The sequence below is a fragment of the Miscanthus floridulus genome, chromosome 2, assembly GCF_019320115.1.
Source record: "Miscanthus floridulus cultivar M001 chromosome 2, ASM1932011v1, whole genome shotgun sequence".
NCBI lineage: Eukaryota > Viridiplantae > Streptophyta > Magnoliopsida > Poales > Poaceae > Miscanthus > Miscanthus floridulus.
The window spans coordinates 150,993,810-151,065,307 of NC_089581.1; the positions used below are offsets into that span (position 1 = coordinate 150,993,810).

General features: G+C 45.2%; 4 protein-coding genes and 2 pseudogenes across 4 annotated transcripts; 3 read left to right on the forward strand and 3 right to left on the reverse strand.

The window, feature by feature from the left end:
* Nucleotides 1–16,954: 16,954 nt before the first annotated feature.
* On the reverse strand, nucleotides 16,955–18,277 carry LOC136540093 (sex determination protein tasselseed-2-like). Its single transcript, XM_066532085.1, has 2 exons — nucleotides 18,041–18,277; nucleotides 16,955–17,901 (listed from the first exon to the last, which is right to left on the reverse strand). The coding sequence occupies exons 1-2, from the start codon at nucleotides 18,193–18,195 to the stop codon at nucleotides 17,061–17,063; spliced, it is 996 nt and encodes a 331-aa protein (XP_066388182.1). The 5' UTR covers nucleotides 18,196–18,277; the 3' UTR covers nucleotides 16,955–17,060.
* A 13,325-nt stretch (nucleotides 18,278–31,602) lies between these two features.
* Nucleotides 31,603–33,622, reverse strand: LOC136537263 (protein ALP1-like). The gene is made up of 3 exons (XM_066529298.1): nucleotides 32,857–33,622; nucleotides 32,691–32,786; nucleotides 31,603–31,946 (listed from the first exon to the last, which is right to left on the reverse strand). The coding sequence occupies exons 1-3, from the start codon at nucleotides 33,620–33,622 to the stop codon at nucleotides 31,603–31,605; spliced, it is 1,206 nt and encodes a 401-aa protein (XP_066385395.1).
* A 251-nt stretch (nucleotides 33,623–33,873) lies between these two features.
* LOC136537264 (zinc finger CCCH domain-containing protein 43-like) lies at nucleotides 33,874–34,629 on the reverse strand. Its single transcript, XM_066529299.1, has 2 exons — nucleotides 34,522–34,629; nucleotides 33,874–34,431 (listed from the first exon to the last, which is right to left on the reverse strand). The coding sequence occupies exons 1-2, from the start codon at nucleotides 34,627–34,629 to the stop codon at nucleotides 33,874–33,876; spliced, it is 666 nt and encodes a 221-aa protein (XP_066385396.1).
* Nucleotides 34,630–38,508: 3,879 nt separating this feature from the next.
* On the forward strand, nucleotides 38,509–44,095 carry LOC136540094 (U2 small nuclear ribonucleoprotein B''-like). The gene is made up of 5 exons (XM_066532086.1): nucleotides 38,509–38,700; nucleotides 39,250–39,422; nucleotides 40,049–40,142; nucleotides 41,537–41,613; nucleotides 43,630–44,095. The coding sequence occupies exons 1-5, from the start codon at nucleotides 38,628–38,630 to the stop codon at nucleotides 43,912–43,914; spliced, it is 702 nt and encodes a 233-aa protein (XP_066388183.1). The 5' UTR covers nucleotides 38,509–38,627; the 3' UTR covers nucleotides 43,915–44,095.
* A 1,489-nt stretch (nucleotides 44,096–45,584) lies between these two features.
* LOC136540095 (protein SCAR2-like) lies at nucleotides 45,585–51,820 on the forward strand (annotated as a pseudogene).
* A 562-nt stretch (nucleotides 51,821–52,382) lies between these two features.
* LOC136540096 (eukaryotic translation initiation factor 5-like) lies at nucleotides 52,383–55,800 on the forward strand (annotated as a pseudogene).
* Nucleotides 55,801–71,498: the final 15,698 nt, after the last annotated feature.

Here is a 71,498-nt window from a genome sequence, read left to right on the forward strand (position 1 = left end):
TAGTGGAGTTGTGCTCGATGCGGTCCTGGGCGGTGGCGTGGCAACGACGTGCTGCGGTTTGCGTGCTCGCGCGAGGAGGGTCCGGCACCAGACGGCGTGGGCCCGACGGGCGCTGCGGGGAAGAACAGAAGCTGGTCATCTGCGGCTCCGGTGAGGCACTCCGGCAGCCGCGGGGCGATGGAGGAAGGGAGGCGCGCGAGGGCTCGGTCCAGTGCGGTGGTGGACTTCACATGCGCACGCGAGGGAAAGCAAGGGAGGCGTCGGTGGTTGCTGCGGTGCAGCACAGCAGGAGCAAGGAGAGACGCATGGAGTAGCTCGGTCTTCGGCTTAAGCAAGAAGGCAGCAGGCTTCGTATTCAAGAATCCGAGGGAGGCCGACAGGGCAGCACGGCACCATGCGGGCAGCAGGCAGACAAACATGATAGCGAGGCAGGTAACAGAGACAGCACGGCCGACAGTGGTGCTCCAGCGCGTGCACATGAAGACGAGAGGACACGAGGCAGGGCAGGACCACGTGCTTCTGACGCCCCTGCGCTGTGAAGGTGAAGCACCACTTCAGCTGCCACCTCTGATCGCCCAGGGTGCATTGGAGTGATGTGCCAAGGTCTTCGCAAGTAGTAGATCTAGTACCAATGACAAGAACCATGAGAAGATGCGATGGTTGCTGACGCTGCAAGCCAAAGTCACAGCTTGCAAAATTTTACTACCAGGAATGACGAGTCGGGTGGATAGATGAAAGATGGGGTGATAACGACATGAGTGCAGTGCAGTTATATATCATATACGGAACGTACTACACTAGTGCAGGCACCTGAGTATGACAGTACGTCTCATGAGAACCAATCACGTGAAGTCAAGGAAATTAAATGAATCATGTGCTTCTGTCTTATCACATTGTGTGTTTATGCGTCGTCTGATCCGATTAACTTCCACCAATAATTATTTCACGTAAAAAGTTCATACTTCGCACTAACCCATAGAGCCAAAAATATTTAAGCGATATTTAATTAATTTTTGCTCAATATCGTTTGCTAAAAATGGTGTTTTAAACATAAACTCAATATTTAATTTTTAAAATCCGAGAAACTTGTTTAGGAAATTTTTCTTAAGCCTAAATCGCAGTGCTAACAAGATCGTAACACCGGGGTGTTACAACCAACCCCCCTTAAAAAGAATCTCGTCCCGAGATTCGAAACTAGAAGTAAAAAAAGGGGAAACGCGATTACATTCCATAGATCAGGGACTACACGAAAGATTACACGACTTCGAATACTAAACCACACGGGGAGCTAGGGATACATGGTTAGAAGCAACTTGATAGAACCAAGATCTAATCCAGAAGTCGAGATAGACGAGGACAATGGAGGAACAACAAGATAATGATTATCCAAAACATGGCGTAGCACCAACAGATCCAGAAGCAGTCGACTGAGAAGTAAAACATCGTGAATCCTAAGGCCAACTAACCAAGGGAACTTAAACTTCTTCGACGAACCAGATCTTTTCTTCGTCTCAGATCACACCATCACCTCCGACAGACGAACCTAGCTTCACAACGTTGACTAGATTTTGTAGTTCTGCTGGGAATGCGAGAGGAATGGGGATGAAGAAGAAGAGCAATTACCAAGGGTATTTATAGAGGCGAACGAAGAGGGGAAGCAATACACCGGAGTGGAGGCGGCGGGGATGGGATACACAGACGGTGCATGCTGTGGAGATAAGGTCGGTGACATGGTGCGCTTCCTGTGCGAGCGGCGGAGGGGGAAATAAAGGAGAAGAGAGGGGGTCCGCTCGACGAGGTAGGCATGCGGGCGGTCGTGTCACCAAAGAAGAAAGAAAGGGAAGGGAAAAATGGGGGGGGTCCGGTACGGGGAACAACGGTGCGGGGTAGAGAGCCGACCGGACGCTAGGAAAAGGAAAAGCGCACAGTGCAAAGGACACCGAGTGCGGCACAATGCTGCGGCCACGCGAGGACGGGAAGTTAAAGGGCCCAACACAGACGGCGTTCGCGGGGCACGCAGTGAAATGACCCAGCATGCGAAGCACGGTCAACTAAAAACAGGGTTGGAACATGACGTCCACTCAGGCTTTTCTATTACTCCCGGCTCCCCAAGGTTAACCTTCCTTACTACTCTTCCTTTTCTTTCCTTTACTCGACCACATCCGTCTTTCATGTAGATTGAGACCATGTCATACTTTCTTTCTCCAAACCATCACTTGTGTACCTTGAGAGAACACTTCTGTATCACCCCGCTGTGGATTTTCCGTTTGAACACCTGAATATTTCCAAGGAGAAAATTTTTAAAACAAATGGTACGGCGGTGTAACTTGGTAAAGGTACTTGGTTAACAACCTTGATACCAGCGCGTGCCGAGCAGCGTCACATGTGGCAGCTGTTCCACACGGAGCCCTCGGTTTCGTCGCGGCACCGTAAGCTTTTAACCAGGCAACTATTACCAACTTACATGCCATGAAGGCGGTGGGGTCATAGACCACAGAGCAAGGGGAGTATTGCAAGGGAAAATTCAAACAAAAGTTCCCTTCACAACAAGGGACAAGGAATTCAAATCCAACGACGGATTTGTTTTAAAGAAATTCAAGTGTTCTGCTGGGGCATCCACAGTCAGTTGATACAGTGTCCAATAGCATCCAATCATGGCTGATCTGCTTGGTACCTGAATGGCAACTTCTCTTGTAACCCACTTGATATCACCCATGAAACTCTTAAGCACACCTAACGAACTTAAGGTAGATGAACACAATAAACACAGTGAGTAAATAAAATTCATGTTCCAACGATCTTATATGGGTACAACGTACAGGCATTCAGGCTCACATTCACGACACCGCATTCACCTATGGTCGGACGATCTCAACAACTACGAAGGACGAACAATAGACAAGAGTACCATACGGGGGGACAGCGACAACAAGCACTACTACTTCGGCACAACGTCCCAAGGCAACTAGTCTACATCCTCGCGGGGCAACGACTGAGTGAGGGGAACCAAGGACTCTTCTTCTGACACTTCTGAGGGTGGAGGTGCGGGCGGTGCTGCAACACCAGTTCTTCTTCCTAGCGGGTGGATAGGGATCCCTTCCAAGATCGGGGCATCCTGCCTTCTAGCAGCCAACGTCCTCTGTTCGGCCCTGGTGACAAGATAGGCCACCCGCAGCTGATGAACATGCCGATCTTTGGCTCCCTTTAGAGCTTCCTCCATGGCAGCCTCTCGGCTCTCAGCAGCTGCAGCGCTGGCATGCGCGTCGGCGAGCTGCACCTGGAGCATTCGGTTGAAGATCTCGGCTTCCTCGGCGCGCCGAAGGCACGCCCTCAGCTCCAAGGCTTGACGGTCGTACTGCTCATCCAGAGCGAGCAGGTACGTGGTCAAGTGCACCATGGTGGGACTGTCCTCTTGCACATCTCGTCCTTGCAAAGCCTCCATGCGAGCCCTCCATGCCCGCCGATTCTTGTCCAAAGGAGGAAAGAACCGCATGGGGGTACGGGCAATGGGTTCCTCATAGATCTGGCAGAGGTACCGCAAGGCTTTGCGGGCCACAACCTGGTAGGTGTCGACGAAGCGAAACCCGGTTGCGGTCACACTCTAGGCTTTAGTGAGGTCGGGGAACTCTTCACTCTTCCCGATATAGACGGTAACCTCACATCGCTCGGTGCCATGCTCCTCATACTCCCGGCCCTCATACTCGGGGCGATCATTGACTCCGAGCTTTTGCAGGGTGGCATGTAGGATTCTGGGAAAACCCTCAACGTTCATGCAGTAGGTACTAACCCAGGCTCCTGCCATCTCTGGCAGTGGTTGCAAGGAAGGCTGAGCGAAAAGCTGGCTCAAAGGAAAAGCTAAGCGAGCCAAAGTGCGCCGAGTGGTGGTACCAATGGCTAAGCCAGGCTCTACTTATAAAGGAGGAGCGTTCAGTGGTCCTAGCGTGGGTCACCAGGGTTCCCGCGCGGGGTCACTACGGCGGATTGACCAAATTCCACGCATTGGAGGCGAGCGACGTGCGATGCCATTACTGACTAGTATGACTGTAGGGCAAGGGTCCGACAAGAGTGTAGAAAAGAGGTATGGGGAGACGTGGGTCACGACCGGCGTGAACCACGGGCGAACGCGAAACACGAAGCCACAGTTCAGACCTACCTCTAGAATAGGATGAGACAGTCGTGCACAATACGACACGCGTGACACCTATGGATGGCGTATCTGCAAGTAATACAAGTACTACAATGCACAGGCAGGATATGTATGAATGCACGTCCTATACGTCCTTTCACTATTGCCACATATAGGGCAATCGTTCTCAGAATTTTGGCACATCATTCTCTCCCTGTAACTAGTCGATACTATCAAACTATGCTCGAGTCAGTGTACCTGCAGAAAACTTGATTAACCCTATCTAAGTCAGCAGAGTGCCATCTATCCTGGATATATAACCATAGTAATAGGGCTACTTATATAACTTCGCATATAAACGTCCTAACTTTTTGCAACAATGGGTTGTCAAATTTTAGTTTAGAAAAGGTTTTCGAAGCTTTATTTCCTCATTTATGCTCTGATACCACCTGTGGCAGAACCGCCTAATTTAATGCCTCACAGGAGTGCTTGTCTTCTATTAGACACTAAGCACTCAGGGGAGAACACTAGATTACTCGATTCCGTCGGACACACCCCAGGGGAGAACCCAAAAATCCACATTTTTGCCATCAGGATCACAAATGAGAGAATAAAGCTTACATCATTCGTAACCATTTCTTACATCATTTTTAATACAACATCAGAGTATAATATTTATTAATATAACAGCGGAATGAAATCATATTATCAGAGTTATAAACAATTTAATTGAACAGCGGAATAGAAACATGTGAACAGAGTTACAGCGGAAATAAACATCTATTAATGACATGATGAAGTATTGATATATATAGACTACGGCAACAGATTATGAAACTTTCATTTATAAAAGTATTTGGTGAGAGTTATAAATAACAACTACGATCGCAGCGTAAAGGAAATCCTCTCTGAGCCCACCAGGAGGAAATCCACACACAAAGGTCAGCTCAAGCCTCCACCTGTTACCTGCAACAGGGGGAATAAAACCCTGAGTACTCAATTGTACTCAGCAAGACTTACCCGATAGGAGAAAAGAAAAGACTCCAAGGATATGCAAGGCTATCTGGTTTGTGGGTTGCATTTGCAGAAAGCATTACTAAGTGTGCGTCCTTATCTTTGATTTTTAATAATAGCCGCATTGGTTCATTAACTAACCATTCTATGTAAGCACCTGTGCTACTTTCAAGCAGGTGATAAGCAATCAGATTTCCTTTGTCCATCTTTCATCTTTCAGTTCTTACTACGATGCTAAACCGTAGACAAGCCGTACCGGATAGCCCGGTGATTCACGAATCAATGCCCCCAGCTGGGTACCCCGAAAACACACGCCCCGCTTGTGCCCCGGGCACAAGCAGGACCAACCCATCACTCTCCTGTCCCGGGTGTCTAGGTCCCCGTCCAAACTGGGACTCCAAGCCCCCGCCCCTGAGTCCCGGACTCAGTGCGGTGCAAGGACCTCCTCCACCAAAAACAAACCCTGACAGTCGGTCCGGAAAGAGCCAGATCCACGACAAGAGAGCAACAAGTCTTCCAAGCGCCCATACACAAGTATGTGCTCGGGATAATAAGTCTGTGACCTGCCTAGAGTCATATGCACGATCTGTCCTTAATCGACCAGACAGGGAGAAACGGTGTAACCAAGCTATGACCCGCCTCCGCGGCGACACAACTTCTTACACCCACCAATACCCAAACCATATCCCTACCCGGTCACCATTTTCCTTTCCACCATCTTCATATTTTCCAAGTGATAGTAATCCAATAATATATTTCCTATCTCTCGCGAGTGACAGGCAATCACTTGACTTCTACCGGAGTCATGTAGCATAGCAATCTACACGATCCTGTCATACTAGTAAGACTCATAGGATAAAGATATATATATGCAAGTGGGCTTCATTCAACTCCTTGAAACTTAATGCACAAATATAATTTAAACTACAGAAGGTAGGGGTTATGCACCGGGGCTTGCCTGGGAAAAATATAATCAGAAGTTAGCTTTCCATTATGGCAACATGATCTTCAAAAGCACCATTCCTCCAGCAACTCCCGAGGACTCCGTGATCCACCGATGTCCCTATTATGATATGCAATGTAATGCCATGCAAAGATATAATTAATTGACTGCAATCGTGACTCGTATAAATACGCTTTACGTCTCTCAAGCGAACGAGCTAGTTCTAACGACAACCGTACTTAGGCTACATATCCATGTTGCTGCATAAGACGTTATTTTTCAACAATTCTTTTAGTTATATAAACCAACGGTTTTTCTTTATTTTATTCTATTGATTTAATCAGTATTCAAAATAAGACATCATTATCTATTTAGCAACTGGTTATTCTGGAGCTACAAAAATTACGGTGAGTAACTACTACTGCTAGGAGTCTACTATACAAATTTCAGATTCAACAATATTACCAATTTACCATACCAATTCCTACAAGTTTACCTTTTTATAATATTAATTATCTCTAATTAATTATATAGCTTCCTAAGAATATTATCCACTATGATCACAAATCATACTAGTAGGTAGATCATGATTTTAGGAGACTAACAAAACTGGTTTCATAATTTTTGGATCACTATGCAAATTGCTACTGATTTTACGAGTTAAACTAGAAACTTATATTTGAAAAGCATTTAGCTAATGGAAAAGCCGGTGGCAACTAACCGGCCCAACGGCCCAGCACGGCCAGGTCCAGCGGACGCAGGTGGCCCAGGCCAGCGGGCAGCAATCGCGGGCGGCACAACCGGCTCAAACGGGGGCGCGCGCGGCCCATCACGGGGACAGGCGCGACCGGCCCAGCGAGCAATGGCGCGGCCCAAGCGCCAGCAACGACCCAGCCAGGCAAGAGCAGGCCGGCCAGTCGAGCGAGGCAGGCGGCCCAGTAGACGGGCGCGAGCAGCCCAACCAGCAAGCCCAGGTTCGCTGACGGATTTGCAAAAACATCCCCCGGTTTCTATCTATTTAGTATGCTACCATTCTACTATTCATTTGAGTCGTAGCCTTTATATCAAGACCCTCAGAAAACCCCGTATTCACATATTCATGTCCTCACCTCAACTCCAAAACAGAGCACGGACAGGGAACCGATTCGCCGGCCCAATCGGCGGCGACAACGGCGTGACGGGGTCGGGAAACGGCACGGCGGCGGCGGACCACCCGCCGGCGAGCCGCACGAGGACCTATGCGGCCTTGGGCGGGCCGCGGCAAGAGCCAAACCAGCCCCCAGTAGCCCGCCCACGTGAGCCGTGGCGGCGGCCTGCCGGCTGCGACGACGCCGGCCATGCGAGCGGCTGCGGCTCTGGCAACGCAGTGGGTTGCATGGTGAGGTGGAGCTGCGGGGACGCGGTGGTGGCGTGGTTCGGTCGGGTGCCCAGCGCTGACGGGGAGCGGGAAAAAGGAGGGCGGTGCATGCTCGGGCGGCAGCGGCCGAAAACGGGGAGGTGCTTCGTAGCTCGGGCGAGCACGCGCGCGGGAGAGAGCCGCGGGACACGGGCGCGCCTGGCCACAGTGGTGGACCAAGGCAGCGGGGAGGAGAGGGATGGCGCCATGGGTCTCGCGCATGGTAGTGGAGTTGTGCTCGATGCGGTCCTGGGCGGTGGCGTGGCAATGACGTGCTGCGGTTTGCGTGCTCGCGCGAGGAGGGTCCGGCACCAGACGGCGTGGGCCCGACGGGCGCTGCGGGGAAGAACAGAAGCTGGTCATCTGCGGCTCCGGTGAGGCGCTCCGGCAGCCGCGGGGCGACGGAGGAAGGGAGGCGCGCGAGGGCTTGGTCCAGTGCGGTGGTGGACTTCACGTGCGCACGCGAGGGAAAGCAAGGGAGGCGTCGGTGGTTGCTGCGGTGCAGCACAGCAGGAGCAAGGAGAGACGCATGGAGTAGCTCGGTCTTCGGCTTAAGCAAGAAGGCAGCAGGCTTCGTATTCAAGAATCCGAGGGAGGCCGACAGGGCAGCACGGCACCATGCGGGCAGCAGGCAGACAAACATGACAGCGAGGCTGGTAACAGAGATAGCACGACCGACAGTGGTGCTCCAGTGCATGCACATGAAGACGAGAGGACACGAGGCAGGGCAGGACCACGTGCTTCTGACGCCCCTGCGCTGTGAAGGTGAAGCACCGCTTCAGCTGCCACCTCTGATCGCCCAGGGTGCATTGGAGTGATGTGCCAAGGTCTTCGCAAGTAGTAGATCTAGTACCAGTGACAAGAACCATGAGAAGATGCGATGGTTGCTGACGCTGCAAGCCAAAGTCACAGCTTGCAAAATTTTACTACCAGGAATGACGAGTCGGGTGGATAGATGAAAGATGGGGTGATAACGACATGAGTGCAGTGCAGTTATATATCATATACGGAACGTACTACACTAGTGCAGGCACCTGAGTATGATAGTACGTCTCATGAGAACCAATCACGTGAAGTCAAGGAAATTAAATGAATCATGTGCTTCTGTCTTATCACATTGTGTGTTTATGCGTCGTCTGATCCGATTAACTTCCACCAATAATTATTTCACGTAAAAAGTTCATACTTCGCACTAACCCATAGAGCCAAAAATATTTAAGCGATATTTAATTAATTTTTGCTCAATATCGTTTGCTAAAAATGGTGTTTTAAACATAAACTCAATATTTAATTTTTAAAATCCGAGAAACTTGTTTAGGAAATTTTTCTTAAGCCTAAATCGCAGTGCTAACAAGATCGTAACACCGGGGTGTTACAACTGCCAACAAAAAATATTTGGCTGTGATAAAGAACATGACTGAACTTGCAATTGTGGGCTCAATCCCAGAGTGTGACACGGTCACCGAGTAGCTCGATAGAATAAAGAGTCAGTTCACTGGCTCTTCAAAGACATATGCTACCCAGCTGATAAAGCAGCTGGTGACAGAGTGTTACTCTGATAATGGTGGCATAAGAGAGCTCACGATGCGTTGTCGAAATTATGGCACTGTCGTTCAGGCCATATTTCGAGGGGAAGAATAGAAAGACTAGTTAAGAATGATATTCTTTCTCCATTAGAGCTCTCAGATTAAGAACAATACAGAGAATGCATAAAAGTAAAGTATGTAAAGAAGATTAAGAAAGATGACAAACGAAGCGCGGGAATTTTATAGATTATTCACACAGACATCTGTGATTAGCTTTCCTGTAAAGAGTGTGGATGGTTATGATTCGTTCATAACATTCACATATGAGTACTCCCATTATGGCTATATTTATCCAATCAAAGAAAGAAAAGATGTACTGGATAAATTCAAGATATAAAGATTAAGATAGTCAGGTCTGACCGTAGGGGAGTACTACGGTCGGCATACCCTAAAAGAATGGCATAGTAGCCCAGTATTCTATACCGGGTGAACCTCAGCAGAATAGAGTAGCTAAAAGAATCAATCGTATCCTGATGGATATGGTGGGCAGTATGATAAGTTACTCCACCTTATAGTTGAGCCTGTGAATAGAGGCGTTAAAACTGCCACTCATATTCTCAATAGAGTATCAAGAAAGTCGGTGCCCAAAACACCGTATGAGTTATGGACAGAAAGAATACCCTCGCTAAACCACTTCCGTGAATGTGGGGAGCCCTGCTGAGGCTAAAGTGTTTAAACCAAACATTGGAAAGTTATATCCCAAAATAGTAAGTTGCCATTTGTTTGGCTACATAGAAAAGTCAAAAGGTTTTCGTTTCTACTGTCCAGAAAGACACACAAAGTTTATGGAAACGAGACACACTGTTTTCCTAGAGGATGAAAAGATGAGGGGAGCATGGTAGCTCGAGAAATTGACCTTGAAGTGACGCGGGTGTATGCGCCCACTCCAATGATTCATAAACCTATTTTCTCACTACATGCTGTCGCTGCACCGACAGTGCAAGATACTATGGTGTCAGCACCTGTTATTATTCCAACTGTGGCAACAATGAATGAAAATTAGAAACCTGTTCTTCAGGATCCTATAGAACCTATTGCCACACATGAGGAGGAGCAACAACAGCCTCAAACAGTAGATGTGCCAAATGTGGAGGCCCCTAGAAGGTCTCAAAGAGTTAGAAAATCAGCTATTTCTGCTGATTATGAAGTGTATAACACTAAGTAATTCCAAATGGAGGATGATCCCACCTCATTTGAAGAAGCCATGAGAAGTGATCATTCATCAAAGTGGCTTGAGGCCATAGAAGATGAAATGAAATCGATGAATACCAATAGAGTTTGAGACTTGGAAATAATTCCTAAAGGAGCCAAAACAGTAGGCTGTAAATGGGTCTACAGAACAAAACTTGACTCTTAAGGGAATATAGAAACATATAAAGCGTGACTTGTGGCAAAAGACTTTATGCAAAGAGAAGGAATTGATTATAATGAGACCTTTTCTCCAGTCTCATGTAAAGTTTTTTTCAGAATCATAATGGCATTAGTGGCACATTACGATTGAGAATTACATCAGATGGATGTAAAGACGGCATTTCTCAACGGAGACTTGGAAGAAAATGTTTACATAGCACAACCGAAAGGTTTTGTCATGGAAGAAAAAGAAAGAATGAGATGCCACCTAAAGAAATCCATTTATGGATTAAAGCAAGCTTCAAGACAGTGGTACTTGAAGTTTGATCGATCAATAAAGAATTTTAGGTTTTTAAAAGAGAATGTAGAGGACAATTGTGTCTATGCAAAGTTTAAGAATGCGAAGTTTATCTTCCTTGTCCTGAATGTAGATGATATCTTACTTGCTAGTAGTGATGTCAGTCTACTACAGGAGACAAAGAAGTTTTGTCCTCAAAACTTGATATGAAAGATCTTGACGAAGCCTCGTTCGTTCTAGGGATCGAGATTCACCGAGATAGAAGAAAAATGGTATAATGACTGTCACAAAAGGCATATATGGAAAAGATCTTAAAGAAATTCAGTATGCACAAATGTAGTCCCTCACCTGCTCCTATAGTCAAGGCGACAGATATGGGGATTTTAAATACCCCAGGAACCAATATGAGCTCAATCGATAAAGTGAAAGTGGTTCCATATGCTTCAGCTGTCGTAAGCTTGCAGCATGCTCAAGTATATACGCGCCCTGACTTGGCATTCGTTACCGGGTTTTACTTGGCAGATTCTAGAGCAATTCTGGAATAGAACACTGAAATTAGTAAAGAAAGTCTTGCATTATTTGCAAGGAACGAAAGGCCTCATGATGACATATAGAAGATCTGATTCACTCCACATGGTGGGATATTCAGATTCTGATTATGCGAGAGTGAATGCATATCCAGATGTGAATTTTCTACCATCTCGCAAAGGGGAGCTATTTCATGGAAAAGCTCAAAGCAAACTGTCACTACATCGTCCACAATGTATGACAGTTTGTAGCGTGTTATGAGGCAACGGGCAGATGAACTGGCTAAAGAAGTTCATACCCGGTTTGAAGGTGGTTGACGACATCTATAGACCACTAAAGTTATACTGCGATTATAATCTGGCAGTAAAGGATGCTCACAACATAAGTCAAGTGGTGCTGCCAAACACATTGACGTAGAATATTATGTTGTGAAAGATAAAGTCCGAGATCAAGTCATAAGTCTTGAGCATATAAGAACAGAAAGGATGCTCGTGGATCCGCTTACAAAAGGCTTACCACCCAACATGTTCAGAGAACATGGTGTTCAGAGAACATGTAGCTAGCATGGGTTTAAGGGAAAGCCTAAAATTTCTGGACAAAAAAAGGCCCAAAGATAAGTATCTATTTCAGAACAGAGTAGTGAGTTGTAGCTGTTAAGTCTGTCGGCAATGGACCGTGACGATGAGACATGCTCTATGAGCTAATCTGTAATGGAATGAACAAAAGTAAATGATATGAAAGTGAAAGATGGAATGAGATCAAGGGGGAGAATGTTAGTTGATCTGCACCAATAGTACCAACGGCCTATTGGGCCCTTGCCTCTGCTCCCTGATCGGGGGAGCCCAGCCCTAACTGGTTGGTGTGCCCCTGTCGCACAGCACATACAAATAGAGAAGGTGGGGATCGGGGCTCGTTTCACGAGGTTGACCGGAGCTGCCACATTCACCAAAAGAAAACCCTAATCCGATCTAAAGGCCGTGCTGCCAGCGACGGGATGTGACCCGCCACCGCCGTCGGCCCACTGCAGGGTCACCATCGGACCGCCGTCTCTCCACCAGCGCCACTGGACTTCACCGCCACCGCGCTGGACGTCTTCTACACTGCAGCACCGACGTCTACACGCTACGGTGCATCTACAAAAAAAGACAAGGAGAGGCTTACCGGATCTACGGTCACAGAAAGGTACACATGTCGATGCTAACAAGTGAAGCTCTCACAAGTATGGCCCAATGAACGTTTGCTCTTTATTCAACCTCTAGTAGGCTTCAGGACGTGTCTTATCTGTCCTGAGTCTTGGTCTTGACTACTGTATACTTCAACGCCAACAAATCCTGAACAAGATGTGGAGTTCCAGCTGGTCAGCAGCGCTGCGTTGTCTCTCTAAGCGATCTCCGTATCACATTCTCCGTACCAATGCTCTGTCCCTTGAGCCGGAGCGCCGGACCAATGCAATTTGCTCCCTCCGTCCAATGTGATAGCACAGGACACTTCCTTGTATCCTACTGCTCTATTGTTTAGCGCGTGTTTAGTTCGCTGAAAGTTGGAATTTGGGATACTGCAGCACTTTCGTTTTTATTTAACAAATAGTGTTCAATCATGGACTAATTAGGCTCAAAACGTTCGTCTCGCAATTTCCAACCAAACTGTGTAATTAGTTTTTTTCGTCTACATTTAATGCTCCATGCACGTATCGCAAGATTCGATGTGATGAATACTGTAGCACTTTTTGGGATTTTGGGTGGGAACTAAACACGCGTTTAGTGCTAAGCTGAGAGCAAACGGGATGGCGACGACATGGCGAGCACATGTGCCCGCCAGGCTGGTGCTGCTGCTTTTGGCTGATGGTTCTCACTGTTCCAGTTTCAGCGCCAGCCAAAAAACAGGCGGCCGAACGGGGCCCAAGGCAGCTGTCAGTGAAACCAGCGTGGGCAATACAGCTTGTTTAGTTGGCTGGTTCGTATCGTTGCTGGTTCGTTTATGTGAGAGAGAAGTACTGCTGGCTGATTCGTGTGAACAGTGCACATGTGAGGGGGCTGGCCAGCCCAGCCAGCCCCAGCGATACCCTGTGAAGACTAGGTTTTTGTTTTTGTTTCTTTTTTTGAGACGGCATGAGTTGTTAGTTTTGGGAAGACCTTGCGATTGGCAAATACTTCTTCCAACTCCTCCCATGTTTTACTTCGTCGCTGCATAGGAGCACGTGGTCTCTGGAAGTCTGCGCCCTGTTTGCTTGAAATTATTCAGAATTATTTTTCAGCCATGGAACAGTGTCTTTCTCTCATAATATTTTATCATAAGCATCAACATAAGTCAAATTTCAACGTCAGCTAACGGGGTTGATCTAGTATCTTTTCATGTATGTCGACTCTCGTCTGTGGAAAGGAAAATTTTGTTACAGAAGAAGCTATAAATAACCAGTACCAGTTCTTGCTTGAATACGCCTGGTCTGCCGGCTGCGGCTGCAGCGTCGGTCACAGTCTCGTCAAAAACTGTGCTGGCCAGGCAGGACTATGCACGTCTGAACTGAACATTATCGCGGTTAGTGGGAGCAGTTCGCTTCCCGGATCATGACCGATGCAGTGACCACATCAGATTGCGCATCGAGGTCCCTACACGGTTGCGGGTAGGATGAAAACGTACGGATATTTTTCGACCGTATTCGAGTCTGAATCCGTTTAAAGGGGTTCAGATATGTCCGTATCCAAGTCTGGATATTCAACATCCGATACCGTATACATATCCGAATACTCAAATCGTATATTTATGATGTCGACATCTAATCGTATCCTATCCGGCATGAGCTCCATCCAATATTTGTGTAACACCGTCCGTTCTGTCCAAAAATCTTCTTTTCTTTAAGCTACAAAGGTTTTCTTTTTCTTGCCTTTTCAGTTCTGTAACTGCGACTGGAATCTGTCCTAGCACAAGCTTTTTTTTCTTTGTTCCATCTTCGTTATGATCTCACAGTTCAGAAACCAAATCGCCTACCCCACATACATTTTTGTGTTGCTTTTTGTTGTGTACACGATGAGCTTATTTTATACTAGTGTTTCGTTCATAGACTGTTCATATGAACTCACTGAATTACCACTTACGAACATACAATTAGTGTGCTAGTAGTATTATTGAACAGAACAGCTATCACAAAAGATGTGTGGGCGAGAGGACAGTTCAGCGGAAACACTCGCAATCACAAGTGGGCCCCAGCATGAGCTCCATCCAATCTACCCAGAGCCCCAGCCGGAGAGCCCCCACCCCTAGGGCTTAAAACTTGGGGGAATTATCTATTTGACACTGAAATAAATCAGTCTTTCTTATTTGGCACGAAAAAAATTAAACTTTCTTATCTGACATCAACTTTAAATTTACTTCCCTAAATGTCACTACCGTTCATTTTATCAATTCATTGGTTAGTTGACTGTTTGGACCCAGTCAGTTTTTTCCCAATATGACCAAAATAACCCTCTTGTACTCGTACAGGCAAAATTTCTCTCCCCGACTCCAACTGCCCCGAGCGTTCCTGTCTCCCGCGGCGTTCTTCTCCGTAAAAAAACCAAACCCTAGATCGATGGGAGGAGGAGGAGAGGATGATGGAGCAGAGGATCCCGCGGCCGGCGGCGCCCAGCACCAGCTGCGCACGTCCTCAGGCGGGGGCCCTCACCCGGTGGAGCCAAGCCGCGGCGGGGCGGGCTCGCGGGCCGGCGCTCTGGCCAGCTCGCGGCGCGGCGGCCGCAGATCCTGGCGCACAGGTCGCCGGGCAGCGTCCCCAGACCATGGTTCGTCGCGCAGAGGCCAGGCACGAGCAGTAGAAGCTGGAAAGGCAACAAGGCTGGCTATGCATAACTATGAATTCCCGAACACTTGCTCTAACCCTTTTTTGCTTGACCATCTGCCATCCCTCCAAAAGGAAATATGCCCCTAATAAGTTTAGTTTTCTATTTGCAGTTGAACTGCTCAAGTTTTGCATTAATGTACTTGTATGCAGTGTGCCAATTCCTTTATCACAACCAACCGTCATGCTTTACTAAGTCTATGTTATTCTATTATTTCTTGGTTACTTGATAGATAACGCCATTTAAACATGGGATCTCTTTAAACATTGCAGTGGACGTGTGAAAGCAGAAGATTTTTGGGCTCATTTTGGTCTGGATTGCAGTCCTCTGTGCAAGAAGGTACTAATGCAGTATCTACAAATGCTATTAGCTTAAATGGATTTCCCTCTTTGCTGAACTTCTAACTCCTTTTCCAGACATTTCACTAATTCGATTTAAGCATTAAGGAATTGATTACGTTCCCTCGGGTATGGACCTTAATTCGATTGAATTTCACATCTCCCTTGGTGCTTCGCAATTTTTACAGACGACACCAAGGATACTATAATGCATTGGTACTCTGTATATTTCACTAGCACTAAGGTTTCTAGGTGAAGCATCTGAGATCTCTAGGGCACAGCTAGCTGATGTCCTACGGTCAAGCATGCTGCTGCCGTCTGATGATAAGGTAAAATCCCCATTGCCCCTCTGCTACAGGTTTCGCCACCATGATGTCATACTCATCTGACCATGTAACCTTTTGACAAATGCTGGAGCTATTCAAGACGTTCGACATAGATGGTGACGAAAAGATCAGAAAGGAAGACTTCATGACGTGTCTTAGGAGGTTATCGTTCCTGATTGCGTTCTTTGCAGCCCCAATCAATGGGGGAAGTGTACATCGAGATAGTCTGAATGCCCGAGGGCTGAGGCAAGGCGATGCCATGCAAGAGTAAAGCCTGGAGCTGCCAGTGCGAGGCGCGTCAAGTATTGGGTTGCATCAAGTGGCTGACCGTATAGTGCTTCGTTCAAATTATTATATTGTCATTACGGAAATCTGTTGTGAGATACACATTGGACTAGTAGATTGTCGATGGAACTGAGAATACACATAGAAAAGCATTTGCAATCTGAACTGTAACCTTAAGTTATGTTGATTCTTGTTGGCTGTAGCTAATGTGAGGTGTGAAAGGTGTGGTTCCTCTTTTTTTTTAAGTATGCTGATAATGTGATGACATTTGTGAAGCTTGTGTATGAAACTAATGTAAATCTGCTCTTACCTTAGAATTTGAATTTATTGATTATTTATTTTTAGTCTTCAATTATTAAAATCCCATGTTTTAGTTCACAAATATATTTGTGATATTTATGATTTCCTTATTTGATAACCAGTCCATTTATTCTTTCCCTATTTGGCACTGCACGCTTCTGCTACAAATAAGGGCATTCACGTCATTTTGTCAGCCACTTGACATCGTTAGTGGCCCAAATGGACGGTAGTGCCATCTAGGGAAGGAAATTTCAATATAGTGCCAGATAAGAAAGTTCAAATTTTTTAGTGCCAAATATGGAAGACTGATTTGTTTCCGTGCATAATTTTCTCTAAAACTTTTGTATGGGTACAGTTCAATCGTACTTATTCTGCTGTTCATCAATATTTGTGGTCTTTCCAACGTACTTTGTCAGCTACTGGTCACGAATGCAGTGCAGTATTCCCGCCTCCCCGGTGGCCTTGGTACCACGGACAGGTACTGACTTATTCAAGCATCCAACAAATGGTTCCTCATTGACGTGGCAGGACCACCAAGAGACATCAGACAATTCAGTGTTCTGCTCGGCAAATGCAAATGCATTGCTGATGAAACGCAACAGCAGCAATGCTCATCAGATGATCAAGCCCGCCCAACACTTTTGTTGATGAATCAATCAACCAAATGAAATCGATCACTTAAAGTACAGCTACTTTTTTCCTTCTCTAATTAGAGTGCGTAGCCATGGAACGGATCACATTCACAAGCCGATCAGGTTCCTGGAGGTGGTGACGCCGCCGTCCACGACGAGGTTGTGGCCGGAGATGTACCTGGACTCGTCGCTGGCCAGGAAGAGCACCGCCTCGGCGATGTCCCTGGGTCTCAGCGTGGGGCCCTTGAGCGTGGCCAGGCCCCTGACCACCTCTTCCATCTTCTCCACCTCCTCGTCGCTGGGCACGGTGATGTCGAGGTCGAGGTCGGCGTCGCCGGCGTCGTCGTGGCCCTGGCGCCAGGCGTTGATGAGCATGGGCGTGGCGACGCCGAAGAGCGACACGCAGTTGACGCGGATGCCGTGCGCGCCGAGCTCGCAGGCCGCGTTCTTGGTGAGCCCCACGATGGCGTGCTTGGAGGCGGTGTAGGCGTGTGGCCCCAGGCCGCCGAGCACCCCCGCGACGCTGGCGATGGAGACGATGCTCCCGGCGCGGCGCGGCGCCATGGCGAGCGCCGCGTGCTTCATCCCGAGAGCGGCGCCCAGCGCGTTGACGCGGAGCACGCGGTCGAACTCGCCCGCGTCGAAGGAGAGGATGCTCTTGGCGGCGCGCGTCTGGCGGCCCAGCACCCCGGCGTTGTTGCAGTAGACGTCGAGCCGCCCGCCGTGCCGCGACAGCGCCCAGTCCACGGCGCGCCTGACGTCCTCCTCCACGGACACGTCGCAGCGCACGAAGCTGACCTGCGGGCCCAGCGCCGACGCCAGCGCCTCCCCAGCGGCGTCGTCGATGTCCGCGATCACCACCCGGGCCCCGTGCTTCACGAACAGCCTCACGATGGCCTCACCGATGCCCCGCGCTCCGCCGGTCACAATGGCCACCTTCCCGTCCAGCCTGCACGACAAAAACAGGTCGCCACCGGCATTAGCCGCCACGGCAAACTCCAAGAAACCAGGGCGGGGGCGGGGGCGGGGGCACCAAACGAACGCACGCAGCTACTGTGCCATTGAGATGGAGACAGAGTAGTAAGTACCTCTTGGGCATAGGGGTGGGCACGACTGCGGCGCCATTGCCGTCCCAGCCGTGGTGCGACGGCGACATGACGGGCTGGTGCGCGTGCGCCATCTCGGGGCGGAGGTCGAGCGCCGGCATAGCTGCCGCGGCGTAGGAGGCGAGGCTAGCGTGCATGTATCTAGTATGTCTCGAGTCTCGACCACAACTCACGCAGACACAGGAAGCGAGTGCGTTTGCGTCTGCGTCTGCTCCTCTGCTGTGGCCTGTGCTGCGGAATGCTCGGCTCGGCGGACCGAGCCGTTACTTATAGCGACGGGAGTGGACGGGGCGTGGACAGAGCAGCACAGTTCTCCGCCCCTCTTTCGTGCGCCCGTCGCGCCAGCACCCAGGTCAGCACCGTTCGCGGAATTGTCGAACTCGAAACGGTGACCGAGCGGCCTCTGTTCCCGTCCGGCCGTCCGGTGACCGCGAGCGGTGAGCCCCCCCTCCGCAAGCATCTCCGTGGGGCGGCACGGGCTCCAGATGTGGACGTGCAGACAAGACAGACCGAGAGCCGTCGTCTCCCTGGAGAGTTTGGTTGGGCGGGGCTGGTTGACCGTGCCGTGCCTTGTGGCCTTGTGGGGAGGGGGAGGGGAGGCCGGGAGGTTCGGCAGGTGGATCTGCGTACTCGGGGAGACCGTGCTCGTGCTGGCTGGTACCGGGCCTGGACAGGTGGATCTGCGTACTCGGGGTTGAAACTTGTGCGTGGAGTCTCCTCTGCTTACCTCATGCGTGACCAGCTCGGATTGACGGATGTGTGGACGTGGAGGCTTGACGGCTTGAAGCAGACGAGTTGTTGATCAGCAACCATCTTGTTCATTTGGACTTGTTTTGCTTATAAGCTATGACTGAAAGTACTGTTAACTGGTTTGGTGTGAGAGAAAAATAATATTCGTTAGCTTATAAGCCAGATAGGACCAAACGAACAGGCTGTTGAGGTCTCGGCACTTGACATTACTATTACTGCAGCCAGCGGAGTCTACTGCTGCAGCTGGGTAGGTAGGTACCGGCAGTTCAACGATCGGCTCCCGCTTGTGTGAGAACTGGGAACTCTTCTTCTTCTTCTTTCGCCGTACGTGGGGTCTCTCACTGTCTGAGAGTCCAGAGTCCAGCCGAGCCAAGCTGTTTGGTCTTTGACGATCTTTCTGAGTATATTATATAACACTAGAAATAGAATCGGCCAATCGGGCATGGTTCTCGACGAAAGTCAAATTGATAAGTGGGTACGTGGCTTGCTACGCAAAGGCGCCCTGTGGAGAGTTCTAGGTTCCCAAGCCACGCGATGTGGACTTGGACGTACCACGCCCTAGCTAGTTGATTTTTCGTTTTTGTCAATATCTATATAGATAGAGCATGGTCGCTCACGAGTCATGTCTTGGGGATTACGCGATCAGTTTGGTTACTACGCTTTGTTAACGACAAGAGAATGTCTTTCAGATTTGCTAAGATAGTACATTGCAATTCAAAACACCAGCCAGAACGCAACCACACAACTACACAAGAGACATATAATTGCGGCATAAGTATTATATATCCAACAAAGCCCATAGCAAACGATGCGGAACAAAGTCAAAAGCGCCGACGAGGCAGCTCTCGTCGCAGCAGCAACCAGGAAGCCCCCTCCACCCTGGCTGGAACTCGAACCGGGAGGTGAAAAAAACGATCTGATTTGCCCCTTCCGGGTCCACCTTGCAGACGACTTAAACAATTGACCAAGCGATTGTTCGGCTAAGTAAGAAGCCAACTTGTTTTTCCAGCCGACACGATATTTTTCTCTCACAACATAAACAATATTTTTTAATATGAACTGTGTTTTCAGCTCCGCCGAGATCTTGGCCTCACCTAAACCCTTTGGGCCTTGTTTAGTTCCCTTCAAAGTTCCAAGTTTTTTCACTCTCTCTCCATCACATCAATTTTTGGACGCTTGCATGGAGCATTAAATGTAGGTAAAAAAAATAACTAATTGTACAATTTAGTTGGAAATCACGAGATGAATCTTTTGAGCTTAGTTAGTCCACGATTGGACAATATTTACCAAATAAGACGAAAGTGCTACTATTCATCGGGTTGAAATTTTCTTCAATCTAAACAAGGCCTTGATTGAATTGAACAATCTAACATATAGCGGTAGTATCCTGGTCCTGCCGTAGCCGAAAGCAACAAGGATTCCTCTGTCACGTACACACACGTACAGCTGTGCTTTGTACGAATGCATTTTCTCTAGGAATCGCGACAAGGGCACAAAACTAGCAGTGGAAAAGTAGTGACGTGAGGCTGATGTCATTGCGCTTGGTGCATCGTGGTTTTTTTTTTAATTTTAACACTTTTTGGAAACTAATTTTAAATCTAATACGGCTGTGCTTTTTTTAACTAACACTTTTGGCCGCGCCTATTATCCTGGCGCGGCCAAATGCCTGGGGCTGACGTGGCGGTAACCGCTGAGGAGGCAGGTCCTGCCGCGCCACGGAGCATGGCGCGGCTGCGCCAAATAAAACCCCGCTGCCAGTCATGCCTGCCCGAGCAGCAAGCAAGCCTGGCCGCCGCGCCCGCCGCCATCCCGGAACGCGTCGCGCCGATAGTGGGAGTTATTATAAGTATTGCTTAACGTAAAGTCAATAATGAATTTATTTCTATATTTTTTTAAATTTTTTTCACGGCCGAATAGAGAATTTGATAAGCCAATGATATTTTTGGCCCCATATTGTAGGATGGGCGGCGACGCGACCATGGACCCTGGCTTTCTCGACCCCTCGCGCAAGACGCCGACCACCGGCGTCGAGATACCCCAGGACTGCCGGTTTCCAAACTAGTTGCTACTTAATCTCGCAAGCAGCGATGACGCGACGCATTGAAACGGATATGAAGCAAATAACATAAGTTGACAAGCTGTCACATAACATTTTAATTGGTTTGACATAAGTTCGACATAACATAACCAACTAAGCCCGTAAGTTTCGGACGCCAATAATAGTACCTAACAAACTAAGATCCAGGAGTGTAAGGATCCCTCGGACGCCTTTGTCTCTTCGGATTTGTTGGCAACATATTGAAAGTGTAGCCAACGTCGATGTGGTCGCGTTGCCGGTGCGTACGGCTCGTACCCTGCAAGTATGTGATATACACAATTACTTAGAATTCTTTATGATCGTTAGTTCATGTAGCCTACGTATTTAAAGAAACTACATTTGTTAGTACCTATGAGGCTCCTTGGGTATCCAGTGGGGCACCACCTAGCTGACACATGCCGATCTCGTCCTGTGGCCAATCTTCCCACTGGTCGACGTCCTCTTCGTCTTCGGTTGCAAGGTCCTTGCCAGCGCTATGATGTGGTGGTGTACGCACCGCGGAAGTGGCACATGTCATCTGCTGAGAAGAGCCGGCTGGTGTCCTCAAAGAGGCTAAAGACGTGGCACCCGACCGCGCCGGGAGTGGCGGTTCCTCATAAGGAGTGTCCATGCAGCTCAACTTCTAAGCTAGCTTTCTGCAGCTTTTCTTCACCTTCTACATAAATAGACGTTAAAGTTAGTGCATTTCCCAAACACATATACACTGAACAAACATTTTCGGAACAGACAAGTTTATGTTTACCTCCACAAAAGCCGCGAGAACGCCTGGCCCCAGCCCTCTAAACTCGTGAAGCCGGTACACTGCTTCGTTAGACAGCCTCGACAATTGTGTCGCCTGGGTACAGAAACGCGGTTGAACAGTTTTAGTATACATACTTAATATCAAATGGATAACAAATTGTACCATTCAAGTATCTTACCACGTATCTTTGTAGCGGGGCTCTCTGTAGCTGTGTGTCCTCTCTAGTGGCAACATCGTATACATCTTCGATCACATCTTCCTCCGAGTCCTCGTCAATCGCTTCCTCAGTGTACGGGGGCTTGATATGTGTCTTCGTAGACCTATAAAGCCAGCGCGGGTACTCGTCGAAGGTGTGCTAGTCGTGTGGAGGACCCGCATAGACCGGTTGCCGTTCCGGGAAGCATGTCTCCGTGGCGCGGCAGGACCTGCCCCCTCAGCGGTCAGCAGATCCGGTTACCGCCACGTCAGCCCTGTGCCGCGCCATCATGCATGGCGTGACACAGGCATTTGGCCGCGCCAGGGCAATAGGCGCAGCCAAAAGTGTTAGTTTAAAAAAAAATCGGCCGTATTAGATTTAAAATTAATTTTCAAAAAGTGTTAAAATTAAAAAAAAATCTGCATCGCTTGGACCACTTGGGCCGATTGGTGGATTCAAACAGGCTAGCTCTAGCTCGTGGAAGCAGTCAAGCAGTAGTTTTTACAGTTAACTTTTAATATTCTCACAGTCTAACCCTCATGCAATCTAGGGATGTAGATCGAGTTGAAACGTCATCGTGGCTTCTGCGCTCCAGCCTTTGTAATTTACAAGCCAACTTTTCTAATCTCTAGCTGATCCAAATGGTGGGTTCTTCAACAAGAAATGCACACCACGTGAAAAACGGTTTATAGCAATGCGACAAATTTTTTTAGAAGCGGCTGGTGATGGAGCCGTCCCTACAGTGATGTGCTTGGGATCCACGACACCAGCCGTCCCTAGAAATAAAACAGCAGGGGCGGCTGGTGATACGAGCCGCCCCTACAAATGGGTAGGATTTGCAGGGGCGGCTCACTCACCAGTCGCCCCGATGTTTCTATTTGTAGGGCCGGCTGTTGATTGAGTCGTCCCTACAAATGCCTCACGTACAGTCACTAAGTCACCCATCCAAAATATCTACTGCCCTCCTCTCTCTCTCTCTCTCCGTCTCGACTCCCTCGCTCTCCCTATCCTCCGAGCCCCTCCATCTCTCCCCCACGCCACCCCTCCCTCTCCCCCACGCGGTGACGGGACCTCCCTCTCCAGCGGAGGCGCATGGCGTCGCACCCCCCTCTTCTCCACGCGGCGACACTCGGCGGCGCACCCTAGGGTGGCGGGGGTTCTAGGGCGCGGCCTCCCGGCGGTCGCGCGGGGCTCGGTGCCCTCCTCCAGCGCCGACAGTCGCGCGGGGGCCCATCCCCCTCCTCCTGCGTCGGCGGCGCGCGGGACCCTGTCCCCTCCCCCCAGCGGAGGCACGGTGGCGGAGCTCGGTGCCGTGGCTCGGTGGCGCGGCCTCCCGTCGAGCTCCAGCGGTGGCGGGACTTGGTGACGCGGCCCCCTTCACCTTCTCTCCTCCGGCGCGCTACTGGAGGCCGCATGAAGCACATGGTGGCGGCCACCACCAGATCCGGCGAGGATGAGCTCGATCCGGCGAGGACTAGCCTAGATCCGAGTGGCCACCACCAGATCCGGCGAGGAGAAGCCTGATCCGGCGAGGACGAGCCTGGATCTGGCAAGCGGGTGCAGTGGCTAGGATGAGCTCGATGCGGGTCGCGGGGAGGCAATACTACGAGCGCTGAGCGCTCTAGTGCCGTGGGAGCTCACCTGAGCAGCGCTTGCCATGGACACCCGTGGCCGGTCGCTCGTCCAGGCGGCACTGTCGTCCAATGCCCAGCGCATTCGACCGAGTCGAGCAGGAGCACCCACGCCGTACGTTTGTAGGAGCACCCAGGTATGCCGTCCGACTAAGCTATTTGGCTATCTGTAATTAGATCTGATCTAATTGCAAGTTATAAGTGTATAAATGTATTATGCTTACCAATTTTAAGTGTATAAATCTATACTGCTATTATTTCACGTGTTGTTGTAATGAGTTCCAAATAATACAGGCTTGCCAGTCAAACTGGATTGCTTTCTCTTGTACTTTCACCTATTGATCTATACTACTATTATTTAGCTTGCTGTTAGTTTTAACAGTTCATGCCAAAACCCAGAAATATGTTAGTTTTAACAGTTCATCCTTTTTACTTTGAATACTTCACAACATTTATTTATCATGCAAAAGCATATATGTATAATAATAAACTCAAGAAAAAGGTTGTGTAAAGAACAAATGATGGATTACTTATTTAAATGAACAACATCTCAACACCTTGGTACAACATGATGATCTCCTCTGTGGGCTAACTCTGTTTACTTTGTACTTGCATGAATAAACTCTGCATAAATTGTTGTGATTAAGGTTACATGGTTTGGTTTGTCAACCTCTAATGAGTATTGCAGCTACTAATATATCACAGTAGGGTCTAGGTCTTGTAAAAACATCGTCCTATTCATTCATGTACTGTTAGTAGGGTCTGTTTGTAAATTCCGTAGTTGGCGTTTTGCTTCTATCTTCCTCCAATCAGGAATCTCCCAATTTGATTGGTGTTCAGCCTTGCAATAGTTGAAGGGAAGATTCGAGGTAGTGTTTTAGCTTTTGCTTGTATATCTCTTTCACTTCATTTGATATCTACTATGATCAAACAAGTGGTGAAAAATTGAAAAATTTTAATCTCTGTACTATGGACTTGATGTGGTTAAACCTGAAACTTCTCCTACTCGTTCTTTCAGACTAGTTTCAGTACTGTAAGATTAGAACAGATGCTAGAATGGTTTTGCTTGCCGCTTCATGTTAGTTGGAATTAAGGGTTTTAGCATGGCATGCATGCCAAATCTGGTGCATTCAGGTGATTTCCGATCAGATTAATTTTGTCAAATCTTAGTTTTGCTGAACAAGGACATTTTCGATCATGTGCATGTGCGTGTTGACCCCATTGAATGACAATGATTTCTTCATGCCATCCAAAAGAAAACAAATACACTGCCTATGAAATTAGTTTGGCCTTGACGATCTGGTGCATGACATTAAATTAACTTGTGGGCTAGTTGCCTAGTTTTATATATTCATAAGCGCTTTTTGTCGTGCCTACCAAAGATAATTTGGCTCCTACCATAACCAAGAGTGACCTATTTTTAGATAATAGAGGTAATATCTGACCTCTGTGCCAGCTGAGAATGCACAACTCAGTGGTATGTTTATCATAGGATCTGATGCCTATTGTAATTTCACTTCGTTTCCTTACCGCACTGTAGGTGCATATGTTTCCCCACTTCATGCAGTAAGAAATGTTGGGGAATGCTTGTTAATTACCGTGCACTATCTATTGCAGTTAGTTCAAATAATTAGTGGTTGGGGACAGTTGAGATTATCGGTACGGTACTTGGCCTCTACTTGTCCATTTAATTTATGTTTGTTGTGGCCCTTGCAGGGGTTTGTGCTGGAGGATGCTACAGGCCTGATGAGCCAGTTGAGATTTTCATTGGCATCCTGTCATCAGCCAATCATTTTGCTGAGCGTATGGGTGTGAGGAAGACATGGATGTCTGCTGTCCTCGAGTCATCAAACAGGGTGGCTCGTTTTTTCGTTGCACTGGTAAACACTTCAATGTAATCCCAAATGCTTAGCTTACTTCATTTGTTTTGTGTGCTTGTGTTGAAGGTGTTTCTTAACTCTAGCATGGCAGAAAGGAAGTGAATGTTGAGCTGAAGAAGGAAGCTGAATTTTTTGGGGACATTGTCTTTGTGCCCTACCTGGACAACTATGAAGACTCTTGCAATATGCGAGTATGGGGACTGCATATGATTTTTTGTATTGTTGTTTAGCTGTTAACATCTTTAGCTATCTAGGCAGCATGATAGCATTTTATGGTCAGTCGGACCAATACTCATGTCGTAGAGTTCCTCATCTAACAAGTCAGCATTAAGTAATATGTTCATTGACAATACTCATGTTGTAGAGATTTGAGTTTCAGTACAATCGCAGAAGAAGATAAGTCATGGTGGAGTTGTGCATGAAAAATATATGTTCTGGTCAAATTTGAATTGTAAATTTAAATTTTTTTTACGGAAAAATATACTGTAGGAGCGGTTGGTACTGTAGCCGCCCCTACAAATCGATTTGTAGGGGCAGCTGATAACACCAGCCGCCTCTACAAATCGATTTGTAAGGACGGTCTGGGAACCGCCCCTATAAATACATAATTTGTAGAGACGATATGGTAGGGACGGCTGGCTGAGCCATCTCTATAGACAATCTTTAGCGGCCCCTACAAATAATTATTGTAGTAGTGGCAAGCGTTTCTGCATGCGGGAAAAGAAGTGAGGTTTGTGATTCAATTCACCAGGACTCAGAAGTGACACTTGTGAATATATAAGAGCCAGCTAGAATGCTAGATATCACATCTAGTGATAAAAGATAGTGATATGATTAGATGAGTGATTAGTGTGCATGAGGGCTTCTTTATGTAGCTCGTATCACTCGTGTACAATAAAGAAGGACACATAATGTATAGAGTACCTCAACTTACATATACGCCCAAAAAGCATATTCTCTCGACTATTTTCTCACCCAAAAAAATCACTCGAGTATTGAGAAATGGAGACCCAATACAGTATATATGGAGATTAGTTGCATGCATGGCGTGTTAGGCGGGTCTGTTATTCTCTTGATGACTGCGTTTTGCTTAAACTAATCCCGCTTACAGCCAGCTCCGATCAGGGGCTAGGCTAGGCTAGGCTAGAGACTAGCTAGCCATGTTCTGAATGCAACAAAGCTACGCAATCCTGCGTTGTTAGCGATGCATGCAGCAGCCAACTAGGTGGCCATCCAAGAGTCAAGGGCTTTCGGCCAGTGCATCTTTGGCGCCTCAAAAGACAGATTCAGGTGTTTAAACTGCTGACGGAGCTTCTGACCATGATCGTCTCCTAGATGGCCCAATCGAAACTCGGAGCGTGCGGCATGGGCGTGGGAAGGGCCCCGTTTGGTAGGGCTCTTTTCTAGCTTCGGCTCCTATGGAGGAGTCCTACCAAACGGTTTAGACAGTGTTTGGCACACCTCCTCTCTAAGGGCTCCCGCGGAGGAGTCAGAGCCATTTGTATGAGCCATAATTTGTAGTTTCCCCAAAACAGGCTAGTCTTCTCCCTTTTTAACTGAAAAAGTGCTCAAAATGGCTCATCCACCTAGACTGTTTGATAGGGCTCCTCCAGAGGAGCCGAAGTTGGAGAGAGGATCTTGCTAAACAAGCCCTTAGTAGGGAGAGCCGAGCCGAAGGTGTTTTGAAGGAGGCCACCAAAATGGCTTAGCCTTCTCTAGATGAGCCCTTAGAAGGCCATATGATCACTCCGTGCTAGTAAACTCAATAATCACGATCTTTATTGTGTTAACGAAGGCCAAGAGGGATTGGATGATGTGATGGTGTTGAGCCTGATAGTCTTAAGAACGGATTGACGCCTTGTATAATATTTCAATACATTTAAACTTAACTTTTAAAAATTGGTCATCATCAATATATAGTCGATCCCATGCTTATTAAATGGCAAGATAAATTATATTTGGACCATGTCCATCTGGTTCCCAACTACCGGGTCTATTTGGTTCACCTATGAAAAAATTATTGTAAGCTTTGAGCTGTGGGAAAGCTAATGTGAAAAAGTTATAAAACATATCTCTATTTATACTCATTTGAAAAAGTAGAAAGTTAAAAGCAGGATCCAAGGTGTTGCGAAAAATGTACTATGCGAAGGCAGATTGTTCTAAAAAAACAGTTTTAGATTCCACCGTTTTATTTGGTTGACGTTATGCTTTTTGGCAGCAGAACCATTTTCCAGAAGCTAAACCAAATACAACCTATAGTTCCTTCTTGTCGACTAATGCCATATTTGATTGTTGTTATGCTCTTCACTCCCTTGCCCCATCCCACGATGCTGACTTGTGGGGCTTCAACTATTATTAAGGATCCCATGAAGATGGCAATGAATTCTGCTTGTGTATTCACATTAAGCTCACGAACTAGGAGGATGGCTAATAATACAACTGTTGGGTGTATATGTATTTACAGGACACTATCAACTGATCCAGTAGTTGGCTACTAGAACAAACTTGCTCATTAATATATGGCCCATTTTCTAAACTTATAGAGGTTTTTTTTGTTGCTTGTGCATAAGTTGGTTGTAAACTTATAGCCAGCTTCTCTTGTCTCTCCTTCTCTATCTCCTTCAGCCCAAAACAAAGCCCACTTATAGTTTCTTATTATACTTGCTCTAAGTCTCCTTCACAGTTTGCTTCCTGGTCTACCACAATTAAGCTAGGTTGAAGGGGGAAAACTCGATGGGGATGGCTCCCATCAGGCAAAAACTATATCTGTTGCGTGTGATTATTGCTTAAATTTAGGAGAAATAGTTAGAAACAAAAACAATAACTCTGTCATGCATTAGATACATATGCATGGACACGTGTTGTGAATCCATGACAGATGCCCATGGCTGTTTCATAGTTGTCTTCACTATTTTTTTCCCGTTGAACTGTGTCTTAAGCTTATGGTAGCCAAACCTATTCCAATATCTTTTTCAATTAATTAAACAAAAAGACGGGGAAGTCTCCTCCTGAATTGCTAAAATAATGGAATAATACTATATTTATGCTATGCTATATCTAGACATTGTTGCATTTGGGGCCTTGGGGGCGAACCTAAAATTCCCGATGCCACCTGACAAATGGTGCCATCTAAATAAGAAACCACTTGGCCATTAAAAAAACCACGTACCACTGTATTCACACTACTATAGCCGGCTTTTGTAGGGGCGGCTCAGAAGCATTTGTAGGGTTGGTTTCCTCAACCGTCCCTACGAAAGCGTGGCTACAAATCGCCGATTTATAGGGGCGGTTTGACAGCCACGTCTACAAATCGGATTTATAGGAGCGACTCAAGATTTATAAGGGCGGCTAGATATAGAGCCATCTCTACAAATAGGGCTATTTGTATAGGCGGCTACAAATGGATTTGTAGGGGCGGCGCGTTTGGGGAGCCGCCCCTGCAAAGAAAAGGAGACGTTGCTACAAATCTTTTTTTTTTTTGTAGTAGTGTCATGAACAAAATATAAGTGGATCGAATAATAATGCTTGGACTGAAAATGGGTAACGGCTAATAGAAGCAACAATAATAATGCCCAAGATCGTGTAATGACCCGCGTGAGTCATGACCTGATTAACAAGTAGATCTTTGGTGGATCTGTATCCCAAGTCGGCATTTAAATGATGTACGGTCAGATTTGATTCCATCTAGGCCAACCTCTAATCTATACACATCATCCCCGCATAATCAGCTTGGAGATCTAAAAACGAACACATAATTAGCTTCGAGGCTGGCTGGCACTAGTACTGTTTGGACATGATAAAACAATGCGGTTGGAAAGATCAGTATATAGGCAGTGGGTGAGGCACACTGAAATATCAAAATCGACCGAAACTTAGAAAACGCCATGATGGACATAGTTGTCTAATAGATCGAGGCAGTCAATGCACTATACCTAAACACGGAGACGCCAGAGGTACGTGTGATATATAGAAGTGTAGAAGAACGCTCGATCAATCAACAAAAAGAAAAATACCAAAGGTGAACACGACACATTCAATCTTCGATTTGAACACGCACATCCATTCTTCGATTTGGTTCGATATGAGGCATAAAATTCTTTTTAGACGCACGCTCATTCTTCGCTTTGGTTCGGTCGAGTCAAAAATAGATCTCCCTTTTTTACCAGCACTAGCAGACTGCAAAGTTTGAACGAGCAAGCATGCATATGGACGTGGATGAATCCAATTCCGAGCATCCTTCCAGGCGCTTGGTTTGGTTGGAAGCAGCCTCGGCAGGGAGCAGGGTGCTTGTCTTTCGGCTCTCTACACGCGCAAGTACATGGCTTGGGCTCTAAGGGCGTGTTTAGTTCCGAAAATTTTTGGCTTTTGGCTACTGTAGCACTTTCGTTTGTATTTGGCAAAAATTGTCCAATTATGGACTATTTAGGCTTAAAAGATTCGTCTCACGATTTCTCGACTAACTATGTAATTAGTTTTTTTTTCGTCTACATTTAGTACTCCATATATGTGCCGCAAGATTCGATGTGACGGTTACTATGCAAAAAATTTTGGCTTTTGGGTAGAACTAAACAGGGCCTAAGTTTATGGCCTGCTGCCTCGTCCTCGACGACCGCTGGCTGCGTTGACTCGTCTAGAAGGCTCCAGCCTCCAAGGTGGAGTCGTCGTCGTACTGTAATAACTAGTAAGAAATGCGCTCGATCGGACTCGCGCAGCTCACCACCACCTACGCCGCCGCGTGGGTAGCTCAGCTCAGCGGCGCCGGCGCGCAACCGCACCATCCTTTTGTTTACCTTTCCTGGTGAAAACGATGTCCGTCACATCTATGAGGCTCAGTCTCGTCCTATTCTAATGTACTTAATGATCGACCACTGATAATACTAATATGTTCGTTAGTCGGTTTCTGGGTTGGTTTGGGCTGGCTGGTGCTGGCTTGTTCTGAGAGGAAAACACTATTGGTTGACTGGTTTGGGCTGGCTGAAACCAACAAGCGAACAGGACGGTTGACTGAATGGTTTGGGCTGACTGAAACCAACAAGCGAACAGAGTGAATATCGGTTTGGTGCATCGACTTTGGATTATTGGGCCTGTTCGCTGGTTGGTTTCTGGGCTGGTTTGAATTGACTGGTGCTGGTTTATTGTGAGAGAAAAATATTATTGGCTGGCTGATTCGGACCGGTTGAAACCAACCAGCGATTTCGATCATCTCCTCTGATGGCACGGCTGATGGCAACTCGGCAACGACGCTCGCTCCGATCCGATGCGTTGGTTGGTTGCCTGGCCCCGCGCGCCTTCGTCAGGCTATAGCCTCTGTGCGAACAGCGTCTGACGACGTCCTCACCAACTTCCATGCACCGGGCTTCCATGGATATGCATGGCAGCAGCATGGGTAGCTCTAGCTCCCCAACGCAACTCCGTACCCGAGAGTCAGGCATAGCAGATGCCTTGATCTGATGCCCAGCTCGTGTGCTGCCAGAAGTGAGTGCATGCATTAGGCTGTATTTAGTTCGCGAAATTTGAAAATTTGGCTACTGTAGCAATTTTGTTTTTATTTAGCAATTAGTGTTCAATCATGGACTAATTAGACTCAAAACGTTCGTCTCGCGATTTCCAACAAAACTGTGCAATTTGTTTTTTTTTTCATCTACATTTAATGCTCCATGCACGTATCGTAAGATTCGATGTGATGACTACTGTAGCACTTTTTAAGAAACTTTTTAGGAACTAAACACAGCCTTAATAGCAGTGCAACTGGCTCTAATCAACGTCTTGTCTGGCTAACCAGAGGCTCAGAAAAGCAGTGCCGTCGGCTTATCCTGGCTTAATATAGGACTGTTTGGTACAACTTATTTATGTAGAGCTTTTCTAAAGCGCTCGTTGTCTTGAAAAGCTGTGGCCAAAACAAGCTGTGGCTAAAATAAGTTGGGTGTTTGATAACCCTGATTTTTTTGCAATAAGCTTGTCTGCCATGGGTGTGAAATGACTTGTATGCCCCTGCTGTGTGTAGCACTTGTTTTAATGCTGAATAAGCGTAGAATACATTTGCGATATCAATTAATTGATATTTACATTTGAATTTCCAGGGCAAATTTAAGAAAAGGGAAAAGGCACAGTAGTTTAAGAAAAGGAAAAAATGGAACAATAATTTAAAATTATATTCTTCAGGTTCCAGGGCAAAGCACATACGCCAATTTCTCCAAAATACCAAAAGTACCTATGCCCAAGCAAGTCTCTAGCCTAGCTAAAGCATTTACATCAGTGCAATAGCAATAGAATTACGAAAAGCACCCATGTCACTATCATCTCTTAGCACACTTGAGTTGTTCATGGAAGACTGTGAATCTTCTACACTATCTTCGTTACTATAGTTTTCAAAGTCTGCATCATGTATGGCGCTGTCTCTAATGAAATTATGAAGAGCCATCATTGCGATTATGATTTTCGATTGCTTCTTTACTGAATACTTAGGCATGTTCAACAGAATGTGCCATTTCATCTTGAGTACACCAAAGCTACGTTCAATCACATTTCTAAGGGATGAATGTGCATAGTTAAACATCTCCTTTGATCCTGTTGGTTGGTGGCTGTAACGTCCTGCCTCCTCGAGGCCAGGCCCGCTTACATCTGGTAGCTTTCCTAGGACATAGACTGTCCTCACAGACCAACACCAGTCTTTTCTGCACACTTTGTCCTCACTCATGCGCCCCCGGGAAGAACTTCCCGGTCGGTCACCCATCGCTCTAGGCCAAACACGCTTAACATTGGAGTTCTTAAGAGATGGGCTTCCAGAAAAGAAGTTGCAACTTGTTGGTATGAGTATCCTATTAATCCTATTAAGCCCTAGGCCGGGGTGTTACATCCTCACCCCCTTAGGAGACCGACGTCCTCGTCAGTCAACCCCATGCCAGGAACGTCACCTCTTGGCCACGTCCGTGTGTCTAGTGCCAGCGCATGTGCCATGCTGGGTGACCACTCTGGGTCCACACCAGCCATGTGCACCATGCCTGCGCAACTAACACACGCGCCCGTGAAACCGCAAGGGTCGGCTCTGATACCATTCTGTAACGTCCTGCCTCCTCGAGGCCAGGCCCGCTTACATCTGGTAGCTTTCCTAGGACATAGACTGCCCTCACAGACCAACATCAGTCTTTTCTGCGCACTTTGTCCTCACTCATGCGCCCCCGGAAAGAACTTCCCGGTCGGTCACCCATCGCTCTAGGCCAAGCACGCTTAACCTTGGAGTTCTTAAGAGATGAGCTTCCAGAAAAAAAGTTACAACTTGTTGGTATGAGTATCCTATTAATCCTATTAAGCCCTAGGCCGGGGTGTTACAGTGGCCATGTTGCCATTCGGACACATGATATCTTTGACCCTTGTAAGGGGCAAGAAATCCCTTTCTATTAGGATATCCTGAGTCGACAAGATAATACTTACCTACATTAACAATATGTTAGTATAATAGATAATTTATACACAAGTACAAATAGTCTTTTATGCATGCAACTAAGCATATCTTCTGGGGCACGTGGAAATTGATCCTTATATGTTACTAATGTATCCATTAATATTTGGGTGTCATGTACTGATCTAGGCCAACCACTGACAACAAATGTAAACCTCGTATCAAAGTCACAAACCGCCATGATATTTTGCGAAGCATATCCGTGCCGACCAAAGTACTTAGGTTGTTCAAACAATGGTACTATAACAGGTATATGTGATCCATCAATTGCACCTATGCAATCCTTGAAATGAGGCCAAAATCTATCTTCTAGAAGTTTTGCATGCACAATTGTAAACTGAGAATCTTTTGGTTTGATGATGTCAGTTGTCATCCTATTAATACTTTGTAGAACCTCACCAAACTTCCTACTAATAGTTTCCTTTGATTGATGAAACTTATTCTTAGCTTGCCTAACATATTGTGGTGCACCACACATCCATAGGAACATTCCAAGTGCTTCCTTGCTACATACCTCTTTACTGGATGTCAAGCCATAATCATTCACCAATGTCTCATGAAGACATCGAAAGACTGTCCTTCTCATTCGAAACATGTCATAACAATCATCACTGTCTTGAAGTTGGCGCTCGACCCACTGAATTCCAGTTTCAGGAGGTATAGTCCTAGGATTGTTCATACCAGATCCACCATCTATGCATTGGAGAGCAAGGTACAACACTATGAAATCATCATCATCATCCTTTGTATCTGTACCACCATCCGCAATGTCACCACTTGATTCTTTAGTATCACTACAAGAGCTCATCTGCACAAATAAAGAAAATTTATAAAAACAGTTACACATATACTGTAACAGTGGCAGTCATATGACGAGGGAGGCACAACAATTTATAAAAGATAAAAGATGATATACATCCAGATATTTGTAGACAAGGGACACTGAAATTTATAAAGACATTGACACTCATATGACAAACACAATATAAATATCAAGGTAGGTCTTATTACATAATATGTCTTAAACATGTCTATTACATGACCAACAAAAATAAATGACTAATGCTTCCTCCTGTCCTCCCACGCCCTCCTAAGCCAATTGAGCTTGCCAATAGAGGTCTTCAAAGTCATAAACATATCACGATACTCCTTCTTCATAAGCAGTTGTGTGGCATAATAGTGTTCATCGGTCTCTTCTTCAGCCCCATCCTGAATTACTAATTCTATGAGTTGTGCCATCTCTTGTCTAACATGATCCACCACCGGAGAAGTTGTGGAATTTTTACTACTCTGAGCCTTCAGTTCATATGCATCTACTAGCCTCTTCATACACTGATCTTTAATGGTCTTCTGCTTCTTATTTTTGTGAGGGGAATCATGCAACACTTTGCCTTTCCCGCGCTTCTCATCTATTGGTGAAACCTTAGGAGTGCCATTTCCATCCCCATCCACATCTATTGTGTTACCTTCCGCTGCCCCAACTTCATTTTCATATGATGCGTCTAATCCTGGAACAACTGAACTCTCATTTGTTACACAGATAGCATCAAACATAATCCTTAAGTCATCCTCATGCTCAAGTGTTGCATCCCTAAATCTTATACAGCCAGGCATAGCCTAAAAATTAAGAATCAAACATACATTACACACAGCAACACAAAAATAAAATTATCATCAAAAGTTTTGAAAACAGTAGGTATAACTAACCGCATTTTGCTCTTTCCACCGTTCTTCACTAGCTGAAATGCACCCAGTTGAAGGATCCCTTCCCAAACCACTAGCTCTAATGTTCAAATTCTTCCACTGTGTATACATTCCTTTCAAAGTATCCCACATATTCTTCATTTGAAAACGGTCATAATTCCTCTTGATTCGTTCATTAAACTGCTTTTATAAGATTTGCATAGCCTACATTGTTCAAGCAGTGGTTTGGCCTATTGTTGGCACGGACTTGTTCTACACAAATCTCGTTGAAAACCTTTGCAGCAAAGGAATCCCACTTTGTGTTACTTTTCTTTGAAGATTTCTCCATCTAAAATACACATACATATATATATATATTATAATTGTAATAAGAAATTCATTGTTCCAACTCTGTGGTATTTACTGCAATAAATCCATACATCAACTACAAAGCAAACAATCCAGTATTGTGGGAACATAAAGGGAAATAGAAACAAATTTCACCTTTGCTACAGCCACAGATGCTTAGTCCTGATGCCTGTTGATGCCTGTTGGGGGTGGGAGTCGCACCAGGCCTGGTGGGTGTCTCACGGAAGGTGCATCTGGTTGAGGAAGAGGCGAGCAGCTTGGAGATCAGGGTGGACTAACAGTCGTCGTCGCACCCAGGAAGGAGGCGCGAGCGGGATACAGGTGGTGGAGGTTGGGATCCAGAGGAGGGGGCGGCAGGAACCCTAATCGCTCGTCTCCCTCCGCTCGGGTCTCTTCGCTCGCGTGAGCGTCGGCGCGAGGGGGAGGCGAACGATTCACAGGGGAAGGAGGGGGTAAGTGAGTGGCAAGGCGGGTAATTTTTCGCTCGTGGCCGCGATAAGCTGGTGTCCGCCTGCTTCTACGGTTCAGTTGAATGGAGCCCGATGGATAGAAGCGCCCTTGGGAATAAGCTGAATAGAAGCGCGTCTTTTGGGGTCCTGTTTCTAGGCTTATTTGGGTCATAAGCTGCTTAAAAGCTCTACCCAACACGGCCATAAAGCTTACTACAACCCCACTAGATCCACTTGTGGGGCTGCACTTGTGGGGCCGCAAAAGGTGACGCTTGCGTTGCTTGCGCTGTGTTTTCCTGGAAGCGGAAGCGGACGGTGCTGTCTCGGCAGGGGAGGTGTTTGTGAGGAATTTGGGCCCAAAACCAACGGCCCCGACAGCTAAAGCTAGCGAGATTAAGCGCAGAGCAACTTGGGCACACCGGAGGATGCTGCGATGCAAATGAGAGGGAGATTGGCTTGCATAGTGCTGGCAGTAGTGCAACAGCGTAGCCATGCATGCACGGATGATTATTATTCCGGGCCGCATTATTGCAGTGCAGGCTGATCCGGAGCAAAAAGAAATATCCAACCTTTCCAGGATTCCAGGACGGAGTGACGCGCTGATGCATGGATCGACGAAGCCAACAGCTTCCAGGAACGCTGCATGGCCGGGCTGGCTGCAGCTTTGTCAGCTGGCCTCTTGCATTGTTTGAGCAACACCCATCTCTGATGATTCATATGATGATGTGAAGCTCAGCGGTAAGTTTCAACGAGTGTTGGCTACGGCCTCTCATCTGATCTCACGACTAGCCTCGAAGACTACTGACACGTACGGTAAAAAATGGATTCGCTTTCCTCCAGCAGTAGCATCGTTGGTCAGGTCACTAACACTTGGCAGCTGGCACAATGCCAAAACTCCAACACAACTAGTAGTGGTAATGCTCAAAACTACTGCCACCGCCTTAATTATCCCCGGTTTTAAAATTTACTCCCACTTGAATGCGCTGTCGTTTTCCTGTAAGCGGAAGTGGCGCTGTCATGGCGATCAGCACATTTTTGGGCTCCAATTTAACGGGCCCGAGACAGCTAAAGCTAGTAACAAGATCAAGCAGAGCCACTGTTCGATTTTTTAAGTGGATTTAGCAGAGCAACTTGGGCGCTAAACTCCAAACACTCAAGGTGGGCTTACGTGGCGCGCTTCTGACTTTGGAGAGGAAAACGAAAAACAATCCAGACGTTACATGGATCCAGGACGCCCGTTCAAAGAAATTCCGCTGCTGTCGCAAAGCAATTAACTGCTCGCTCTGTTTGGCAAACGCCTGGCCAATCAGGCACGCTAAAGATAGCCTCTAATCTAAAGAGTAAAGACACTGCTAAGGGGTGGCCGTTTGAATTATGATGTACGCAGTAAAAAGTTTGACTCGTGCTAGTCGTCCTGCGAGCCAAGACCAGCCTTCCGTCATCAAAGCAAGATTGAGCGCTTCAAACCCATAAGACTCACCTGTTCGCTAGCCGATAGCGTTTTCCTCTCGCAACAAACCAGCACCAGTCAGTCCAAATCAGTCCAGAAATCAACCAGCGAACACGCTGCTATGGAGACCTAAACATGTCATGGATGACCCCTATAGAGACCTAAACATAAAATAGGTCATGAATAGTACTGTATCAGCCTCCAACAGAATACCTATATACAAGACCCATTTTGGGTTACAACAGATCCAAATATGAGAATCCTCTCTCCTGAAGACTTTAAAGTGTTCTCTTTTGGGTCCCATTGCTGGAGAAGACCAAAAATGGACATTGAACCCTTTTAGCCTGTTCGGCTGGGATTATTCCCTCATAAACGATCATAAATTTTCAGACGGAACAGTATTTTTCTCTCATACCAAACCAGCCAGCCGTACTTCTTCACGATCCAGCAACGAACAAGTCCAGCCAAACGAACAGGCTGTTTACCTGTAGCGCTACAAAAAACATGAAATGGATTTTATATTTTAGGTGATGTTATTGGAGATAGTCTAAGAAGAACGACATACGGCGGTCGGTTTTACACACAACCTGTAGCTATTTCTTGGCTTCTTTGACTTTGGCAAAAGCTAGAGGAACGAAAATGAGGCTGGCAAAACACCAAGAGCCTGTTCGTTGGTTAGTTTTTGGGTAGATAAGTCCGACTGGTGCTGGTTTATTATGAGAGAAAAATACTATTGGCTGGATAATAAGCCCTGGCTAAAATCAACCAACGAACGGCTGTAAGCCTAAGAAAATGAGCCGTGGAGGATGAATATGTAGTATCTGAAATAAAGTCAAAACTTCATATCGTAACTCGTAAGGGACTGCAAACGCTCGAGTTTCGGACACCGCACATCAGTTTTGCTCAAGAATTCGTCGATGTAGACTGTGTTTGAGTGCTTCGTTCAGGCTGTGTTTAGTTAGGTAAAATTTGGGAATTGGTTAATGTAACACTTTCGTTTTTATTTGGTAATTAGTATTCAATCATGGACTAATTAGGTTCAAAACGTTGGTCTCGCGATTTCCAACCAAACTGTGCAATTAGTTTTTTTTGTCTACATTTAATACTCCATGCACGTATCGCGAGATTCAATGTGATGACTACTGTAGTACTTTTTAGGAAAACTTTTTGAACTCAACGAGGCCTCAGTAAGGGGGTGTTTGGTTCTATGGACTAAATTTTAGTCCATGTCACATTGGATGTTCAGATGCTATTTAGGAGAACTAAATATGAGTTAATTATATACGAGACGAATTTATTAAGCCTAATTAATCCACCATTAGCACATATTTACTGTAGCACTACATTATCAAATCATGGACTAATTAGGCTTAAAAAATTCGTCTCGCAAATTAGCCACAATCTGTGCAATTAGTTATTTTTTTCGTCTATATTTAATACTTCATGCACGTGTCTAAATATCCGATGGGACAGGGACTAAAATTTTCAGGAAAGAACCAAACACCCCTAACTCAACCTTCTCCGCATCATTCGGGTTGGTCCAGATCCAGAAACTGTTTCGGAAACCAGGCCGCTATTCGGCCCAGAACTGTTACCACCCACGGTCTTCCAACCCACACACACACAGGCCACCAATAGTGTCCTAGCCCAAACGCACCGCCTCGGTTCGCCCACACCGACTTGGAGCGGGCCCGGGAACAAGACAAGAGATTGCTAAAAAAAAAAAATTAGAGAAGAGACACCACCAACACGCTCTCGCGAGCGGCAAGAATTTCCCGGCCCGAAACCGAAAGCACCCGCACCTGCCTCCTCGTCTTCGGCGGCGCGGCGGGGCGGCGGCAGCAGCCAAGGAGGTCGAGGAGATGCTGTCCGGCGACATCCCCCCGAACCAGACCATCTACCTCAACAACCTCAACGAGAAGGTCAAGAAAGAAGGTACCTCTCTCGTCCGCCTCCACACGCCGAATTCCTCCTAAAACCCTAGGTTCCCGATCTGGGTATTAGCTCGGCGTTGGTTAGCTCCCTCGTGTGTAGTGTGCGATTTTGAATGTTTTGGGATTTTGGCTGCAGCAGAGTTCGAAATTGATAGGTTTTGAGCTCCTTTTATGCTTTAACTATGTCTCCCTGGGCCATGTCGGCTTTCGACATTAGGGAAAACCCTTGCTATCCGCATGCCAGAAACCTAGTGGCACATTTAAGTGCGTTTTGATCCACGGACTCGGGAGAAATTCGTTAAATTCTTGTCTTCTTCCACAGAACAAGAACATTGCGCATTTGCCGTGATGGCCTAGCGACAACCCAGCTCAAAAGGTCAGGGGGTGTAGTGTTGGTTGTACTGGGAGTCATATGTGTGGCCGAGTAATATCATTGCCCAGTGACCAAAAGCTCCTAAACGTGTTCAGGAATACGATATCTTGAGTTTGTTTAATCAACTTGAACCATCGTTTTGTTCATTGCTGAAATGCATGATTCTATTCTGCGCAGAGTTGAAGAGATCGCTTTATGCCCTGTGCTCACAGTATGGAAGGATACTGGATGTGGTGGTCCTGAAAACTCAAAAATTGAGGGGGCAAGCATGGGTGGTGTTTAGCGAAATTACAGCTGCTACCAATGCTTTCCGTGGATTGCAAGACTTCGATTTCTATGGCAAAAAAATGGTATTGCACCTTTATTTTATTTGATAATTTTCCTGAGTTTTTTATATTTTGTTTTTCCTTTTCATGTCATGAGGTGCTTCATAGATTTGTTTTTCCTGGTCATTTTGTTTGTATGTTGAGTGTAGCAATATCCTATTTTGAGTATTGAGCCAGACATTAGTGCAGTGTAGGCCTGCAAAAGTTTAAGTTTTGCAATTGGCTCTGCGATTTATTGCTCAGTTAAGCATCCATATGTTGTCGAGACATCTAGTGGCACATAATAACTGGTCAGTGTTGAAGCGGAAGAGGCTTACCTTTCTCAATACTTTTATTGAATGTTGAGTTCCATAGAGTGATAGGATTGGCACACGTTCTTTATATTTTTGGATCAGCTCACATCTTTGCTTTTATTTTATAGGAAGTATGCACTCGTTACCTCTTATATCTAAACACTAAACAACTGAAGGACATATCCTTGTCTAGTGCTCTTGGTGAAGCGTCTTGTTTCTTTACCTTTAAAGTCAAACAATATTTATCTTACCGTCTAGTCACATTATTTTAAGAAATCAGTATTGGAGGCTTAATAATATGTGCTGTCATGTATGAGGGTTCAGAACTAACTTTTTAATTTTTCTTCCCTTGTACAGCGAGTACAATATGCAAAAACAAAATCAGATTGTATTGCAAAAGAAGATGGTACTTATGCTCCTAAGGAGAAAAGGAAGAAGCAAGAGGAGAAAGGTAATTCTAACTACATCTACATCGTTCAGCTATTATATTCCAGATCATGGTTAATGTGACAAGACCTGGTGTTTCAGATGTTATAACTGATCAACAATACTGGTTTATATGTTAGGTTACTAAATGTGTGTAATTGTATACCTGACCTAAATATAAAATTAACCCTTCCTCGTTGTTTGTGATAGTGAACTATGACATATGTTCTTGAACTTACATGTTGTTCCACTTATCTTATTCTATCTAAACTTGAGCGCCCTCCATTTTGGGGGCACGTCTAGTTTGTTTGCTGGCATTGCTTACCTCGCATGGCTGGGCAAGGCTAGCCTTGTTAGGGCTGGAGAGCCAATTTGGCTTGCTTGAGTTGGCAAGGAAAATGCTGGAAAACACAGGCCCTGAAAATAAAGATGGCTGTACATCGAAATGCTTTGTTCAATGCCAAATTGCCAATTCCTCGCTTAGGCTACACAGTAGCCAGTAAAAGATCCAAACACACCCTTGGTCTCTAACTTGCAAAAGCAGTTAACTTAGGTCCTATCTTATCAGTGTGATTATGTAACTTAAAGGAGTTTATGCTAAATAGCCTTCAGTATCATATGCAATATTAGGGACCTGAATTCTTAATTCAAGGATGACCTTGTTGGAATAAACCACGCCATGTTCAGGTCGTGGTGTGTGCGGCTGCATGCAAATGTGCATGCGCTGGTGTGCATCGAGTCGGTGTTGGCCAGGTCTTCGACTGTTCGGCGACGAAGGCTAGAATATGCATGCGTGCCAAGTCTACAGTCAAGCTGGAGACTGATTCCTGTGGAGAGCAATGGCTCATGGCCCAAGTCTCTGGTCAAGATGGAGACCTATTCTTGTGGAGAGAGCAGTGGCTCGTGGCCATGAGTTCGCGGTCACCAGCACGAAGCATTCGTGCGCGTATTGATGGGCAAGGCTTGCATGGGTGTTGTGTTAGTGTGGGCTATAAAGCCAGGCTTGTAAGCATTGTGTGAGTTGTTCCGAGTGATGCTTTGATTAATATAGAAGCCAAGATACAGGCGTTCGTCGCCGGCATATCTATCTTGCCCACTGTTCATCATGTAGCTCCGTCCGGCGTGAGCTAGAGTGACTCGGTTCCAACAGACCTCTGCTGTTTCGTATGCGGGAGTCTGTTATTATCCCATGGGCATGTGCTTGGACTGCTAGCTAGTAGTTGGGCAAAGGGAAGCAGTCCAGTGTTACATCCTATTTCTGTCATAATTCTTCATATATTGAACTTGTTTATTTCTTTGCCATGGCTCTATTTGAGTTATGGGTTCAGGAATTAATTTATTATCCTCCATTTTTACATTTGGAGTGTTGAAAAATGTGCGCTTACTAGTTTTTCAACTTACCTCTTGTTTCTGTTTTAGCTGCTGAGAAAAAACGACGAGCAGAAGAGGCACAACAAGCTGGCCCCAATGCTTCTGCTGCCCAAAGCAATGGAACTGTAAGTTTACTTCTGCTTTAGAAGCCCTATTTCCTTTTAACTGCTGCTTTCATGCTTTGTTATTTATTAAGGTTGTCACAATACTAGTACAACTGTTGTTTCATTGCATTACCGAATTTTGCCTATTCTACTAGGCCACTAGCCTGTCCTTTGTTAAACCTCATGTATTTTAGTGCTGCATTTAGTTATAATAAAGTTTATATTCTGTTCGAGTCATCTTATTTGTGCCCATGTACACACGAAGGTCTATGGCTTATTATTATGTGATTAGTTTGGTTCTATGTTCATAATATAAAAAGTCTGCATATGCATTTCACTGCTCAGTATTTTTTTCTAAAAAAATGTCTGAATGACCTAATGACATGGGTTAGGACTACCATTATTCTGAGTGATAGTAAATGTCTTTCCAGCCTACCTGAACGGGTTTACACTAGATTGCTTTGCTTTTAAGGGACCAACTGTAAGTATAAAGGCTTACTATGTCAGGATCTGACTATGTTCAAGCATTTCTTGTGGCCTATTTGGATGTTGTAGTTTTAGAAAACTTTGGTACCAAGAAACGGTAGTTTTATAAACCAAAAACATGCAAAACCGTGGTTTAGAAAAAAAAGAGGTCTTGAATGGAGTTTCTAAAACTCCAAAAAAAGACTATGGTTTTGACAATACCATAGTTTTAAAAACTAAGGTTTATTGCATCCAAACATCCAGAAGTTTTGGAAACCCAAAGTAGTTTGCAAAACTATATTATTTTTCCAATACTTTAATAATACTAACTTGTCAATGCAGTAGTCAGGTGTCAACTTTCTTTGAATTTGACCTCTGCGGTTGTTTACTGTTGCTTCCTTGTCTAAAATTGTTCTCTTCTAGAATCTAGAATGTTCTTTGACAATATATAGTTCAATCATCCTGTATTTTTGAGCTGCAAGTTTCTGGTGAATTTGATAGTGTTTGCCCTCACAGACTCACGTGGAATTCTTCTAAATGAGCAATTTACCTTCTGCCTATATTGTACTTGACAGCTAAGAGTTGCTAATTACTGTTGTGGTTGTCATTTTATTTGCAGTAGTTTTTTTTGTTCTTTTGGCCATTCTATTTATTTATAATAAGAAAAATAAAATCAAAGTGGAACGCTATCCTTTTTTAATAAGGTTAGCAGATAGTACTTTGACTTTTGAACTTCCATAATTCTTTTTGCCCTAACTCCTGTCACCTGGAAGGTGAGGACAGGCCTGCCACGGATTTGGTACAATTAGGTTGTATTTTAAAGATTTAGATTAGATTTAGAGAAAACAATACCTGTTAGGTTCAGAACTGTACATAAAGTTGCCAACACATCAGCATATAGGTGATGTTAGATGGGGTTCCCAGGAAAAAAATTAGAGTACAAAGCACCAGGCCCATCCACAGGTCACTGGGTTCAACCACCAACATATTTAGTTGTAGCAGTTGTTATGCAAATCTCAGTGGTATCATTGAAAGATTCAAGGTAGCGTTGGGAGTTTATGAATTTTGTCTACAATTGTAAAGTTTTGTTTGAGTTTTATTGGTCTATGTGGTCATGGCGGAAAAGAAACTACTGTCTGCTCACTAAGGTGTTTGTTAAGTATTCTGAGAGTGAGACTAGTCTAAGAAAACCTCTTGTGTTCCCATATTTAATTCTGGTTTAGGTACATTAGCTCACCCATGTGCTGATAAAATCTGCTGTCATGATTTCTCCCATCTAGCCATCAAGAATCAACTATCAAGCTCACGTTAATGACTCTTCATCTTACAATAGCCTCCCTGAATGGATCGACATCCTTATGTATAATAATGTATCTGAATTGAAACAGGCCTAATGTACTTAATAACTTTGGATTATCATCTCGCTTTCATGTAATTTCATATCTCAAAGACGTCAACTAATGAAATGTCTATCACTGAAGTTCTAAAATTTGTAATATGTATCGCAGACCTCAGTGTTAGTTTCTTTATGCGCCAACTAATGGTTGAGCTTCTTTGACAACTTGTATACAGGGCTATCAAGCGTCTCGTCTGGGCAAGGTTTCGCAAGAGCCACCTGCTCCTCCGAACAACATCCTCTTCATCCAGAACTTGCCAGACCAGACCACGAGCATGATGCTCCAGATCCTGTTCCAGCAGTACCCTGGCTTCAGGGAAGTCCGGATGATCGAAGCCAAACCAGGCATTGCTTTTGTGGAGTTTGAGGACGACGGCCAGTCCATGGTCGCGATGCAGGCTCTCCAAGGCTTCAAGATCACCCCAGAGAACCCCATGGCTATATCCTATGCCAAAAAATGAGGACCCTCGGGAATCCCTGTACTCGTTAGATTTTTGGCTCCGCCTTTCCGAAATCAAGCCACAGTATCTGCTTACCGGCCATGTATTTTTGGAAAGCACTTGCTTAATTTAGAAGTTTAACTCTTGCCACTTTTAAATCAGGTTTGGTCCTCAGTCTTTATGTTAACTCTGCTTTTGCTCATGTCAAGTCTAGTATTGTGCCTATATAGGCTGTCTTGATTATCTGTTGTTGCCTACAGTGGTAGAAGCTGGACGGGTCATGGCCGTGTCTCTCGCTTGAAGGCGAAGAGAAAATCATGTCCCCATACCTCCCTCCTGGTCAAGGTGAATGAGGTGTATGTGCCCATAGTATGTTGCCAGAATCAGGGGTGTCGACCCAGTAGTCGCAGGCATGATTGTTGAACACGTATTTCAGTAGTGGGATGGTAGGCTTCGTGGCGGCCTTTTTCTAATGGAAATGGGAGGCGTGCAACCTTCTATTCCTACTATTTGGCCATCATGGGATTGCTGTTGGCTTCGTGGCCCTCAATTAGCCTGTTAGGTTTGTGTATGAGTAGCTTTGAAGTCGACGAACGTGCGTGTGCGCCCATGCGCGCCATGCATCTGCATTTTTGTTCGTTGCGCGAGCGGTCGGCAATGCTTTAGGCTGAGGCGTAGACGTGTGTGCTCGTAGCCTCGTAGTCGTAGGTTTTGGCTTTGCCCGGTCCCTTTTCTGGGTGTGCGTCTCTGTTGTTGGTGCTCTCACCCTTCACCCGTGTAAGCTATGCTACTCTGCTGGTCTTATCTGGTTGGAATAGGTGGACGGTCGGGTTGGCTTGAGTTTTTGTTGGGGTTTGTCGCTGGCCCTGGCGCCGTTTTGTTGTGGCGAAACCAAGCATCAAAATCTTGTAGCCTTGTGAATAGTGATCTTGTCGTGTAATGCGCGGGAGAGAGCATGTGACGCATCTTTTTCCCTGGAGGATTTACCTCTCTACCAGAGAGAGACCGGGTAATCTGGATTTGCTGTTGATACTGACGGCAGCGCGGTAGTAAAAAGAGCTTTCGCAAGTCATACGATGTACACGCAGGAGTTCCAGAGTAAATGCCGCCCAGTACTACGTCATGGCGATGATGTGCATGGAATCATCGGGATCGGTAGCTATAACTGCTCTCGGGATGATGTTCCTTACGATATACTCCTATATAATGAGAAAAACAGTGAGGTGTGTCTACGGGAAAACATAGAAAACGCAATCAGTTTCCATCAGAGAGTAAACATAAGCAGTTTCTTGGCTCTATTCTCATCCGTGACATTGGAAAGGCGTATGGAAGACGGCGGAAAGGCTATAAAAAAGAGTGCGATGATGATGTCGCTGCAAAAATGACTGGTGCCAAGGCTACGGCACCCTGATTCATTTCACTGTAATCAGTAACCACTCACGAGAATTACCTTGCGAATCGAACATTAACCGATGCACGGGCACGGCAGTAAATGGGCACGCGATCACAGGCTTCGTTAACCAGTTCACATGCACCGCGCATGAAGAAGCGCCCCAGCCCCCCGGTAGACCCCACCCCCCACCCCTAGTGGGTCCCGCTTGACCTCCCAGCCCAGGGAGCACGAACATAATCAAGGGACAAAACTAAACGAGCCTCCCTCTCCGAGTCTCCCTCCCCTCCCTGTCTCTGTCTCTGCTGCTTCTTGTGTTGACGCACCTGCAAGTACGAGACAGCGAGCGGGAGGAAGAAGAAACAAAAGGCCGGCCCTGATGCAACCTCGCCGCAAGAGCACCACCACCACCTAGCTCGCCAATCTATTGAGGCGGCTTCGTTAGCGTAGCGCGGCGGCCAAAGTGTAACAGGGCCGTGCTCCTGCCGGAATTGGTGGTCGCCTGGTCGGGCAAAAAGCTACCACGGCAGCGGCAGCAGCAGCGAGGAGGAGGCGGCGGCGGAAGCGTCTCGAGGATTGCGTGGCGCAATGCCCCTGTCGCGGCACACGGTCGGGAACGAGTACGCGCTAGGGCGGCCGCGACCTCTACCGCGCGGCCGACCAGCACGACCCGGAGGCCGTCCTCGATGGCGTCGCCATGGCCGGACTCGTCGGCGTCCTCCGCCAGCTCGGCGACCTCGCCTGAGTACGTGCGCCGCACCATTCCCGTCCTTCCTGTCCTGCTCTCCTTTGTCCGCCATGAACATGGATTTTGCCTGTTCTCGTCTTAATTCTGCGCTTCCGCTCCCGTTGCATTCGATTCGAGCATCTTCATTTTCCTGGATGAGTTGTTGATGTCATGCATTTCGAATTGCTGCGTCATGACTCCCGGACCGATCGCATTTGCTTTGATTTCGGTCGTAGTAGATCACCTAATGCTTTTGTTATGTTACGAACAAAACGGTAGGTTTTCGAATCCTTTCTCCTTTTTGAGAAATGGTAGGTGATTGATGTATTAGACGTTTGACTTTTCAGGTCGTTAACTCTGCTGATGGCCTTGTCCTAGCTCAGCAGCACAGACAGACCAGTGTTCTGTCATAATATTTCCGTTCCTAATAAGTACTATAATTGTGAATTGTTATCAATTACTTCTAGCTACCCTGTACCGAAAAATAGCTGCCCTTTCTAAAGGAAAAAAAAAAGAGAACAAAACCGAAAAACTTTTCTTATCGTCATCTATGCAAGAATGCTCTGATTAATTTCTGATACCTGAGGATTGAAGCAAAGAAAAAAAAATTTGCAACAGAAAGACCAAAGTTTGACCATCATGAATCGCAACATGCTGCATTTGCAGAAACCAGAATTTCAGAGAGGAACAGCACAAATTCATATTGTGCTCATGACGCAACTGAACTCCCCCCCAATTGTACTGGTTGCAGATTTGCCGCACAGGTATTCCACGGCCTGTATGATGAGGTGATGAGCACGTCTGCGCGAGGGCACGGGCTCATGCTCCGAGTGCAGCAGCTGGAGGCAGAGCTGCCACTGCTAGAGAAAGACTCCTGCCAGAGAGACTATCTGTATGTTGCTTCTAATAGGGGTGGGTTCAGTATCAAGTGCAAATTTCTCTTCTGCTGCTTATCCTTCACTACTTCTCAATTTTCAGAAAAGAAAACAAGATCAGTATGCTTTTTCCCCTCATTTGTAAAAGCCATAATTAAATCCCTTTTGCAGGTGTCGATTGGCATTCAAATCCAAGGGTGGACCATGGGGTTGTCGCAAGAGGTGACACGCCTCGCTTCATCATGGATTCAATCAAGCAGTGTCGTGGACCACCCAAACTCTTCATGCTTGACAAGTATGATGACATATCTCTACCGGGTAGCAACTGAAGACCTGAATCATGATGGTTGCAGCATTGTTCAACGTGCAGGTATGATATCGGTGGCGAGGGGGCGTGCTTGAAGAGATACTCGGACCCGTCCTTCTTCAAGACGGATTCCGCATGTTCTACCTTGCTGCTGGAAGGAACTCAAAATGAAAGAAGACCTCTGATAGCCATGGTAATAAACACTTCAAAGTTGTCCCAAATTCATATGGAGTATATTCAGTAGCTGAAGTGAGCACTGTAAACTGTCCTTCAGGAAATTTGATAGACCCACTGTATGCCGGAAATAAATAGATTGAATATTTTTTTCTGCTAATTGCTGTACGTTTTTATTTTGTGCACTTACAAAATCAGTCCACCAAAAGAGAGAATGACTTCGTTCGACTGAACTTAATGATGGTAACATAAAATCATTTTGTCCCACTCTTGCAGGAGATCAGGCCTAACCTTCAGAATGCTGAGATTTTCCGACCCCCAAATGAAGCCGACAATTTCTCCAAGTACTTTTCCTCTTACACTCTTTGAAATGTGTTAATAATGCTATTGTTCTGCTAACTTATTCTAAAAACGTTACTTTGTCCATCTCTGTAGACTGGAGACAGATTTATCTGGTGAAGCTATGGATGAAGTTCCTACAAACCGCAGACGACTGAAGTACCGCCAACTAAATGGATCTGTATTTCAAAGCTTCAGACCACTTATGCAGAATCTGTATGAAAAAGCCTTCATCAGAGGATAAATTCGTGACAGGTGACCACTCAAAAGTGCATGTATCTATGAATGATTCGCCTGAATCAGACACCGAAGAGAGAGACATCATGGTAGACACGTCCGTCAACATGGAAAAAGGCAAGGTCACTGTTCACAAGAACAGATCAATTTCTGAAGAAGCACTGTCACGTTCTTCAGATGCTCGGTCAGCAGGAAGCAGCAAGGGCTACAACTCTGAAGTTGATATCTACATGGATGCATTAACCACGATGGATTCTGAAGTGGAGACAGATTCGGAACACAGGGGCCATGGACAATGTACCTTCGATCGGATGGATTCAGACAATAGATTCTCCAATGCTCAAAACACCATGGCACCGAGGACTAGCAGCTTGGAGAAGAAAGACAAGTCAGATGTTGCCTCACCAAACAGAGATATGAGTAACCAGTATGAAGAAGCCATTGTCTCCACACAACACACCAAACCAGTTGTTGGTGAACATGAGAGGACCAGCTCGTTAGAGGAACTGCTTGACAAAGAAAAACCAGCTTCTTGGGATCATGAGAGGGCTAGCTCCTTGGAGGAATTGCTCACCGAAGATTTCAATGCTCCAGAATCTGGAGTAAGAGAGCAAGCTACTGAAGAACAGAGCTGCAATGGCAGTGTCACCAGTGTTGTATCAAATGGCACACAAGATATTACTAAGACCAAGGAAGTCAAGGAAAATTCCAACATCGCAACTATTTCCTTCAAGAAAATAGCAAGCAAGAGGTCCAAGTATGTCGGCAGCATGGAGCTCATTGCTTCAAAAGTTGGCATTCTGCCGAGGAAACTCTCCAAGAAGCATGACCCTTTCTCTGATTCCCTCCGGTACATGGCGAAGCAACTCCTTGAACTGAAGTATGATGGCACTCAAGATAGAGACTTATATGACTTTGAAGTTGAAGCAGACGGTGTGGGATGTGATGTCAAGTACCAGGAAATTTATGACCCTCCTGTTGAAATCAAGGAGAGTGACGATGTGCACAAAATTCCGTCAGATTCACCTTATGATGATGTGGATTCAAGAAAATGCCTTCAGGAAGAAGTAAACCATGAGCTGGAGCATGATGTTCCACCTACTGACAGTCCACATGATTCAGTCCCTGATGAAAGAAATGGATTTCAGGACTCCAACATGGTCTACTTGACAGGCATCATTACATCTTGCAGTTCCCAAGAGGAAGAAGGATGTGCAAGTACTGCACTTGATGAGAATTCATCTACGGGAGTGATCAACCATATTTTGGAGCATGCTCAAGAGAAGTTCGAGGAACATCTTGACAAGGAAGTGAATGAGGACATTCATACAGAAGTCATTTCTGAAAATGCATCTGATAAGTGTGAAGACTTGAAGGAAGTCGGCATTTACACGGAGCAGGTGAATGTGGAAGATATTGAGGAAAGCAATAAATCTGATGTATATGTGTTGGATGATGAAACTGCCGAGTATATAGAAGAGCAGGTAGTTTCAGATGGCATGATCTCTTCACCGGTTTCATCCAAGCAATCGGATGATCCTTGCCGGATAACTCCACTCGCTCTGGCAGAAGAAGATGATACAGTGGCATGTAAGATCTTCGGCAGCCCTGAAGTGGAGCATATTACATTGTCAGAAACATTCACGGATATTGATCTACCTAATGTGGTAACTGAGTCAGTTATCAACAGCGAACATGCCATGCCAGATAATGAACAGTACTATTTACATCCAAAAACTACATTTGGACAAGATCGTATTCTCGGCAGCTATGAAATTGTAGGGGAAATTGGGCAAGTTCCACTATGCAGCTCAACCACTGCGGCTATAACTCCAGAACTAACTGTAAACACAGAGGAAAAGCATGAGTTTCATCAAGCTGTGTATCAGCAACCATCGAATTCAGTAAATAGCAGTACTGAAGTTTTTGGAGATCCACTAGCTCCTGACTCCAGAGATGTTCCACCGTCAGTCATCTCAAGCTTCGATTGGATGCTTAATGGTGCAATGCAGCAGTCATTCAATATCCTTCCTTCTCATCCAACTAATGGAAATGCACAAGAAAATGGTTCTTCTGAAGATGCGCCGCCACCGCTTCCACCTCTTCCACCAATGCAGTGGCGAACAAACAAGCTACAGACAGGGTCATCACCATTACCTGCAAAGATTGGAAGACCACCAAGGCCAAAACCTCCAGTAAAACAACAAGAAAGTGAAGCTACTTGGGTTCTTCAGGAAAAGAGTCTGCACAAAGGCTTGAGTTTGCAGAATGAAGTAGTGCAGGCAACCATTTCTAGTGATCATGAGATAAATCAAATCCTTATCATGGATTGTCATGAAAATCGTCACCAGGAAGGAGAGGAGTATGATGCCCAGGATTCTAATCCATTTCCCTCGTCAGAAGTTGAATGCTTGTCAGAAGTTGCTTCAGTAAAATATGAAAATCTGCACACATTGCAGCTACCTGAGCTTATCGTTGTTCCGGAAGAGGCATGGTCAGTGTTTGGTAATATAAAATTCATACCAGAACAAGAAGGAAAACACCAACTAAGCAATGGACTTTCTGTTTGCAATGGCTTGTGCACTTCTGATTTGTCAGCACAAAAGACCAAGCCAGAAGCCTGAATTTTTGCAGATTATAAGGAAAAGGAATTTTCAGCTGCAGGTAATGACAAAGTTGCAGATTCAGAAGAAAACAGACCAAATGGTGCTATTAAACAGGATGGTATGCTGAATCCTGACTTGCCAGCGCAACAGAAAAACGACGAACATGATTGTGATGACAAGGCCAGGGAGTTTTCCTCTGCATTAGAAGAGGAATCGTCAAAATCACCAACTCATGTAGTGCCAAAACCATCTAGATATCCTCTACTTCCTGTTACTTCTCATGACAGAAGCATGGTATGTAGGACTCTTTCATATTTGGTTTTAAATGATTTTAATATCCTCACCTGACCATTTCTCTTTTACCCTTTTATATAGCTAATAAAGGCTCCAACTTTGGTTCAGCTTTCAGATGAGAAGAACACACTTTTGGAACAGATAAAGAACAAGGTAATCCTTGTAGGGTGCATTAAGCCACATCACCATCATTACAACAGTTTCTTTTTTTTCTACTGAAAGCAAATACAGTCAAATTAATCTAAAAGTGCCTTAAACCAATTTGACTTGTTTCACAGTCTTTCAACTTGAAGCCTGTTCTTGCAAAGAGACCAAATGTAATGGGTGGTCCAAAAACGAACTTACAAGTGGTGGCCATTCTAGAGAGAGCCCATGCGATTCGCCAGGTTACAAGTCATTCCATTTCTTCCTAGCTACAATTTCAGTCGATTATAGCTGTATTATCTATGATTAAACGATAATTATTTCTTTTAAAACAGGCTGTTGCTGATGACGATGACGAGGATAGCTGGAGTGAGTAGCTGGCTCTTCCTCAGAGCAATTCATTTCGGCTCCTGATGTTTCACTAGTGCTTGCGTCGATCCAGACCTTTGTGTCCCTGTTCTTGCATGGAGCAAAATATGGAATGGAGCCAACTTAGCACAGGATTCCATGCCAAGACAGCTGATTTGGACCAGGTGATGTCCATGGATGGGCAGGATAGAAGCAACGTTGCAACTGCAAACATAGTGTGCGTCTCTACTGTACTATCTGTAACGAGTTTCGAAGCGCGTCACATGTTTATTATCTCTTTCGATGCGCCTCCTGAAAATTTGATGGGCTTGGTGAGGATTGTTAGATTGTATATGCCTCCTAGGACTAGTTTGATTTTTGTAACTTGGTGAGTGTACAGAAAGAAGCATGGATTGTTGAGTTGTTCTGGACAAATCTGAAGCTGCTAGAGCATGCAACTTGACTGTATAGGTCTCTGACTCTGAATCAGACAATGGCCGCTAGAGGTAAGGGTGTGTTTAGTTGGGGAGATGAAAATTTTTGAGTGTTACATTGGATGTGTCGGAAGTATGTCGGGAGGGGTTTTTGGATACTAATAAAAAAACAAATCATCAGGAAACTACGAGACGAATCTAATGATACTAATTAATCGGTCATTAGCACATGTAGGTTACTGTAGCATTTAAGGTTTTTCATAGACTAATTAGGCTTAGAAGATTCGTCTCGCGATTTTACCGAGAACTATGCAATTAGTTTTTTTTTCGTCTACATTTAGTACTCCATGCATATATCCAAATATATTCTTTTACTGTAGGAGGCAAAAAAAAAAATAGAAACTAAACAGAGCCTAAGTTTCAAGAAACAGAAAGGTGAGGTGCAGGGAATGTGAATCTACCATCTACAACATACCTTTTTTTTTTGTGTGTGTATATTTCTGTATACCAGATCTGTTCCCTTACGAAGCCACGTCGATTGTACTGCATCACGCGATTTTTTCCCCCTTCCCCTCCCACCGTTCGTTGCCCAGGCGATTAAAATAGGGCGTCCCTCGACCCTTCCGTCTCTCGAACACCATCCGAAATCATCCGACAGTGGATCAGCCGAACAGGGGGAAAAAAAAAAGAAAGAAAAAACGCTCCCCACCCCCGGCTCCACCGCTCGCCCTACTCGGCTCCCGCTCCGCGCACCGCCGCCGCCGCCAGCCCCTCTCCCCACCCAGCCGTCCTCCCTGCTCCGCTTCCACTTCCCGCTCCCCGTCAGCTCATCCACGTATAGCGGCCAGACCTCCCAATCAGCTGCGCATCTCGCCGGCGACCTCCACCGCTTCCATCTACAACAGGTTCGGTCGTTTGTTTGGCGGAACACCACCTAGGGTTTGAGTATCCGTGAGGAATCTAACTAGATTTAATTAGGGTTTGCTTGGTAACACACACCACCCGGATTAGGCTGTGGTCAGATTTTGGTTTATGGGCCCTATTGGCTACGTTGAAAAGCCAGGGCTGAAAGTACTGTTCGCTGATTCGTGGCGAGAGAAAAACACTGTTTGTTCGTCGAAATAGTACGGCTCACGGGACAAGCGAACAAGGCCATGCTGGATTAATGAATTTTTCTACTGTGCGTGTACAACAGATTTGTTGTATATTCAGCGTTGGGGGTCTGTTTGGATAGGTATTAATTGGGATCCTAAAAGTTTAAGTTTATGTGATATGTGCTATGTTGTGTTCGATTTCAGTTTATGCCAGATTAATGAATTTTTCAACTGTGGGTGTAGATTTGTTGTGTATACGTGTTCTATCTCTGTTTGGATAGGTGACAATATTTGGGATCCTAAAATATTTATGCACTTGGATTTGCCTGCAGCTGATTATGTTGTGGTTTATGTTGGTAGGCATACGTGCATTCTACCTCTGTTTCGATAGGTATTTGGTTGTTTATTATTGTTTGGGTTTAGCTTGTCTTATTTTACATTTGGCAATGATGATGTATCTTTTGCCAAACAATTGTAGTGTTGAGGATGATAATCACCTATGTACTAGTTCTTTTATATGCTGGTGTTGTTTTCTGTACTCACCATCTCATTCTGCACATGGGATGCAATGACTTGGATTCTTGGTTAGGAACTATTTCCCAGCTGTTTTTAGTTCATTGTTTCCTTTGCTGGTGAGCTATCAAACCTAAAAGTGCATTCATCCAGGAGATACAATTTTCTTAATTGACACAATAATATGATGAATGATGGGATCTCCATGTATACTTTTGAACCAATCATATTCTCTTTGTTTGTAAGTTACTTGGGTAGGTGCATGAAGGTTCTGTTCTGGGTGATAGTGTAATAATTTTGTTTAGTTGCCCATCAGTATACGTGGTTGAATTGCTCTCAGTTTATAATACTAGCTATTCTGTCATACAATGTAATATGCTGTCCTTCCTACAATGGAACTTTCAGTTTGGATGTTCCCATACACATTGGCGCTGTATGATTTCTTTCTGACATTCAATCCTCTGTTTATGCTGTACCAGGTAGCAGCAACTGTTCTGCTGCAGTCTGACAAAGTGGAGGGCTTAGGAATTGCTGCTTCTTTTATGTCTGAACAATCTTTGCTCTATTTGGGATTGCTGGGAGAGTATTCTCGCGCGACGAGGAAAAGGCACAAGGTCCCGTTCCACTGCATGCATCAAGAGCCCATCTGGTTTCCTTGTTCTGAGGTGTCGTTTGCTGGTGCTCAGAGTCGGCTTGGTATTTTCGAAGGATCAGCAGCTACTCTCGACTCTGGACTTTGTCACATCTGATAGCACCAACTTCATAGATCTTTATCCAAGATGGCGCTGCAAAACATTGGTGCTTCAAACAAGGGATGATGCCTTCTACAGGTACAAGATGCCCAGAATGATCACCAAGATAGAAGGTCGTGGTAATGGTATCAAGACAAATATTGTAAACATGGTTGACATAGCAAAAGCACTTGCCAGGCCATCTTCCTACACAACCAAGTACTTTGGATGTGAGCTTGGTGCGCAGTCCAAATTTGATGAGAAGACAGGGATTTCCTTGGTTAATGGGGCTCATGATACTGCAAAGCTGGCTGGTCTCCTTGAGGTATTCATCAAGAAGTATGTCCAGTGTTATGGATGTGGGAATCCTGAGACTGAGATTCTCATCTCAAAGACACAGATGATATCACTGAAATGTGCAGCCTGTGGGTTTGTCTCGGATGTTGACATGAGGGACAAGCTCACAACCTTCATCCTGAAAAACCCACCAGAACAGAAGAAGGGAGGAAAAGACAAGAAGGCCATGAGGAGAGCTGAGAAGGAACGCCTGAAGGAAGGTGAGGCTGCTGATGAGGAGCAGAAGAAACTGAAGAAGGATGCAAAGAAGAAGGGTGGTGCATCTTCCAAGGAGTCCACTGCCAAGGAGTTCGAAGAAGAAGGCTACTGCTGCTGGCTCTGATGAGGACCACTCAACCTCTCCAACTCGCAGCCGTGATGGTGACCATGCAGCTGCAGATGAGGAAGAGGATGATGATGATGTCCAGTGGCAGACTGACACTTCTATCGAGGCTGTGAAGCAGCGCATGCAGGAGCAGCTGAGTGCAGCAACTGCTGAAATGGTGATGCTGTCCACTGAGGAGACTGAGAAGAAGAAGAAACAGGCAACCCACAGAGATGGCACTGCTAATGGTTCAGCAAAAGAAATACCTGATGAGAAACCTGCTGTCACTAAGCCTAGTCCCTATGAAGAACTGGTTGGAGACATCAAGGCTAGCCTGGGAAGTGCTCCTATCCCCTACCCAGCTGAAGGCTGTGCTGGCCTCCTCAACCCTTCCTCCCCAGGATGTGATGAATGCTCTCCTCGAGTCTCTCTTTGATGGTGTGGGCAAGGGATTCGCGAAGGAGGTTGTGAAGAACAAGAAGTACCTTGCTGTTGCTGTTCCAGATGAGGGTGCCCAGACGCTGCTTGGTTCAGGCCATTGAGGCTTTTGGCGGCAAGTGCAGCCCTGAGGCACTGAAGGAGGTCCCAGTCGTCCTGAAAGCCCTGTACGATGGAGATATCCTGGAGGAAGAAACCATCGTGGACTGGTACAATGCTGCTGTTGCAGCTGGAAAGGACTCCCAGGTCGTCAAGAACGCCAAGCCCTTCGTTGAGTGGCTCCAGAGCGCCGAGTCTGAGGAAGAGGACGATGAGTGAAGAGACTGACGCTGCTCTACTGCTGCTCATGCTACACTTAATATTATTATTTCAATTAAGTTCCTTTTGCTTGTCTGGTGTGATCGTGTGTCAGGTGTTCGTAGTGACAATGTCTAAAACTGTTAATTGTCGTGTGGTGCAGCATACCTTGTGTGGTTGGCTGCGTGTGGTGTCGTCAGTTTGGTGTCTGTTGGATGTCACGGTTTATTATGTTCCTGTGGATTGCAACTATAACTATATAAGTATTTGCTTGGGTTGTGCTCTTATAACCTTTTGAGATTTTGCATTTTCTTGCACTGCATTGTTGTCCCTGTATATTAAAGGTCGAGGATTATGAAATCCTGAGCATGTAAGGCTACGGTATAGTCATCTGCACAACGGAGGATGCTTGTGATGCGTTTGTTGTCATGCTTGTGGTTTTATTTTTTATTTTGGTCGTGGCGATATTTTGATTAGATTGAGCAGTTGAGCCAACTGCCCATAGAAGCCTCAACTAGCCTATTTATCGGGTCATCAGATAGGGACGACCGATTTTAAGGGCATGTTTGGTTGGGTTGTCGGAGAGTTGCCTGAAAAGTTGATGATTTTTGCCTGGCCAGGCAAGTCTGAAGAAGGGTTGGAAGCCTGTGCCTGAAAAGGCTAATAAAAGATACAATATATATTTAAAAGCTAATAAAAGGTATAATATCATATTTAAACTTACACGGTTATGGTTATAAATAATAATAAATAAATAAAAGCATCCATATTTTCTCAATTAATAATATATTTGAAATTACAATTACAAATAAAGTTAATAGATTTCCTAGCTATTTAAAAAATGTCATAAGGAAAGAACGTATGAGGAAGAAAGATAATTATACTTATACTGCACACATTAATGCAATTTTAACGTGAACATGATCAACCGAGGGGAGAAAGACTAGAAAATATAAAATATACAAAAAGTTTTTACACATAGCTATGAAAAAAGAAATAGAATATGCCTAAGAAGTTTAATAAAAAAGAAAATATATTTTCTTCTATATAAAACTTTAGCATCATTCGAGTAATATATATTATTATAATACAAAAATAATATAAATAAAACCTTTAATAAAGTAATATAAAATATAAATACTTTTAATATTTTATTTTCCTAATAATTCATTCATATGATTAAGGAATAAATAGAATAAAATGTCCTAAATGTATCTCGGTTACACCTATCACAGATGAACAATAGGAAATAGAAATATAAATAATATAGTGTACAATAAAGTAATAATATAATGTACTAAATGATTAGCTTAGCACTGTAACCAACGTCCAGGCCAGGCAACTGAGAGCCAGGCGCTCGTTTTTTATCGCCTGGGAGCGGACTGGATTGCCTGGGCCAGGAAAGTCGCCAGGTTCCAATCCAAACATGTCATAGGCAGCTTCCAGGAACCTCCTTGCCCAGGCAAAATCTTCCCAGGCTCCAAACCAAACAAGCCCTAAATCCCCCTCACCTGCCTGCATGTATTGTTGTTTTACACCCCTCACCTGCCTGCACGTATTGTTGTTTTACACCGTGCTGGATTGGAGAAATTGGGCAGGTTTCTTGAAAAAAAAAGCTGGGCAGGTCTATTCTTGAAAAAAAAAGAGGAAAAAGTTTTTTTTTGAGCAATAAAAGAGGAAAAAGTTGGGCAGGTCTATTCGTTGGTACGGAAGTTTTCTGTCTTTTATTCTGAGGAGATATTTTGAAGGTTGTAGTTTGGTAACAGAATGGAGAGGAAACACTTTCTTCTCGGTTTTATTATCTCGACTCCCTTTGCAGCATTTAAGTTCAGCAATTTTGTCCACGTATTAGCCTGGGGGTAAATAGAGCTTGAGAGGAAAAAGAAAAGGTATTTTAGTTTCCTGTACTTTTTGGATTGAACTGTGAAAGAGTAGCATTCCAAATTCAGCAATTTTATCCACGTATAGCATCTGTGCTCATTGGACAACTCACTTTTACTCCTATATGACAATGTCTTAAATCGAGTAATAACATCATTATCTGAGATGCAAACTTGCTGTATGATGGCCTCCCTGAATCATTTTGGCCCACTATGGGCTCTACCTGGCTGGAGAAATACCTGTCAACTCTGTTCTTTGTTTTGAAACTTCCTTTAGGTATACACATCCATATTTTGTAATACTCCTTTAATTTTCAAATTATAAGATGTTTTGACTTTTATATATATATTTTTTGCTATAGCACTTAGATATACACTATATCTATATACATACATATAGTAAAAGCAATGTATTTAGAAAAAGCTAAAATATTTTATAATTTGGAACGGAGGGAGTACTAATTATTATCATCATCCACTGCTACAGGAATCTTAACCGAGGCGGACAAAATGGCTTAACCGAGGCGGTTAACCGTCGAAAGGTCACAGTTAATCTGTCCTTAACGGAGGTGGTTGGCCAACCGCCTCGGTTAGTAGATTAACCAAGGCGGGCGCCTTGCAAATGCCCACCACGGTTAATGAATTAAAAAAAATAAAAAAGCCCAGAGCCCACCTGTGAGCCCGTTTCCGAGCCCACTGGCGAGCTTACCTTGCTCCGGCGTGCCCCCCGCCGCATCCCCACCTCCGCTACCGGATCCGGTCAGCACCACCACCGGATCCGCAACTCCAGAACCAGATCCACCGCCGGGGGAGCACGGGACGACTAGATCCGGCCGCATCACCACCAGATAAGGTGCGTGGGAGAGGAGTGTCGTCGCGGAGGAGGATGTGGGGAGGAGGGGCAAGGAGGGGGCGAGGCTGGGACGCCACGCCCGCGAGGCGGCGGTGTCCGGGCCAGCCGCGAGGCTAGGCCGCCGTGACCACGAGGCCGCGCCACCGGGTCCCCTGCGCCCGCGCGCCTACGCCTGCACAAGGCCGCACCACCGGGCCGCCCGCCCGCGTGAGGCCGCGCCACTGGGCCACCGCGCCCACGCGAAGGATGCGCCTGCGCCCACATGCAAGGCCACGCCGTGAGAAGAGAGGGAGGAGAGAGAAAGCGGCACCTGAGGGAGAAGTGAGGGAGGGAGAGATGGCTGAGGGAGGTGAAAGGTCCTAATGGCTAGAGGGGGGTGAATAGCCTATTAAAATTTTTACAACAACGACTAAGACAAATGATTAGTCAATAAGATGGCGAAGCGAATTTTGCGCTAGCTCTATACTTGGGGTTGCAAGCCACATACCCAATTCTATTTTCTATGATCTCTAGTATATCACAACAAAGCTATGCCACTAATATACACCGAGAAGATCAACCTAGTGAGAGTGATACAATTAAATGATACACTATCTAGTCTTAACTATCACTAGCTCAATCCAAGTGAATGTATAATGAAATACAAGAGAGTGGTAGAGAGTTATACTGCTGTGGCAAGTGACCAATGAGTGAATACCAATGAATACCGAGACAATCAAGACACAATGATGTTTCTTCTGAGGTTCACTTGCTTGCCGGCAAGGTAGTCCCCGTTGTGGCGATTCACTCACTTGGAAGTTCACACGCTAATTGGCATCACACGCCAAACCCTCAATAGGGTGCCGCACAACCTACACAAGATGAGGATCACACAAGCCACGAGCATTTTACTAGAGTATCTTTTGGCTCTCCGCTGAGGAAAGGTCAAGAACCCCTCACAATCACCATGATCGGAGCCAGAAACAATCACCAACCTCCGCTCGATGATCCTTGCTGCTTCAAGCCATCTAGGTGGCGGCAACCACCAAGAGTAACAAGCGAATTCCGCAGCGAAACACGAACACCAAGTGCCTCTAGATGCAAACACTCAAGCAATACACTTGGATTCTCTCCCTATCTCACAAAGATGATGAATCAATAATGGAGATGAGTGGGAGGACTTTGGCTAAGCTCACAAGATTGCTATGTCAATGCAAAATGGCCAAGAGTGAGAGCTAGAGCCGGCCAAACAATATTTATAGACACCCCCAAACAATAGAGCCATTGGCTCAATTATTGGGCTGACTGCGGGACGATCAGACCACCGGTCATGTGCACCGGACGCGTCCGGTGTGGTGACCGGACGTGTTCGGTCATTGCGTCTGGTCATAGCCAGACCGCCATGTGTCCCTTTCAAATTATTTAGCTATTCATGTCCAATGGCTATCTCTGTGCACAGTAATGCTAGTAACCGGACGCACCGTTAGAAATTGACCGGGTGCAGGAGACGCAACATCCGGTCGAGTCCAGAGAGCTCCTAGAGTCACTCTGGGCTGACCGGACGCGTCCAATTAGTTATAGCGCTAAAAACCCGAGACCTGCTGGTTCATACCCAACACGTCCGGTGTGGCGAACGGACACGTTCGGTCGCTACGTCCGATAGAGTCTAGAGAGCTCCTAGAGCCGCTCTAGGCCGACCGGATGCACCCCTGCGTCCGGTCCTCTCTGGACCAATCACCCGCGCTCCATGTCACCTCGACCGGACGCTAAACAGTGACTGCTCAACGTCCGGTCACTGCTACAACCCAGAGTCTGGTCACTTCGTCAACTCTGCCGTGCCTGGCCAGAATACTGGACGCGTCCGGTATGGATATCGAACGCGTTCGGTCACGTCGGGAAGATACCGGACGCGTCCGGTTCGCACGTCGGACGCGTCCGATCACCCCATGACCAGCGCATTCAACTCCTTTTCAACTCTATCTTCTTTACCCTTGCTCAAATGTGCCAACCACCAAGTATATCACCATGTGCACATGTGTTAGCATATTTTCACAAATATTTTCAAGGGTGTTAGCATTCCACTAGATCCTAAATGCATATGCAATGAGTTAGAGCATCTAGTGGCACTTTGATAACCGCATTTCTATACGAGTTTCACCCCTCTTAATAGTACAGGTTATCGATTCCTAAATATGATCACACTCACTAAGTGTCTCGATCACCAAAATGAGAAAGCTCCTATCAAGTTTCACCTTTGCCTTGAGCTTTTTGTTTTTCTTTCTTCTTTTCTAAGTCCTATGCATTTGATCATCACCATGCCATCACCATCATCATGTCATGATATTCATTTGCTTCATCACTTGGAGTAGTGCTACCTATCTCATAATCACTTTGATAAACTAGGTTAGCACTTAGGGTTTCATCAATTCACCAAAACCAAACTAGAGTTTTCAATCTCTCCCTTTTTGGTAATTGATGACAACCCTTTCACAAAGATATGAATTGAAATTTCATTTGAATCCATGTTGCTTGTCCAAGCATATTTACCATGTGTAAAAGGATATGGACAAGTTTCATGAATCCCATATGGTAGCAATTGCTTCCCCTACATATGTGCTAAGAGTTTGGATTGTAGCTTGCACATATGCTTAGATAGGAAATATAGGAGACAATGTCTACCAAATGATGCTAAGGTATAAAAGATGGACCTTTGAAGCGTGATACCAATCGGAGTGCACCAATATACCATCCTTAGCACCATTAGTAACTAGAACATTCACAAAAACTAGAATACCCCTGTGAGATCAACATTAGAAGTAAGGGTCTAGTTTTCATAATATGAGCATGAGTCTAGTTACTTAACCTATGCATGCTGGTTTTTCATTTTATCATTCAAACCTACAATTAGCATACACCACACAAGCATGGATATTGAAATTTAAAACTTGTGCCATGCAAGCAAACATATGAAATGCACATTCAAATGCATCAATCAAGTTTATGAGCTTGCTCCCCCTGCTTCTGTGCTTAAAATTTTAATTGATCCCTTTCATTTGTCATATCTCTCCCCCTATGTCAAGTTTTTCCCCTATCACTTATTTCTTTCCCCCTTTGTTGTCTTTTCACTATATTTGTACACTATTTCTCCTCCTTTGTCATCAATGACCACAAAGGTTCAAAATGTAGATAGGTTGAGATTATCAATGTCAATCAATGGGGTGAGGATTATTTTCCCAAATTTGGTCCAATCTAGATTATTTGCTAAAGATATTTAACTCGGTTTGATCCAAGGACAAGCTTCTTCACACCTCCAAATAAGGGTTATCTTGTACCATGTTGAGTTAAACACTTATAGCTCATTTTCTAGATCAAACACTAGGTTTACAAGCCCACAAACATGTCATATGCTACCACTAGACCAAATTAAGCATAGAAGCAATAGTGGTACCATACAAACATCAAAATCACTTGATTTTCATGAATGAGCCTATTAAATGTGAAAAATGACTAGATGCGCTAAACATGTCCTTAGTAAGGATGTATGCCATGCCAATCAACTTTTACCTTGGATTGCTCGAAGGAGAGGCATGTCATATAAGTGGGGAGGTGCATCAACACATATTTGAGAAATCTAATATGTTCAACTCATTCATTAGCTTGCAAAACCTTTTCTCATCCAATGACTTGGTGAATATATCGGTAAGTTGATCATCGGTGCTTACACTCTCAATGCAAATATCCCCTTTTTATTGATGATCTCTTATGAAATGGTGGCGGATATCAATGTGCTTTATTCTTGCATGTTGAACCAGATTGTTAGGTTAACTTGATTGCACTCTTATTGTCACATAGCAATGGCACTCTCTTGAACTTGATTCCAAAGTCACTCAAGGTGGCCTTTATCCATAGTATTTGTGCACAACAACTACCGATAGATATATATTCGGCTTCGGTGGTTGATAATGCAACACTATTTTACTTCTTTGATGACCATGAAATAAGTGATCTTCCTAACAATTAACATGTGCTCGAGGTGCTCTTCCTTTCAACCTTGCATCCTGCATAATTCAGAGTCGAAGTAACCAACTAGCTTAAATTTTACTTCTTTGGGATACCACAAACCAACATTTTGTGTATGCTTCAAGTACCTCAATATTATTTTTGTAGCCTTCAAATGACTTTCTCTTAGTGAGGCTTGAAATCTTGCACACATGCATACACTAAACATGACATCCAGCCTTGATGCGGTCACATAGAGTAGGCTTCCAATCATAGATCGATATAATTTTTGATCCACCATATTGCCACTTGCATCACTCATCCAAGTTGCCATTTGTTTCCATTGGTGTACTAATGGTTTTGCTATCACTCATGCCAAACTTCTTGAACATGTCTTTGATGTACTTGCCTTGACTCACAAATATACCATTCTTCAATTGCTTGATTTGAAGACCAAGGAAGTAACTTAACTCTCCAATCATGGACATTTCAAACTCATTAGCCATTATTTTTCCAAACTCTTCACAAAAGTCTTGATTGGTTGATCCAAATATGATATCAACATAGATTTACAACACAAATAAGTCTTTGCCAATCTTCTTGGTGAAAAGAGTGGTGTCAACCTTGCCCATCATGAACCCTTTAGAGAGTTGGAAGTCCCTTAATCTCTCATACCATACTCTAGGTGCTTGCTTCAAGCCATACAATGCCTTCTTCAACTTGTACACATGGTCATGCTTCTTGTCTTCTTCAAAACCAGGAGGTTGCTCAACATGTACTTCTTCATTGATGTAACTATTTAGAAATACACTCTTGACATCCATTTGATAGAGCTTGATGTTGTAGGCACAAGCATAGGCTAATAAGATTCTAATTGCTTCCAATCTAGCAACTAGGGCATATGTTTCTCCAAAGTTAAGACCTTCAACTTATGTATAGCCTTATGCTACCAATCTTGCTTTGTTCCTTACTACTATCCTATCTTAATCTTGCTTGATTCTAAAGACCCATTTGGTTCCAATCACATTATATCCCTTTGGTCTCTCTACCAATTCCTATACATGATTTCTTGTGAAGTTATTCAATTCTTTATGCATAGCATTCACCCAATCAACATCCTTCAATACTTCATCTATCTTCTTTGGTTCAATGGATGACACAAATAAGAAATGCTCACAAATGAAGCTAATCTTGATCTAGTTTGCACACCTCTTGAAATATCATCAATGATAGTGTCCAAAGGATGATCCCTTACAATATTTGTTGGTTGGAGGATTGGAACTTGATTGCTTGCACTTGCTTGATCATTGGGTTGAGATGATGCACTAGCCACTTGATCTTGTTCATTATCATGAGAGCCACTTGTACTAGCTTGATTTGTATCATCTTGCACATTTGAGTTAGAGAGCACTTGCACTTGATCACCTTCATCATCATTCACTTGCCTAGGCCTCAATTCACCAACATCCATGTTCTTCATGGCATTTGAAAGTTGAATGCCTCTAACATCTTCCAAGTTCTTATTCTCTTCTTGTGAACCCTTGGTTTCATCAAATTCAACATCATGAACTTCCTCAAGAGTACCACTATCCAAATTCCAAACTCTATATGCTTTGCTAGTAGTTGAGTATCCAAGTAGGAATCCTTCATCACATTTCTTGTCAAACTTACCCAATCTAGTATCTTTCTTCAAGATATAGCATTTGCAATCAAAGACCCAAAAATATGCAATGTTGGACTTTCTACCATTCAAGAGCTCATATGGTGTCTTTTCTTTCAATGGGTGACAATAAAGGCGGTTGCTACAATAGCAAGCCGTGTTGATAGCTTCGGCCCAAAAAGACTGACTCACATTGTACTCACTAAGCATAGACCTTGCCATATCAATGAGTGTTCTATTCTTTCTCTCAACAAGGCCATTTGATTGTAGAGTGTACTTAGGCCGAGAATTGATGTCTAATTCCAAATTTATCACACAACTCATCAATTCTAGTGTTCTTGAACTCACTACCATTGTCACTTCTAACTCTCTTGATGGTTGTTTCAAACTCATTGTGAATGCCCTTGACAAATGATTTGAATATTGCAAACACATCACTTTTATCCACTAGAAAGAATACCCAAGTGTATCTAGTATAATCATCCACTATCACAAAGCCATATTTATTTTCACAGATGCTAGTGTATTGAGTTGGCCCAAACAAATCCATGTGCAATAACTCAAATGCTTTACTAGTGCTCATCATGCTTTTCTTAGGATGGGTGTTTCCAATTTGTTTGCTGGCTTGACAAGAGCTACAAAGCTTATCCTTCTCAAACACAACTATCTTTCAAGCCTCTAACGAAGTCATGCTTAACCAATCTATTAATTGTTTCATTCCAATATGACCAAGCCTTCTATGCCATAACCAACCCATGCTAGACTTAGTGAACAAACATGTAGATAATTTAGCTTCACTAGCATTGAAATCAACCAAGTATAGATTCTCAAATCTAAAGCCTTTGAAGATCAAGTTAGAGCCATCTACACTTATGATTTCTACATCATCTACCCCAAATATGCATTTGAATCCAAGATCACATAATTGAGCCACGGATAGCAAATTGAAGTTCAAGCTCTCTACTAGCAACACATTGGATATGCTCATGTCATTGGATATTGTAATCTTACCAAGCCCTTTGATCTTGCCTTTGCCATTGTCACCTAAATGTGATACTATCATAACCATCATTTCCATTAGTATTGATTGAGTTGAACATTCTTGCATCACCGGTCATGTGTTGAGTGCACCCACTATCAAGAACCCAATGCCTTTCCTCTGGCTTTGTAATTGACCTACAAAAGAGGATCAATTCTTTTTAGGTACCCAAACTTACTTGGGTCCTTAAAGGTTAGTGATTAAGCTCTTTGGCACCCATATGACTTTCTTTTTTGAGCCCATCCATGGTGTACCAATAAACTTAGCTTTTACACCATTTGCACGCTTGGTAAGCACATAGAAAGAATTGAGCTTAATGAAGGATACATTATCTTGTGACTTCTTGTTCATACACTTTTGCTCTACATGACCAACTTGCTTGCAACTAGTGCTAAAACCGACCATTGTTCTTCACTAAACTAGTCTTGTGAGAAGCAAAGGCCGCCTTGCCTTTCTTGGAGGTATAGCCCAATCCTTCTTTGTAGAGAGAAGCTCTTTGGCTACCCAAGCACATAAGCAAGCGGTTCTCACCACCATAGGCTTTTGCCAAGGTGTGAGTGAGCTTATTGACCTCCTTCTTGAGGGTCTCATTCTCAACCATTAGTGAGGCATCACAAGTGAAACCATCACTACTAGATGAGGTGGAAGTAGAAGTGCTACAAGAAGGGTTAGTGGGAGCAACAATGATAGACTTATAGAATGATTCATCAATTATATCACAAGTTAAGCCTACATCACTTGTCTCAACATGCTTCTTCTCATTTTGTTCATTAAGCAAGAGGAATGAGCTTTTTCAAACTTCTTGTGAGCCTTGCCAAGCTTCTCATGGGCTTCCTCTAGCCTCTCATGAGATGCATTGAGCTCATCAAGGGCTTGCTTAAGGGCTTTTATTTCCTTATGCAAGCTTTTGTATTCCCTTCTCTTAATGTCAAAGTGTTCTTTAGCATCATCTAGCATGTCAAGTAGTTCATCCTTAGTTGGTTCATCATTATCACTATCACTTTCATTTTTATTATCATGTTCCTCATCACTTCCATCATCACAAGTTTGTACCTTAGTGGCCTTAGCCATGAAGCATGATGGAGTGTCGAAGAGAGAAGGCTTCTCATTGATAGCAATGCTTGCAAGTGCCTTCTTCTTGGTGGTCTTGTCATCATCACTATCATCATCATCACTTGAGGAAGCATCACTATCCCAAGTGACCACATATGAACCACCCTTCTTCTTCTTTTGAAGGTCATCTTGTCCTTCTTCACTTTCTTTCCTTTTATCCTTCTTTTGTTCTTCTTGTCATCATCACTGTCACTATTGTATGGGCATTGAGCAACAAGATGATCTTTGCTTCCTCAATTGAAGCACCTTCTTGACTCTTCCTTGTTCTTGGATGAAGACTTCTTTCTTCTAGCATGGTAGCCCTTCTTCATCATGAACTTGCCAAATCTCTTGACAAAGAGAGCCATCTTCTCATCATCCATCTCATCAAATCTCAAGTCTTCATCATCACTTGATGATTCTTGCTTTGCCTTGCCCTTGGATGATGTGGCCTTGAATGCCACACTCTTTCTTTTTGTCGTCCTTCTTCTCCCTCTTTTCTTCCTTCTCATCATCATCTCTATAAGCATCATCGGTCATGATATCTCCCAAGATTTGGTTTGGTGTCATTGTGTCCAAACCGGTCCTCACTAGCAATGTGACCAATATGCCAAATCTTATAGGTAAGCATTTTAAGAACTTATGAGAGAAGTCCTTGTCCCTCCACCTTCTCACCAAGTGCTTTGAGATCATTGACAAGCACTTCCATCCGATGAAACATGTCCGGCACACTCTCATCTTCCTTCATCTTGAAGCTAGCAAATTTCTCCTTGAGAATGTATGCCTTTGCACCCTTCATTGCCTTGGTGCCCTCGAATGATTCTTCCAACTTCTTCCAAGCCTCATGAGCCATCTCAATGTTCTTGATTTGCTCAAATGTTCTCTCATTAATTGCATCATGAATGGCACTCAGAGCAATGTCATTGTTTTGGAGAAGCACTTCTTCGGCTGCGGTGGGATTCTCCGGATCGTCAATCTCAATTTTGGTTTCTACCACCTTCCATACCCTTCTATTGATTGACTTGATATGTGTGGTCATCTTTGACTTCCAATATGGATAATTTGTGCCATCAAATTGGGGTGGCTTCTTGGTGTTGTTGATTTGAGCCATTTTTACACCGAAGGTTGTTAAGCCTCAAATTACGGTGACCATGGCTCCTGATACCACTTGAAAGGTCCTAATGGCTAGAGGGGGTGTAATAGCCTATTAAAAATTTCTACAACAACACTAAGACAAATGATTAGTCAATAAGATGGTGAAGCGAATTTTACGCTAGCTCTATACTTGGGGTTGCAAGCCACCTACCCAATTCTATTTCTATGATATCTAGTATATCACAACAAAGCTATGTCACTAATATACACCTAGAAGATCAACCTAGTGAGAGTGATACAATTAAATGATACACTATCTAGTCTTAACTATCACTAGCTCTATCCTAAGTGAATGTATAATGAAATACAAGAGAGTGGTAGAGAGTTATACCACCATGGCAAGTGACCAATGAGTGAATACAATACCAAGGAGACAATCAAGACACAATGATGTTTCTTCTGAGGTTCACTTGCTTGCCGGCAAGCTAGTCCCTGTTGTGGCGATTCACTCACTTGGAGGTTCACGCTGTTAATTGGCCTCACACGCCAAACCCTCAATAGGGTGCCACACAACCAACACAAGATGAGGATCACACAAGCCATTAGCAATTTACTAGAGTACCTTTTGGCTCTCTGTCGGGGAAAGGTGAAGAACCCCTCACAATCACCATGATCGAAGCCAGAGACAATCACCAACCTCCGCTTGACGATCCTTCCTACTCCAAGCCGTCTAGGTGGCGGCAACCACCAAGAGTAACAAGCAAATTCCATAGCTGAAACACGAACACCAAGTGCCTCTAGATGCAAACACTCAAGCAATACACTTGGATTCTCTCCCAATCTCACAAAGATGATGAATCAATGATGGAGATGAGTGGGAGGACTTTGGCTAAGCTCACAAGATTGCTATGTCAATGCAAAATGGCCAAGAGTGAGAGCTAGAGCCGGCCAAATGATATTTATAGACACCCCCAAACAATAGAGCCGCTGGCTCAATTATTGGGCTAACCGCGGGACGACCGGACGCACCGGTCGTGTGCACCGGACGCGTCCGGTCGCTGCGTTCAGTCGTAGCCAGACCGCCACATGTCCCTTTCAAATTATTTAGCCATTCGCACCCAATGGCTATCTCTGTGCACAGTAATGCTAATGACCAGATGCGCCATTAGAAATCGACTGGACGCGGGAGACGCAGCGTCCGATCGAGTCCAGAGAGCTCCCAGAGCCACTCTAGGCCGACCGGATGCATCTGGTCACACCGGATTGGATGCTCCCAGCGTCCAATCAATTATAGCGCTAAAAACCCAAGACCTGCTGGTTCATACCGGACGCGTCCGGTCGCAGCCTCCGGTCACTGCGTCCGGTCGAGTCCAAAGAGCTCCTAGAGCCGCTCTGGGCCGACCGGACGCACCCCTGCGTCCGGTTCTCTCTAGACCAATCACCCACGCTCCACGTCACCTCGACCGGACGCTAAAAGTGATTGCTCAGCGTCCGGTCACTGCTACGACCTAGAGTTCAATCACTTCGTCAACTCTGTCACGCCTGGCTAGAATACCGGACGTGTCTGGTATGGATATCGGACACGTCCGATCACATCGGGAAGATACTGGACGCGTCCGGTCCACACGTCGGACGTGTTCGGTCACCCCGTGACCAGCGCATTCAACTCCTTTTTAACTCTATCTTCTTTACCCTTGCTCAAATATGCCAACCACCAAGTGTATGACCATGTGCACATGTGTTAGCATATTTTCACAAATGTTTTCCAGGGTGTTAGCACTTCACTAGATCCTAAATGCATATGCAATGAGTTAGAGCATCTAGTGACACTTTGATAACCGCATTTCTATACGAGTTTCACCCCTCTTAATAGTACGGTTATCGATTCTAAATATGATCATACTCACTAAGTGTCTTGATCACCAAAATGAGAAAGCTCCTATCAAGTTTCACCTTTGCCTTGAGCTTTTTGTTTTTCTTTCTTCTTTTCCAAGTCCAAGCATTTGATCATCACCATGCCATCACCATCATCATGTCATGATCTTCATTTGCTTCATCACTTGGAGTAGTGCTACCTATCTCATAATCACTTTGATAAACTAGGCTAGCACTTAGGGTTTCATCAATTCACCAAAACCAAACTAGAGCTTTCAGGAGGGAGTGAGAGGTGAGAGAGTGGAAGATGAGAAACCCTAACTTATGTATATATAAGCCCGATAGGTGGATTGGATATGGGCTTTTTGCTGGGTCTGGTCTAGATTTTTCAAGACGGACAATGTAAAGGAACCGCCTCGGTTAATAGGCATTAACCGTCTCGGTTAATAGGCATTAACCGTCTCGGTTAATATATTAACCGAGACGGTTCTCTTACATTGCCTGCCTCGGTTAAGCATTAACCGATGCGGTTGCTGGGCCGGCTGCCCTGCCACGAATAACCGAGGCGGGCAGCTGGCCCGCCAGTCTCCGAGGCCATTTTGAAAATGCCTCCTAAAAGATTTTGTGTAGTAGTTGTTTGATGATATTTTGTCATTTTACGCCAGCAAGAAAGAAGTGAAAATAATGAAAAAAATATTATAAATTCTGCTCAGAATCCTCGTGCACAATGCAAGCGCATCATGTGTTTTGTCCAGCATTATCCTAAATCAGAGTTCTGACCAGCAGCTCACCAGTACATGGCTATACATGATATGTGCAAATACGTACAGTTTTAAAGTATACATGCATATGTGACAAGAATGTTTAAGTGGCCCAGTAAGTGGACCCACATGGCAGTTAGATCAAGAAGTTTCCAAAGTCAGTGATGGTTCTCAGTTTTGTGAGTGTTTCAAGAAGTGACATGTTGCAAATTACACCAGGGCACCATGTTGTCTCACGTGCATGGTTTAATTGCTGGTTAATAAAAAACCAATAATTTATATATATACTCTATGGATAAAGCGGCCCAAGTAAAGAAGCTTCCAGACGGCACATGTACACACACCATTAATTAATTCATTTTTGCATGGCCTATCCATCATATATATATATATATATATATATATATATATATATATATATATATATATATATATATATATATATATATATATATATATATATGAGTACGCGTATGTGTATACGGAATACGCGGCCGTATAAACGTGACTGTATCAACCTTGATCCTAGTGGAAGCGGTACGAGCATAAACACCATCTCCAGTTCACAGGCTCAAAAGCTTCAGAGCAGTACGTTCTCAAAGAGATCTATCAGATCTTCAGTTAAAGTTTGAACTTGATAAATGAGCAATAATACTCAGTCATCCTTCATCCATGGAGTAGCCCGCGAGAAGCGCTCCTTCACAACGTCCATAGCAGGCCGCACGGCCGCTGAACTGAATATCAGATTTTTCCACCTAATAATGGCATCTGGCTTGGTCAAAGCAGCATGTGAAGTTCTCTGCTCTGAACGAGTCTTCTAACATGCAGCAACTCTCGGACATGCAGGATCCTGGCTGAAGGGCTGCCCTTGCGCGACGTCCATCGGTAGCGCCAGGACGCTCCTGGTTAGGGCCTCCACTACCTTCGAGGCCCTCTACAAAAGGACCACTCCTTCATCGTCACGGGAGGCGGCCGCACGCACACACGAGATGGCGACGCCCTGCACAAATACCACGCCGCCGCTGCCCTGCACACCATGTTAGCCTGCCTGAGCTCCATCTTCTACCTCTGGCACATCTTCTACCCCACGTACACATTGCCAAAGCTTACACAGATCACACATAGCGCATCAGCCATGCACCAGTTGCTGCAGGCACAAGTTCTTGCCGCCGCCAAGCTCGACCCATACCGGCGCGGTTGCGCATACGCCGGCAGTGGAGCCAGGCGCACGGCTCTTTGAGCCTCTCCTCGTGCTCTCGCACAAGCGCCGCCTCGATGAGTGGATCTATGTGGGTTGGTGATGATCGGCATGGCACTGTGGTTCCAGTCCATGGCCTTGTGGTTCGATTGATTTGGAAAGTGGCGGTATGTTTGGCTGGGGATCATGGATCAAGATCCACGGGTTTGTGGCGTTGATATGGAAAGTGGCATGTATGGCTGGGGTCTTGGATTACGATCCATCATCTATGGGTTTGTGGTGTGGGCAGCTGATGGAAATAAGCCGGTAATTAATGGCTCATGATGACTGGCATGGAATTGGTTCTGATCCATGGCTGTATGATCCAGTTGGTTTGAGAGTGGATACTCTGGCCGAGATCGACGCAGTGCAATATTGTTTTATGATGAGCAGAGCTAGGCTGTGAACCACCATACATCTGAAGAGCAGCGAGGCGTGGACATTGATAGCGAGTGTCAGCCATGTAAACTTTGAGTAGATGTGTCCCCCAAATTGCAGTACAGTTTGTCAGAACACGATGTAAAAT

Bases quoted from the DNA above. Each gene is read 5' to 3' on its own strand.
- LOC136540093 (XM_066532085.1), bottom strand. From the start codon at position 18,195: ATGCACGCTAGCCTCGCCTCCTACGCCGCGGCAGCTATGCCGGCGCTC. The intron at 17,902-18,040 runs GTACTTACTACT...TTTGTCGTGCAG, and splicing joins CCCACCCCTATGCCCAAGAG to GCTGGACGGGAAGGTGGCCA.
- LOC136537263 (XM_066529298.1), bottom strand. From the start codon at position 33,622: ATGAGCTCTTGTAGTGATACTAAAGAATCAAGTGGTGACATTGCGGAT. The intron at 32,787-32,856 runs GTTGCATGCATA...TTGTTAATGTAG, and splicing joins TGCCCCAGAAGATATGCTTA to GTAAGTATTATCTTGTCGAC. The intron at 31,947-32,690 runs GCCACTGTAACA...TCGAGGAGGCAG, and splicing joins TGTGTCCGAATGGCAACATG to GACGTTACAGCCACCAACCA.
- LOC136537264 (XM_066529299.1), bottom strand. From the start codon at position 34,629: ATGTATACACAGTGGAAGAATTTGAACATTAGAGCTAGTGGTTTGGGA. The intron at 34,432-34,521 runs GTTAGTTATACC...CTTAATTTTTAG, and splicing joins GGTGGAAAGAGCAAAATGCG to GCTATGCCTGGCTGTATAAG.
- LOC136540094 (XM_066532086.1), top strand. From the start codon at position 38,628: ATGCTGTCCGGCGACATCCCCCCGAACCAGACCATCTACCTCAACAAC. The intron at 40,143-41,536 runs GTAATTCTAACT...TTTCTGTTTTAG, and splicing joins GAAGAAGCAAGAGGAGAAAG to CTGCTGAGAAAAAACGACGA. The intron at 41,614-43,629 runs GTAAGTTTACTT...ACTTGTATACAG, and splicing joins CTGCCCAAAGCAATGGAACT to GGCTATCAAGCGTCTCGTCT.